Genomic DNA, 69,088 nt, shown 5'->3' with positions numbered 1-69,088 from the left:
CACTGATTTTGTATTCTAGATGTTTGCTTCATCTCTATCATCTAACCCTAGTAGTTTTTATGGAAATATCAAATCCTATGTGACAATCTCTTGTATATGTTTTTCATTGAGTTGATTGTTACCCAAATCCACCAAATAACTTAGCTCATTGGTGTGAGTTGGTATGGTTGGTTGGACTGGGCTCTTGCATGCTTGGGAACAAAGTCTCTAACTGTATGGGCGACTAATTACTAGCTGTTTGAGAAATCAGTTTTCCTGTCCCATTTTTACTTGTTATTTTAGGAACTCTCATGCCCTTATTTGATTCTTCTCTATTTAGTGCAAATGGCTAACATTAATGCGTCTCAATTGCAGTTAAGATAGCTGCCGTATCTAATTCTGATACAATGCTATGGAAGAACCTCAATGTCACCGATTTGTAAGTATTTATGAGTTGGCTATCTAATTAAGTACATCGGTTTTGGCTTTGATTTTTCCATATATATTTTCCATGAGTAATGGTTATATGTTAGCAGATCTGGAGCTCTCCTGGGTTATATTTTGGAAACTGGTTTAAAGTTTACTTTTGACAAAAAAGCCGTTTAATCACTTTGAGATCTTCAGTTCAGAAAAGGTATGCCACTTTGTCGGTTTTTAACCTCGGGGGTAACACCAACGAGTGAATTTGTGTGCGTGTTTTCCTTTCTGGATGGTGATGCAAGATGGACACAAGGGTTTATCCTGGTTCGGGCAAAAGAAGACCCTACGTCCAGCGGGGGGAGAGAATTTGTATTATCTTGCACCTAAGTGCTTGTACAGGGGTGAATACAAGAAGGATTCGATGCGGGTTCTAAGTCTTAGTGCGGAGAAGCGGTGTATGCAGGTGGTATTCTTCGTATCGTATGTTGTGCGTTGCCTATCTAGCTTGGCCTCAGCGTCTCCTTTTATAGTCCAAGGGGAGGCTCAAGGTTACAGGGTGTAGGCGCTAGAGTAGGCCTCGATAGGGGTATGGCGCGAGCCTACTCGAGGCTTCCGTACCAGCATGGCTGTTGGGTATTCTTAACATCATTACCAAAAGTAGACCTAGTTTTCTAATTCTAGTAACGGTGCCAAAAATGCCAAACCTGATACTCATACCACTTAAGCCAAGTTGTCATCCCCAGCATGACATGAGAGACGCGGTATTGAAATATGCAATTGCTCTTCTAAATAAATAATAAATGGGATCTGCAGGCGCACAGATTAATACCGATGTAGCATTTTAACCAAGAAGTATTCCAGGTATCGTTATTTATATTTTTACCACTGGGAAGGGATTAACAATCATCAATATTGATTACAGAATAGAATATGTGATTGAGTATCTATCATTGCATGTATAATTGAGAACATTTATCTAACTCTTTCATACAGGGGTAAGTGTCACATAAAGGATATATGAAGTAATGAATAGTGACAAGGATAATTAATCTGATCATAACTTAGCCACATAATAAATATGATAAGCACCTCAATTAGATACTCTAGAAAATCATTAGCATGGTATTAGAACGAACTACAAAAATATTTCCTAAGTTATTCTTAACTATATAGTCTAGCATTATCATAGTTAGTGCAAGCATACTTAGCAATCATTGCGAGACAAGACTACGCCCATGCATAGTGATATTAGCAAGGTAAATGAGAAACATAGCAATCACTCCCCTGTAATAATGTTGCTCTGCCAGCCCAATACACGAGAAGGGGACTATATAAGAATCAATGAAGCTGTCACTATCACGAACTACAATGAAGATTCCAAGTCCGTTTTGAACCAATGACAAGCTTTTTCACACCTTTCATTAAGGGTTATCTTGCCAATGTTGTACTTGTCACTTGTTAACAATCCAAAATAGATCAAGTACTTGGATTTACTAGCTCATGAAGAAACTCACATACATACCACTAGATTAATTAACCAATCAAGCAATAGTGGTAAGCTATGAATTTAAAATTTTTCATTTGTAATGCATGATCCTATTAAGCATGTACTATATGCACTAACCATATATTAGTAAGGGATGAAATGATCATGCACATTACAATGATACCTTTGCTATGTTGGAGAAGAGGATAGTCAATAAGATTCCAATTTAGCTCCAAATAGCAATGTGAAGTCCAATTATATGCTTGATGAAGACAAATTATAAATGCCAATTGATAGATCAAATCTTCAACCATATAAATTTGAGAACCATTTATAATCAAGTGCACTATCTTTTGTTGTGGTTGTCTTGCTTCATATTTTCTTGATCATTGCTTGCACGAGAGAACTACTAAGAATATCACTTGAAATAGCATGACTAGCTCTCTTTTGGATGTTGCTTGCTCTCTTGATCAATCTTTTTGATTGCTTCAACTAAGCATCTCAAATGTCCTTTAGATCACCACTTCCATGTTAGCTTTTCAAGCACCACACTTGGTTTACCCACTCCTCGGGTGGCAAGCCCCTCACATAGGGACAAGTGACCTCTCTCTAAAGAACGATTCTTGATACTCACTTAAATTGCCTTGATTGATTGATTCAAGTGATGGACTTAATATGATGAGTAATCATGAATCCTTCGTTAAGTCCTTTTCTTTTTACTTGTTTAAGTCCTTTTCTTTCTACCAAATAATCTCCAATTGTCACTAGAACTTAAACTTCATCTTCATCTTGAGTTTGATCTTGACCTTCAATCTTGAGTACTAAATGTGTACACAAGTACATTCCACAATCAAATAGCTTTTTACTCAACTTGTCATGCTTCTAGATCAATTCAAAAACCAAACCTAGGTGCCTCAAATACTTATAATCATGTTTCCAACTTGAGGACCTTTTAATCAAAGTGACTCTAGATCAATCCAATAACTGTCACTTCTCTAGCAGATTCTGTACCCTTTAAAGTATAACCCATATTTCACAATGTACAGATCTAAATACCACTAAATTTGGTGGAGATGTGATTCACTAAGTCATCTAGCAGCTGTAAAAATTTGAGCTTCTTTTGACTTCTAGATTTCTACCAGATTTCAATTCTTCCACCACTGCTATATGCTGAAAACTGTTGCACTATAGCTGATGAGATCCACTCCAAAACCGAAGTATCCCTCATCTAAATCTCATGAAATTTCTACAGCATCTTCTATGATAAGTATACAGCATGCGTACCAAATTTCAAGCCATTCTAAATAGATTTTATCACTCAAACTCAGACTTGATCACTGCTAGCTCAGTTTTTTTAATATAGGACAGATTTCAAGCAATTGAGCTATACTTCTTCAAATTGAATCAAACTTGAAATCAACTTGATCGAGTGCATTCACAAGACTTATATCCATTGAATCCACTTAATAAAATTCATCTCATGAACTTATCCAACTCAAATCAATCCAAACTTGATTACTAATCATTTAATCCATTCAATCATCTTATAACAAGCATCATTGCATATATATCCAATTCAATCAACTCATATGAACCCAAATAAATGTGATCAACAAAGATATACCTTGGTTAGCTCATGATCATCTAATTTGCAAGCTTCAACTCATGTATTTGCAAGCCATCACATAATTCAATAGAACACCACAACTTGAATATGACACTTGTATGTTGTAGCACATTTGGACTTCACTATATTGTCATGGCATGTGGTTTGGATGTGCACTAGGCTTCAATACTTGACTCAATCATATGATGAACAATTATAGGATCAATTGAATCAAGCCTCCAATGCCGATGGTACCTACACACATTCATCCACTTTTTGATGGTACCCAAACTAGTTTGGGTCCTCTCAAGTTAGGTGCAACATACTTAGGCATAGCCTTAGTATGAGTAGCGGGATGTTTTGCAATTGCAACCAATGAGGTACCATTGCCATCCTTTCTAAGCACAATGTTATCATCAATCGAAATAGGCTTAGAATTATTACCTAGGGGACATGAATGAGCCATGTGTCCCCTTTCCCAGCATGAGTAGCACATTCTCTTTGCTTGAGCTTTTTCTTCCTTGCTCATGTTGTGCTTCTCATTTCCTTGCCTCTTGAAAGTTGCTTGAGCCTTCTTCTCAAGCTTGGTAGGACACTTCGAGGCAAAGTGTCCCTCATTCTTGCACTCAAAGCACTTGATGTGAGCAAACTTATTTTTCTTTTCTTCATTCTTCTTAGTTTGATTCTTGCTCATCATCTTGGCATCTTGAATAAGAGTTGGATGCCTTGCTCTTCCACCCCTTCTTGTTTTCTTCTTCTTTATCATCAAGTCATCACCTTCATGGTTGATCTTGACTTGAGCTTGGGGTATTTTTTTCTTGCTCAATGTGTGGCTTTGGTTGAGGCTTCACTTGTTGCTTCACCAAGTGTTTGGTTGGGCACATTAAGGTGTGATGACCCCAAGTGCGGCACTTGAAGCATTTGACATGCTTTAGTCTTTCTTCTTCCTTCATCTTCTTGAGCTTCTTTTTATTAGGGAAACCATTAACAAGATGTCCCATTTCGTGGCACCAGTAGCACGTGAAATGAGAGAGCTTTTCTCTTTCTTGCTTCTTTATCTTCTTTTCTTGCTTTCTTTTGCCCTTTGTCATCTTCTTCTTGAAGCCAAGGCCACATTTGTCATCATATTTTCTTTGAGTCTTCAATATATGCTCAAAGGTGACTTTTGAGTAGTAGCACCTCTCTAACTTGTTGCTCAAATTTTTCACTTCACTTTTGAGCTCATTGTTCTCCTTCAAAAGGTTAGTCTCACAAGACAAAGAAGTAGAACAAGCATCTATATGTGAAGAAAATGGCATAGATAATAAATCATCATAAGAGGTGGATACATGCTTCTTACCTACATCACAAGGGTTAGTAACAATATGTGATTGATCATTTGACCCAAGTGATGAGCTCTCACTAGTTTTTATTTCTTCGTTAGAAAGCTTCTTAGTGAGAAAAGCATGATCATTTACCAAGTTATCATGAGTAACACAAAGTTCCTCATGAACCAATTTTAACTCCTCATGTGAACAAGTAGTAACATAGAGTAGATGCTTTTGTTGTTCACCTGTGGTCTTTAGAAATGAGTTTTCATTTTGCAATTTCAATGTTTTAGCCTTTTCATTTTCTAAAGACATGGTCATGCTAGCAAGTCTACTAACAAGCTCATCAAATGAGACAACATGATAACCACATTAGCATTATATACCTTGGTGTCACCTTGTGACATGAAGCTATGTGGTGTAGTGGATGGGCTTGTTGTAGCGTCATAGTCATGGCTTGAGCATGAACCATCATCTTCACCATCAAGTGTGCACGAAGTAGTATCATCATTTGCCTCACTTGTGGCATCATCATCAATCTTGTCAAGTGAGCTTGTGGTAGATACATCATCATCATCACTTGACCATGAGGTGGAGCAATCTTCCACAATTACCAAATTGTGGTCATGCTCAACATCTCATGTACCTTCTCCTTGGGCTCATCATCAACATCATCATTGTTGAAGTCCATCCCATATTTCTTATTGAGATAACTCCAAATCTCATGGGCGGTCTTCATGTTGATGATCTCTCCAAATATGCAATCATCCAAAGATCTATACATGATGTCAGTAGCTTGGATGTCAAGATCTAGGTATTTCTCTTGTGCTTGAGTTAGACCATCTTTTTTTAGACCCACGACATTCACCCAGCTTTTATAGAAAGCGTATCAAACGCCAAAAGGTCAGGTAACTAGGATTACCAGTTTTACATATAAGCACCTAAAAGAGAACAACTCTAGCTATCACCTGGAAAACAACTCGACTAACTAAAACTCGAACAAACGCCCCTGCAACGATCCCACAGAGAAAGAAAACACTAGCATTTTAGAGAGATGCTAAGAATACAAAGAAAAGCTAAGAAAGCATTTAATGCGCATTCGCCGACATTAGATTGATCATGTCATCGGTCATGGCGCTGAATTTTGGCTTCACCAGGGGTCGCCAAGTCTTGATCAGCATCAGAGTTTCGTAAACCACCACCATTGGCATTGAAATCACTTTCTTGTTGAAGACCAGATCATTGTGAGTCTTCCAAATGGTCCACATAGCTCCTGCCTCCTGCACATATGAATAGAAGAACTTTTTGATTTTTTTCTCTACGGTTGTCAACAAACTCTAATAAGAATTCCTCGCAGCTTGTTGGTGATTTTGACCGGCCAAAAGTATAGCGTAGGAAAGACCACACGAACACAACAATAGGACATTAAAATATAATATGATCAGAAGTTTCAATTTTGTCATAAGTTGAGCATGCTTCTGACCCAGACCATTTCTTTTTCTTCAGTTGTACTGCCGACTGTATTCTATCATGTGCCAACATCCAAATAAAAATTTTAACTTTCAAAGGAATGTCACAACCCCACACTGTCATCATGCGAATATCTCTAACACCCCCAGTTGTTAAATTCTTGTATAGAGATCTAACCATGAAATTTTTTGATTTCTCTAATGCCCCAGTAAACCCGATCTCTACCATCAGTCAAAGTAATCCCCTCCAACAAAGACTGCAATCTGCACCATTCCTCAATTTGTGATTTATTAAGTTGTCTTCTAAACTATATGTCCCACTGACCATTGTCAAAGACCTTAGCTACCTCAATATTTGGGTTTGAAGAAATTTGATACAGACTATGGAACTGGATTTTCAGCGGGCACTCCCCCAACCAGCAATCGTGCCAAAATCTAGTCTGTCTGCCACTTGCCACCTCAATCACCCTTCATCTTTCATACCACTGACGGATGTCTAGCAAGGACTTCTAGAATTGAGACCCATGTTTATTTTTGATCTGAAAAATGCTCTTCTGACCCAGATATTTTTTCTTCAGTAAAGTGCAGCACAAACCCTTATCATCTCTTTCTAGTTTATCAATCCATTTTGACAACAGACATATATTCATATATCTCACATCTAGGAAACCAAGACCATCGAATTCCTTAGGTCTGTTCAAAGCCTCCCACTTGATCATATGATATTTTTTTCTTCCCAGTGCCTTGCCAGTAGAAACGTGATCTGATAGCATCAAGCTGCTGAAAGTTACCTTCATATAATTGATACACCCCCATTGTATACATTGGTATACTAGAAAGACATGAATCAATCAGGATAGTTTTGCCCCTAGATGTAAGGTAATCACACTGCCAAGTGCGAGTTAGACCATCTTCATCCAACACATGAGAAAAGCCCACATCTACCATCCACCACATTTGAGGAGAAATAAACTTAAAATTGCATTGCATCCAATTTCTCCACTGTGCAAAGTGTGTGCCATCAAAAATGTGTGGACACTCAACATCTAGCCCATAAGCCGCCATCCACTCAGGTCGATGAAGACCACAAATGAGAGACCTCAGCTCTGATATCAATTGAAGGGTCGAGATGGCAGACTAGAGGGGGATGAATAGTCCTTTCTAAAACTTACTGCACCGACTAACCGAAACAAATATGGAATTAAAACTATCGGTCTAGCCAAGACTACACCCCTCTATCTAAGTTCTCTAGCACCTTGTAAAAGATCCTAATCAAGGGAACAAGGTGCTTCCTTAGCAAGAGCTCACCTAACCAATTCTAGGAGCAAGGTCACACAAACCTATGCCACTAGTACTTTATAAACTGGGGAGCTCCTATACAACTAGTAAGCAAAAGCACAAAGCTCCCAAGCTCACTAGCAATGCTCAATAACAAGGCAACTAATGCCAAATTAGAGAGCGCAACTTACTTAGTTACACAAACTAAGCAATGTGACTAACAAGGTTACACAAACCAAATTAGCCACGCAAGGAAACTACTTCTAGCTACACAAGCAAGAATGTAACTATCAAGCAACACAAGCAAGACTAGTTACAAGAGCAACTACACAAGCATAAGTATAAAGAATGTAAATACAAGCTTGTGTAAGGCGAATGCAAACCACCGAGAAGAGTAGACAATGTTGACACGGTGATTTTTACCGAGGTTCACTTGGTTGCCACCAAGCTACGTCCTCGTTGTGGCGATACACCCACTTGATGGCAAAGCTAAACCCTCAGCGGGTGCCGCACATCCACTCTCAAGATGAGGATCCTCCGAACCACAAGCAATCCACTAGAGTTGCTCTTCGCGATCCCCGCGGGGTGAGCACCGTACCCCTCATAAATCCTCCTCCGGAGCACCACACAATCTTCTTACGTGCTTCAAACGGAGTCACAATCCACCAAACCATCTAGGTGATGGTAATCACCAAGAGTAACAAGAAATCCCCAATCACAAAGATTTCCTATTGCCACCAAATGCAAATCCCAAATGCACACACTAGACTCTCACTCCCTCACTCAAAATAGCACCAAGCATGAGAGGGAGAGGAAGGGGAAATGGTGGATCTTCAACCTCTCATCCACACCCACAAAGGGCTCACAATCTCTCTAAGAAATCTTAGCTCAAATCCATGGGAGAGAAAGAGGAGAGGAGGAACCCTAACACCTTTGCGCTCGAAATGGGGAGAGAGAAGAGTAGGAAGAAGAAAATGGCTCCCTCCTCTGCTCAGCTCACGCTCCCAACGGTATTTATAGTGTAGCACCGGAAGTTTCGGTGCTTGGGACCAGAACTTCTGGTCCAAGCAGATCTGACCGTTGGAGACTCGGTCCAAGCAGATCTGACTGTTGTGGAGGCTCAGATCCACTGGAACTTCCGGTCAAAGACCGGAAGTGAACCCTAACACGCGAGGGCATGCGCAAAGGCTCCTATGCGGACTTTCGTTCATGGACCGTAACTTCTGGTCAAACACCGGAAGTGTTTTCTCAAACACGAGCGCACCTCTCATAGCACAACCGAAACTTCCTGTCAAGCTGACCGAAACTTCCGGTCTTGTATACTCAGCACCATCTCAAACCTTGTTAGGTTGCTAACTTTTAGCTCCGAACTCCGAATTTGATGATCTTGGACATTTCAGAAAGCTTACTCAGAGGGCTATACAATCCATATGGATACTCAATCCAAGTCATAATGGATCAAAGCAGTATTTCAATCTAAAAGCCATCCTAATGTCCGGAGAACACCAAAAAGCCTCTCTCTCTTCTCCAAGTTGATCAAAATCAACTCCAACACCTTCTCCTTTGCAAATGTGCCAACACCACCATGTGTACACCACCATGTGCATGTGTGTTAGCATTTCACAATCATTTTTATAGGCTTTCTCATACAACTCACCACGTCAGTAAGCGCTAGGTATATGCAAATGAGACTCACACTTAGTGGCACTAGATAACCATTGCAATTAAAGATTTCCTCTCTTTATAGTACGGTTATCTATCCTAAATCCGGTCAAGCACTTCTCTACTCCTCTATGACCGATGAAATGGAAATGCCCTAGGTTATACCTTTGCCTTGTGCTTTCTATTCCAACTCCTTCGATGTTGATGCAACACATGCACCAACCAATCACAAATGATATGATCCACTTCATATCATTATGTGACCATATTGGTTCATCGATCTTGACCTCACTTGCTCTTCACCGTTGCCTCGGTCCATCGGCACTAAGTCTTGCTCAAGCTTCATCGTCACACGCGGTCCCTCGCTTCAAAGCCTCCGACTTGCCCTTCACTCTTGCAACTGGTCCATCAAGCCAAGCCTCATCTTGATCTTCTCCACCTTAGTCACATGACTCTATGTCATTATATGCAATGAGCTCCTTCATCATCACATATCCACCTGTGGACTAATCTCCTGTGTATCTCACATAAATATTATTAGTCCACTTAAGTTGTCACTCAATTATCAAAACCAAACAAGGACCTTTCAATCTCCCCCTTTTTGGTAATTGATGACAACTCTATAAAGATATGAAAATTAATGCTTTTTCAAGCTAGCACTTCACATAAGTGTAAATTGCTAACTTGGTTTGGATTTTATGCTACTTATCTAACTTTTAAGCTCTATGTTAAGAATTGGATAAGCACCATAAAACCCTACTAAGTGCTATGGTGTATAGAGTAAATCTTTATAGATTGATACCAAATTCGGTATCATTTGAAGCATTCAATGTACACCATTCTTAGCAGCATGTGTAGCTAGATAACAAAAACACTAGAAACCCCGTGAGATCAACATTATAAACAAATTTCAAGTCAAAAAGGTGTCCACATGATCCGTTAGAAATTTGTTATTTTTATATCTCACAAACAAATTCGAGTTTGGACAAGATATTTTACAAGATTATGTATCATCATATTATCTACATGTGTGATTTTTTTTGATGAATTTAGATAACTTTTTTACTGTGGTTTGCACGGTTTTTCACGAAGGTTACCCACCGAACCATCTCATATATTAATTAAACTTTTGTTTTTTTTCGAGCAGAAATTTTGGTGATAGTGGCTGTGAAACTGACGAGCCTCGCCGGTAGCAGCTGGGCCTTTTACATGGTGCAATTCACTTGGATGGGCCGGCCCAACCCACATTGCGCTTTCTGCCACTCCACTCCACTTCTCCACTTCGCCCGTCGGCCGTCGAACAGATCCGGCCGCCATGTCCTCGCCGCCGGCGCATTCGGTCGCCTGCGCCCCGGCATCGCAGCCGGTCTTCCCCGACGAGATCCTGGAGGAGATCTTCCTCCGCCTCGACGCCGCGGAAGACCTCGCCCGCGCCTCCGCCGCCTGCACGGCCTTCCACCGCGTCGTGTCCGCGCGCCGCTTCCTTCACCGCTTCAGGTGCCTCCACCCCCCGCCAGTCCTAGGCTTCCTCGAGTTCGACGCACTGGGGACATTCCGCCCCGCGGAACCGCCCCACCGCGCCGCCCCTGCCGCACGCGCCCTCGCGCAGGCCGCCGACTTCACCTTCTCCTTCCTCGGCAACCCTTACAGCTGGCATGTCTGCGATGCCCGCGACTCCCGCGTCCTCCTCTACCGTCGCGTCAGAATCACCTCCGTGTTCGCTGACCTCATGGTCTGCGACCCCTTGCACCGCCGGCACGTCGAGCTACCCGCCATCCCCGACGACCTAGCAGCTGCTACTGGGGGCTGGGGCATGCAGGTATTCGATCCCTTCCTCGATCCAGACAGTGACAAGGTCAAGGAGAAACAGGATTTGTCATTCCGGGTCATCTGCGCTGTGCAGTGCCGCTACAAGCTCGTGACTTTCCACTTCTCTTCAGTCACCGGACAATGGCGAGGCATCACGTTCAATAGACCAGTTCCTTTGGACGCTACCTTGGTTTGGTTTCAGGGGTTGTTTGAGCGCCACTATGCTCACGGCTGCTACTTCTGGACGATCGGTGTCGACACCAGTTTTATGATCATGCTCAACATGCATGATATGGAACTCTCTGTTGTTGACCTCCCTCCTGGCATACATAACAGCCCGCAAGCACTAGCCGTTGTGGAGGCAGGGGAAGGCATGATAGGTCTGTTCTCTATTAGTGGTGACATGCTACAGCTCTACTACAAGTCTTTGCAAGAAACTGAGTGGCACCACCAAAGGATAATCCCCTTGCCCAAACCAAACAGTTACTGGGACATCTTTGCTGCAGCTGCAGGGTACTTGCTCCTAAAAGCGAAACCACGGGATTCTTCGCAAATAGCAAAGTGGGAGTCACAGTATTTCACACTCAACCTCAAGACATTCCTAGTTGAGAGGCTGTGTGTTTCAAATTTTCAGTACACTAGAGGTGCTCTCCTGTATGCTAGTTTCCTATCACCATTCTCACTGCCAAGCATATGATACGGTATGAACCTTCCTTATTTTCTTCAAATTTGGAATTAGAGTGTTTTCTATGTGCTCTTGCATCCTACTTATTCTTGTAGCGTACTTTTGTTTGGTGCATCATCTCAACTCAATTCCATGGTTTCATGATGCTCACCTGCTGATTGACTGTTCATTAGAGCCATGCCTGCATTTTGTATTTTTCTGTGTTGGTTCATGTTTGGACAACAGATCTAGGCAATGGATTGATGATTATTTTAGTATTGTTCAGCATGTCAGTGCCAATCAACATGTTTACTACTAACTTCATGTGAGACTAATTGTTCATTGAATATTATGATGTTTGAATCCTAAAATGTGTTCACGCCTTATAAAGAGAAATGTAGGTGCATATCAAATATGTATGCCCCCAGATAGGAATGGATGAAAATGCAACTCATGGCCATGTACTCACACATCTATAATAAAACCCATCGAGAGTTTAGATGTTTATGAAAAATTATATTCGCTAATGGCCCTCCATTTTACATATCTGCACTTCTTTGATCTAAACGTCTCATGCACAAGCTTAATGGGGGGACCTTGAGATATAATCATATAATGTTTGATAGACTTGAATGCATATTACAAGTTTCTTTGTATCATTTTTAGCCTACTCTGTAGGCTTTGAACTCATCAAGTATTAGGCAGATAAAGATGTCTGTGTTTGGTCTAATCAGTCACAGCCCTCAACCCTATGCATCTCTATACATGAATTTCAATTCACGTCTCCAAACACAATGAATAGTTTGTTTGAATGTACATGCCTGGAAACAGTTAACATGGCTGATTTGGTAGTTTTTTGCGTGCTGGTGCTAACATTTAATCTTTGGTAGGTCAGCATCTCAACCAGGACTTGTCAAGGTGATGTTGCAATGCCAGTCGGTAACATCTGTATGGTGCCTTGGAACATTATGCATGAGACATGCTAATGCTGTTAGAGATGACATCTATCTAGTCTCATCAGCTGTTTAGTTTATGTAGTCATGTTTTCCCTGTTGACATTGTGTTGTACTGTTGTGTTTTGGAGCTATTTGGCATGCAATCGAGGCAGTAAGGAGGCCTTCTAACTGATTTGTGCTCGCACATTTGTAGCCATAGCTCATGGAGATTTGTCCAATCAGAATCTGGGTTTAGTTCTGATTAAAATGAAGTAATGAACGAAATGGTTATATCCATTTCTTGGCACCAAGTAGGCCTTCTCACTTACTAGCTTCTGTCTGGTGCTTTTGAGATTCCTGTTGTTTATCCTTGATTCCCAGTAGAATAGCAACTAAACCAATAGCTGCAGCAGTTGTGTCCTATTTCCCGTTTGTGGTTGGAACAGAGAAACTCTATGGTAAGTAGTCTACGGTTCGGTTAAGTCAGCTTAAACGTCTATCTGCTGTTTTTGAGAGCCCATGGATAGTGTTTGAGATCTCAAGGTCTTCAAATGACCTTCCTTTGCTGTTTCTCTTAAATGGTTATAATCATTTATTTGTTCTCGTAAGATGGATAAAGTTAGGGTATGCTCTGTGAAAAGAAAAAAAAAAGTTTCTCAGTATCGGTATTATGTCAAAGTTTCAAACTAGTCCTAGAGCTAGAACAAGTTCCCTTGATATCACTGGCCACGAGAACTTTTGGTAATCTTTGGCCTTGCAATTGTAGTTAGTATCTTCAGCCCTTGCCCTCAACTTTTAACCTGTGGAGAGCTTAATTGTACATGGAGTCATAGGTGTTTTGCTGAGCCACTGGTGTCTCCTGGCCAAGGAAAGGGTATTCTGTGTAGCCAAGCACAGGATGCCGAGGTCTAGAACGTGCTCCTGTCATACTTGTTGAGAGTTGAGACCCACCTTCTTCCTTCACCGCTCCGGCAGGTCAGGGTTGGCCAGCACCAGGAACAGCCGCCCGGGTGTGTAGAAGATGCTGTGTTTTAGTTTTTTTTTTTTTTTATTTTAAAAGATGACTGTACAGATTGCATAGCTGTCAGAAGTAACACAAACAGAATGTGAACATACATGACTTCATACAGCTCCTTAGGTTTGCCCAGAAAGTGACACGCCGTCATGAATTACTGGTTAAAACCATGAGTGAAGATAGCATCAATCGTGCAATTCGAATCTGATACAGGATTCAGAATCGAATTCATGCTATGCACAGGCCATTACACTACGTACATGAAAAATAAGGCACATGATGGCTGTCAGTCCATGGTGATCCTTCCCGGACCTCTCTTGAGTGAGCCGTACAGTGGCCTCGATCGTTTGGAGCCGGACATGTCTGTAATTCTGTACGTTTTGGGCGGGTCGGCTTCGTTGATCGCCTTCTTGAACTCAGCCGAATGGTTGCTGCCGAAGACTTGCACGCTTAGTGTCCTCCTTTGAGGCGCGCCCACTTTTATGTACTGGTTGAAGAACTCGATGAATTCTTCTTTCTTGAGCTCTCGTAGTACAGCGACCTGTTACATTTGTTAGCGAAGGTCATACATCTTGACAATTACTGGCACAATCTTCTCATTTCTGTTTCCTCTGAATATAATGTGGTGACGATTATAAATTTCGTGAAAATTTCCTAATTTTACAGTACTATATATTATCTGTTTACTTGAAAGGCTGGCCAGCCTGCTTGCTTTATAGTACTTGATAATACAATTTCCTTTAGACCCATTGTTGCTGGAAGGAGAACACTTACCTCAGAACTGGACCTATCAAACTTCAGAGTTCCTGCCTCAATCTCTCCCCAGTAGAAATAAGATTGCTGCCATAAGTTTTTCCTTTTGACGGTGCAACCACCGTTGAAAACACCCAGTCGACGCCGAGAATAACGATTGGCTGTACCCAGTCATACAAACCTGTGCGAATTGGTAAGAACATATGTATTGAAATATATATGAGGTTGTGTCTAGGAGTACGGTGTTACCTCATGATAATGAACAATATTGCTTATGTAGGTGAATGCTTGGCGATGAGTGTAGATAACAGTAGCATCATTGACTCGACTAAAACACCATGTACAAAAGATTATGTGGACACCAATCTGAGTCATGATTGTGCTACCCCTGCTACTTTTGGTAAACCCCATCAACAGTACTTTAGGGAACGATATGTAAATATGACACCAGAAGAGAGGGAGGCTAGACACGAACAACAAAAAAAGAGTTATAGGGTGCCAGGGTGAAAGGAGGCCAAAGTAGCAAGTAATAAAAGACGAAGAGAGGTGCAAAAGCACACCCTACACCCGGAGTCTATCGCCATGGAGAACCTCCTAAGCTTATGTGGCCCACTGCGGATGCATCTGGAACTCATGGTCACTGCGGACACATCTGGAACTCATGGAACTACGACAAAATCCAGTGATTTGATTATCCCAGAGTCCAGTGTAACATCTCTTTACATTCCTTCACCTCATGAGGAGGTCGATGAAGGATGCGATAAATTACCGCCTAGCCATATGACACATAAATCACATGTCCCATCTGGACAAAGACATGCATTGCTGACTTGGCGTAACACGACATTTGAGCCTGCGACGCCACCCTCTATGTGACTGTTTTTAATTTCATGAAGTTTGTTTTCTTGAAATAATGTCAATTTAATATTGATATTTAAGTTTTACAGTATTGTTATTTTATTGCGAGAACCGTGTGTTTTAAATATAAAATGTTAGTTATCCCGTAGCAATGCACAGGCATGCTACTTAGTTAAGGTTTAATTTCAGGATGGGTAAATCATGAGGATGCCATTTTAGTTAACACTAATAAAAAAATTAACTTTCCATTAGGCCGGCCCGTCCGTCTGGTGCGAGTGTCTTGCTTTGCGGCACCGGCTGCAGAAGTGCTCTGCTCTGCTATGACGCTCTGGAAAAGCCGGTAGTACTAGTGTACTACACTATTGGTTTCTTGTTATAATAACAGGGGGAAAAACACTACTGGTTTCTTCAGGTATTTTTTTATGACACAAGCAGACCAGAATTCTTATGTTTTCCTTTAACATGACACTTTAACCTAAGACTTCTAGGTAGGCATTAATACATAAATTTTCTTTCGCGAGCAACAATAAATCTTTAGAATAAATGTCACTACCATTATTTACACCTTCCAGTCTCAAATTTAGCAAAAGCTATCCACAGCAACTGTCCTGGATTATGGTAGGTCAACTATATTGAAGCAACAGTTGAACAAAGTATATGAAATAAGTTCATAAAGAATCTGAACTTTAACAACCATCACTGTCTACACACATGGAATCCCATCAGATTTATGACTTAGAAAAACAGTACTCAGTAGCAATCTTGATGTAAGGAGATCCAACCATGTGAACAAATACAAACACAATAAAGAATTTATAACCACAAAAACATACCTGGAGTCTTCGATTAAAGAATTTACAAACACATTTCAGTGCACAACCAGAAGTGTTCAGAGTAATTAGGATTTTCCAGCAACTGCATAAGCAGAAGTCCTTCAGCAGTTACAACAGAGCTTATGGATAGAAATTACTGAGGGGCCACATCATATTGACAGCACCACAGTAAACACCGGCAGCACAGCATTATCCAACACATTTAGATATCAATCCAACCCCTTTCTTCTTCAACAGAGTTATTGTTCAAAAAAGCTATTGATTGACACCTCTGAAGAGTTTTACAAAACAAGGAAGAACCTAAAAATGTGATGCAACTCCAAGCCTAGGCGATCTACTAGTGTGGTCTTCCCATTCGGTTCATGTCCATCAATTGTGTAAGAGTTACAGCACTCCATCTCTCAACTCCATCTTGAAGTTGTGCATACAGTAGTCGCTTCACAGAGTCTATGCAAATACTAACGGAGCCAAACTCATACACTGGCATGCCATTGTAGAACTTGCCAACTCTAGGCATAAATAACAAACCTTGCTCCATTGCATATGCCTGTATAGACTCCTTGAAGCTCAAATCTGCCATGGCAGCTCCTGGCGCAGCATGGTAAGCTTGCTGTGCTGCATCAAACTGCCGCTTCTCAGTTGCCCTCAAGTAACCCACATTCTCCCTAGCCCCAGGCTGCACCACCTCAAGTCCTTCAGCAGCTTGGTTCATCATGTCAAGACCAGCAGTTAGCAGCATCCGTATGCGCTCATTGGCAAGTAACTCTGGTGGGAAAAGACCCTTCCATCCCTTATACCAGTTCATTATCTCGTTGAAATCAGGATTTGGTGAGCACAACCAATGGTACAGGACCTGCTGCCACTTGCTGAAGAAATAAACTTCCAACATATGGACCATGAGGTGTACTGGGATTGCAGATGCCCACAACATCACCCAGTTGAACTGATCAAGCTTCTGGTTTGCTGGGTTGATCTGAAAGTCTTGCAGTGCCAATCTCAGTTTAGGAATGATATACCGCACAATCAGGTCTTCCCAGCTTGCTGAATCAAACACGTCTTTCCACGGAGACAACACTGCATATGCTGAAGCATCATGTGCTTGCCATACATGGAGGACAGTGCTCAACTTGTATCGAATAGAATGACACAAGGTCTCTATCCTTTCCCTTAGCATTGGCAGCCATGGATGCACCCAGACATGGATTGGTACACTTTCCCTGCGAGGATCCCATGAATCCACGGCAGCTGAGAGCTTTGGCATGATTACATGCTCTAGTATTGATTGAAGCAAAACAGGAGGCAGCAACTTCTTATTATCCCATAACTCAAGAAAGTGGAGCATTGGTTCTGGTTCCCTAGCCTCCCACGAATTGGTTCCTGATATTCTCACAGCTGGTAGGATGACTTCACTAACAAGCTGCACATATGGCGTCATTGATGCAGCACTATCTGAGAAGTCATATGGTTGGTCACCCTGCAGCAGGTCCTTCCATTTTTTCATGACTTCTAACCCAAACTTTGGATCCTGCAGGGGCTGCCACCCTTGGAAGATGCGGATTAGCAGCGGATGAGCATATCGGCAAGCAATCCATGCAATGCTACACATCTTGAACTCCTCCTCAAACTGCACCTTCAACCCGTGGAATGTCTGAATCAAACCATCCAGAGTGAGCATGCCAGCTGTATCATCCTCCCTGACCTTCTCCAGTGTCTCTGCAATTCTTTCCATCACCAGCAGCTGACGTTTCTGCGATGCCTCTTGCCTAGCCACTTTTTCCTTCTCCCGCACCAAGCTAGCCACCTTCTCCTGCTCCCGCCGCAGCTGCGCATCCAACCTCACAATATCAGCCCTAGCCTCATCAACAAGCAGGCGCACATTGTACTGCAGCTCTGGCATGGGCACATCATTCGCCTCCATCTCTTGTTCTTCATTGAGCCCCTTCAAGTCTGTCAGCACCCGCGCCTGCGGCCCTCGCATGTCAATCACCTTCTGGACAACAGCAGGCTGCTCCTCGTGTTCCTGCTCAGCACGCATGGCCAGGAGCTCATTCTTTGTCAAGATTGGAGCCTTCTTTGTGGCAGCCTTCTTGGACCAACGCTTCTCCTTCTTCGCAGATGCTGGTGGCGGCGGCGGGGCTGGTACGTTCTCCTTAGGCAACAAGGTCTTGGGCTCCTTGAACCCCTCGACGCTCCCCAGGCCAGCATTCTTGGGTCGCAGAATGGACTCCACCGGCGCAGTGATCCCCTGCTGATTCTTGCCAAGGCCCATGCCTTTCTTGTACCCCATCATCAACATCATCTTGGCCACCTTGGAGTTTGACTCCAGGCTCCCAGGAGCCGCAGCCGGCTCCCCCGCCCCGAGCCCCGCCACCTGTCGCCAGCGCGCCGCCGCCTCGCGCTCCCGCTCCTTCTCCTCCCGCCTCGCGCGCGCGCCGTCCCTGATCTTGCCGAACATCGCCGGCAGCATCTCGGTGTCCCCCTCATCGTCCTGCTCCTCCTCCTCCGCTTCCTCCGCCTTATCATCAGCGGCAGCGGCAGAGCGCCCGAGCCCCGGCCTCTCCTCAGGCTCGGGCTCCTGGGTGGGCATGAACTTGCCGGTGGAGACGAACTGGACGGGCTTGGTGAGATCGGCCTCCCCGCCGCCGCCGTCCTTGCGGCGCTTCCGGCGGCGGCGGCGGGACCCTTCATCCTCCTCCGAGTCGTAGTCCGAGTCGCCCTCCGCGAACACCCCGTAGATGGCGTCGTCCCGGGTCTGCGGCGCCCGCTCCCGCCGGCTCCGGTAGTAGAACTCCCCGTCGCGGCCGAACTGCCCGCCCTCGAAGTCCCCCTCCATGTCGAACCGGTCCATCCCCTCCGCCTCCTCCGCCATCGCGGCAGCTCTCCTCTCCCCTCCCCTCCCCTCCCCTCCCCTCCTCTAGGGTTAGGGTTTCACCCCCGATATCCTTTTCCTTTTTTTTTTCTGTGGAAAATTTTGGTCGAAGAAAGAAGACGACTCGCAAAAATTCTACAGCGCGCTCATCTTCTCCGACCCCAAGTCGGTGTCGTGTAGGGACGAACGGTCATAGGCTGACGTGTCAGAATCTCAGCCGTCCGTTCCCACTCGATGCCTCCTGGACCGTTCGATCGACTCCGCGGAAAGCGGGGCGCGCGTGGGTTTACGCTTTCTCCGCGGGGACGCGTACTCGGGCAGGCGCGCGCTTCCTGAGGCTGCGGGTCGTCCCCAACCTCTCGTCCGCTTCCGGCCGTGTTGACCTGACCTAATAACCACCCGCCTGCCTGCCTGCCGCACCCGCGAGACCCGTCGTGCTCGAGGGGCACGTCCTAGATCGGTGGCGCCTGCCTCTCGCCGCCGCTACCGGTGCCTCTCGCGGTCTCGCTCCCGCCCCCCCGCTCGCAGCGACCTTTTGTTTTTTTTTGTTTATTATTAGTTCCTCCTGTTGGTTCTTGGAGGGGTTTGTTGCCGTCTCCTCCTCCCCGCGGTTCTTGAGGTACGCACACAGTAAATCCGGCGCCTTTTGATGTTCCGATGTCTTGCTGGAGGTATGGGGAGGGTACGACGCTCTGTAGCGGGATCTATTAATCGCGCAGGTGAACACGGGCGATCGGTGTGGGGGAATCGGATGGCGTGTGCGGGATTTGGGATTGGAAGAAGCTGGAGGGGCCTTTTTTTTTCTCCTGATGGCGCCAAGCTCATTGAGACGCTAATCGTTGATGTCTGGTTGATGTGGGATTGGGTGGCATATGCTGGATTGCTAACTGTTTGATATTTGGTAGTTGGTGCAAGAAGAATAGGATTGAATTGGGTGTAGGATTGGGATGGGACAGTGATGTGATTGCTTTGATTGTGTATATTATGTTTATGTGCTCATCTGCCGTGGCTTTGGCCGGAACTTTGCAGGCATGCAGAGCCAGATCGTGTGCCACGGGTGCAGGACCGTTCTGCTCTACCCAAGAGGTGCTCCGAGCGTGTGTTGCGCGGTATGCCATGCAGTCACCAATGTGCCGCCTCCAGGTAGCGTGTCTGGGCTTTGGTTTCTCTTGTTTCTTGGTTGAACATCAAAGGCATGCCCATTGCATGGTAGGACGTAAGGGCCAAATCCTTGATTTAGAATCTTGTTGATGCATGACTTAGGAGACTGGTGATCCAAATTAAAGGGGTGTTGGAGACTTAGGTGACAATTAAAGTGGCAGACCAGGTCTGGGGTGTCAGAGAGGTTGTCATTATTGGTGTACCTAGGGAAATGCTAAATTTAGAGATGTATGAGAGTAATTCATAGGTTTTCGTTGGCTGGAGTGTTTTTCATTAATCACTAAATCCAGATATCCAATCAATCTCAGCTATATGTTGTGTGTTGAACGTCAAGTGCGTGCAGGTACTGATATCATATAGTTTAGGCTAGGATTGTTAGGCAACAGGGATGAGCTCTGCCTTGTAACTAATGATGTCTGATGTCTTGCAATTTGCAACTAACTCATGGTCCCGTTTACAAAGTATTTCTTGCTCAATCATATCAACCATTGAGTGTTGGTGCATCATAACAAGTTCATGCCCATCATTAAATATGACAATATAATATTGTACACTTGTTGCACTGATAGAGTCCTTGCATTTTAGATGTCATATGTAAATTATCTTTCTGTTATGTCATTCCAGATATATTATCACCAAATTGACTTATGTAGTTATGTTATGTTATGTTTCATAAAGGTTAAAAAAAAGAAATGTTCCTTCCCCACTGAACAAGATCTGTTTTACAGGCTAATTTGTCATGCTTTGCTTTTTAAAAGAAATATATGCTGGATATCAGCTGCTACACTCATATCTACTGAGTTTTTCTGCTAGTGCACATTTTGAATGTTTGGGGGTGTCACTCGCTCTAACGATGAACTTTGTCCCTCTCATTTGTTGCTGCTAAACATCCCTTTGAGGGAGTAAATGCAATTAAACTTGTGCTTGTGGGAAAAAATAGAGAAAGCATCAGTTGGCTTATAGCTGCAGACTTTAATGCCCACTGATTTAAATTGAGGTAATGCAAAAGCTTCTGTTGGAAATATTAGGAGCTGCGAGTTCTGCAGTTGAAAGCTTGAGGAGAAGCACCATGTCATCCACATTCACACAATTATATCCACTGCAGTCTGACAATACTTTCATTGATATGGCTGCTTTATCTTTCCCTAAACACTTCTATCTCTTACACCATCTGCTAGTGTTTCTTCCACTGTTAGCTATCCTTCAAAGTTCAAACTACATAGCTCTAAAGCCACATACCATCATGGCCTTTGTATTTGGTTTGTAGTATTTTATTAATCATTTTTTTTGTTTACTTACCATACCGAGCTGGAGTTACAATTTATGTAGCATTTTTTTTGTCAGTTGCAATCCCAGATTTCCAAGCTTTTACAGAAGTTGGGTATGAGGAACAGAGATCTCCGTATTGTTGTCTAACATAGAATTAGTATTATCTAGTGTGAAGTCAATTTAAACCCAACTAGCAGTATGTGACTTAGTTTTGTTTGGAAAACCTCATAACCAAGCTTTCATTGACTATCACATGGGGACTAGGTCATGTGACCTTGTATAATATTAGGTTCTGTATAATGTCAAATAATTATAGCTAGTCAAACAGAAATTTTTGTGTTAGTATAGGGCAATGGCATGGTTAGTCCAAGACACAGTTTGAACTTTATGGTACCCTGTTCATTCTATTTTGTTCCCCTCCTCTTGAATCTCTCACCTCACAAATAATTCTTGTTGTGTGCTTATGAAATAATGGTAACTTTCTTTTGCAGCAATAGAGATGGCTCGACTTATATGTGGTGGTTGCCAGACATTATTGATGTATACTCGCAGTGCAACAACTGTAAGATGCTCATGTTGTGACACAGTCAATCTTGTCAGACCAGGTACTGATGTATGTGTAAACTTATCTTGCAGATCCATAAGCTTTTGATTTTTCGTCTATGAACATGTTAAAATTCAAGAGTAGGATGCATGTTCTATACAGGTAGAAGAGTTGTTTTGCCTCCCGAGCACCATAATTGATACTATGTTGTGCTAATAATTTATCTACTCCTAGTGTACTTAAATCAGGGCTTTGTTTAGTTCCCCAAAAATTTTGCAAAAAATTTCAGATTCCCCATCACATCGAATCTTTAGACGTATGTATGGAGTATTAAATATAGATGAGAATAAAAACTAATTACACAGTTTGGTCGGAATTGACGAGACAAATCTTTTGAGCCTAGTTAGTCCATAATTGGACAATATTTGTCAAATACAAACGAAATTGCTACTATTCCTATTTTGCAAAATTTTTTGGAAGTAAACAAGGCCCAGGATAAGCTTCTTGCATGTTGAACAGCATATAGGCAGTCTGTCAAGATTGGACTACACTTGCCACCAGTGAACAGCTAGCACTTGCATTATGCTCTCCCAGCTTCTGAGTTGGGCACTTTCTCATCCTGCTAGGGGATGGGGGTGAGCGCATCATCTGGAAAGAATCTGTTTTCCTTTTCCTTAGTAACTACACAAAGCAATCCAATCATGGGAAATGTAAAGACAACATGCAGATTAATTGCATTTTCTACTCCATTTTTGGATGTGTGTGTCACCATCATAATTGATGTTCCCTTTATGCATGCGCACATGTTCTATAATGATTTCATTATTATTAAATTTGTCCTCTCACTCCATTTTTGTTCATTCTGCAGTGAGTAGCATAGCTCATGTGAACTGTGGCCAGTGCCAAACAGTGTTGATGTATCCATATGGAGCACCGTCTGTCAAATGTGCTATTTGCAACTTCATTACAAATGTTGGCGGGGTATGTTAATTTCCTTTATAGGTCTGCTTGTGCTGCGAATAATCTTAAATGTACAGTGAAACTGACCTGATTTTAACATATTTATTAAAATTTTAACATCAGGTGACTCCGGTGAGACCTTTGCCACCTGCACTACCTGCATCAAGTGGAAATTCATATAGCATCCCGTCAACTTCTGTGGTATGTTTATTTTACGAATTATTGCAAATTGATTTGGTTTTAGTGTGATTTATCACAAATTTTTTCGTCCAACTTGGGCAGCCAATGAATCAATCGCAGAATGTAACTGTTGTTGTTGAAAACCCAATGACAGTAGATGACAAGGGAAAATTGGTAAGCATGTTATGCTGTTTGCTCACACCTGTGCAGCTTTGCTCAATAAAGTGAATGTTGCTAATTTCATTTTGTTTGTGTATGCAGGTGAGCAATGTTGTAGTAGGGGTTACAAGTGGTGGGAAAAAGTAACATATCACAACCTGTGTAACTTTGTTTATTATGTTTAAAATATCTGAAAAGGTTTAAGAATACCATGTATCATACTGCTGTTTGGCGATCGGCTGCTCGACGAAGGAATCCCTCCCTGAAGAGCATAGTGGCAAAGCACGCGGCTTTCGCCATTGCGATCGTGCTAGAACGAGCGAAAACGAAGTGCGGGTGTGGATGGATACTCAGAAACTGTAGCTTGTTACCCTTGATTCTTTTGTATGTAATATGGGCTCTCCCAGAATTTCCACTGTGTGATCAAATTCCAAGCCCGTGGGGCTCTTGCTGCCTTGTTATTAGTGAATAACGACAGAAAAAACATTGCAAATGTGGCTCTTGAAATACAGTGTGTTTTTATGTCTTTCTGGATGTTGATGAGAACCATCCTGGTAAATGGCAATTACCCCCATTTGCTATTTCAGACTGAGAAAGTGAGAATGCAGAGTTGTATCCACATTTAGGAGAAAATATTTGAAGCCCATACGTTCCATGTCCTATGTATATTCTGTCTATCACGAATATGTTGCTGTCATACGTTTCTTACGTAGTTTGAAGAAAATGCCCAAACAAAACAAAACTTTAAACATGGATGGTAAGACAAACTCGAAGAACGGATAGTGAATTGCGAAGGATTTTGCGGTCTGTAAATAACTCAGCGTGAATCTGCATCAAAAAGTAAATAACAAACAAAAATTATGCCAAACACGAAAAATAGAACAAAAGCAAAAACATTGGGGGTGAGAAACAAAAAATATTGCAAAACATGAAAAATAGAACAAAAGCAAAAAAAAAAAAAAACACTGGGGTGAGAGAGGCTCGAACTCTCGACCTCAGGATCACTCGCTTTAGCTATGAGACCTACGCGCTAGCCAACTGCGCCACCACCCCTTTTGGTGTTCCCTCTGTATATCACTCCTTTTCATAAAATACTTCTAAGTTCCGCAAAAACCCATTTTCCTTGGTAGTTGCATCTACCTATGAATTTCATGTCCGTTGGCACTGGCGCGCTAATTTCAGTCTCTCCTGAGCATAGCTTCTCCCTCACTCCTCTGCCAATCCACTTTGCAAAAACCTGAAGAAACAGCACCAGAAAAACATACGTTTCTTCTCAGACACTTCATTGTCCCTGTCCCTGCTCATACTGTCATACACACCACATGCATGTCTCCCAGCTTATCCAAAGCCTCTTTTTTTTTGACTAATCAGCTGGACATAAACAATTTGAGTCAGACTAAAGCAAGCCCAAAACCAACTCTGTTCCAATCGAGCATCGATCGCACAAGTCACCCAAACTTGCGGAAAAACTGATTGCATGCCCGCCACTTTTTTCAACAGATGATTTTTGCGGCCACCATATAATCTCGCGCCTCAAATGTTTGTTGAATAATCCCACGCGTCCAACAACTGAATGCTCGTCTACATTTCTTGGCCATGGACCTCGAGCGTGGCAGCAAGACGCCGCCGTCCTCTGCACCGGCTGCCGCGGCGGCGACAACGACGACGTCGACCTGCTGCAGTAATAAGCGGCCGCAGCTGAGGGACAGGCTCGTCGCGCTGCAGCCGGTGGTGCTGCGCGCGGCGGCGACCCTGGCCACGGCGGTGGCGGCCGCGGTGATGGCGCTCAACGCCCAGTCCTACACCGCCGTGGTCGCCATCGTCGGCACCAGGCCGCTCACGCAGACCTTCACGACGAAGTTCAGGGACACGCCTGCGTTCGTGTAGGGCCTCGCTCTGGGAATTCAGTATTCAGGCTTGCCTTGCCATGCCATGCCATGAATGTTCCTGCTGAATTTCGTCGTGTGACGTGGTGATGCATCGTTTGTTTCATCTGTGCAGGTACTTCGTCATAGCCAATGCCATTGCTGCCGTGTATAACCTCGTGATGCTGCTCTTCCGCTGCCTAATTCTGCGGCGGAGGATGGCAGGTTTGGTTGTGCACATGCTCGACATGGTGAGGTTTTTTTTCTCTGAATTCCTGTGTGCAGTTGACTCATCATGGGCTCATGGCATATTTGGTATTTTTTTCGCTAGGACTAAATGAATGGCATTGATTGTGCAGAACTGCAATGGCAGGAAAAATGTTCCTTTATTTTAATTGATTTATACTAACAATACTGCCCATATGCCCATACTTCACTTAAAGACAATACATATTATTTCAATACATAGTAGCTTCATCAGAAATCAACTTTGAAACAGTCCTAGCCCATTGACAAATGACAACCAATCATTTGAATTCAAGAGAGACAAGGCAGTTCATGCATGTGCATTATTGTATTCTTGCTTGCTAGAGCCTACAGAGATGATCGCTTGCTTGCGGAGAATGCGAGCGCCGTCACATACGCTGTATATCTCATAACCCAGCCAAACCTGATGTGTTCAGAGAGGACAGAACTTTGGAGCCTTGTAATAATTGTGTTCTATAGACTTACAAATCTCCCGCCTAATCAGGAATCTATTGGATTGCCACTGTCCAAAACTAGTTGCTTGACTGAAACCCTCTGTTGCTGTACTTGCATAGGCCTGCACTGTAGCACGTCTGACAAATCCCAAGCCATTGCATCATCAGTCAATTCACACGGCATTGTTGTCATCTCTTGTCATTGGTCCAGGTGATCATGGCTCTGTTGGCGACCGGTGCCGCCACAGCGGCGGCGATGGCGGAGCTAGGCAAGAACGGCAACGTGCACGCGCGGTGGAACCCGATATGCGACAGGTTTGGCTCCTTCTGCAGCCGCGGAGGCGTCGCGCTGGCGTCGTCGTTCACCGGCGTCGCGCTCATGCTGGCACTGAACCTGCTTTCAGCTGCATCCAATGCTCAATGCTCCCCGGGCCAATATGAGTAGTCCGTGTCTCAGACAGCTCATCCACAACAATGCGCTGATTCGGCTCACTCACTCTGGTGATCATTGATCAAGGCACACAACTGTGAATTAACCTCTCTCTGATGCACATGTGGGGGAGCTGAATCACAGCATGGAGTGCTGCCAAATTTGATGTCAAAAATTGTTCCATTTTGCTTGGTTTGAAATGGGTGTACCAAGAGTACACAAGTACATAACTGCAGTTGGTTATGGGATCTTTAGTTAGGCCAATTCTTACATATAAAAAATAGTACTTTGTTTTTGGAGTACAATTTTCGTTCTAAGTTGTAACTAGCTGTGTGAATGAGTATCCCCACGCTGCAGGCTACGAAGAGCAGTGCCAGAATGAGAGGTGGGATCCATGTAATTTTTTGGGCATCGCTATGACATTGTGGAGGGCCTCGCCAAACCGAAGAACTTTTTACCACGGTTCGACTTGTCCAGTGTGAAATCGGTTTTTCACCGCATTTCTCTCTCCCCCCAGTTCGCTTCAGCATACACTTGAGCTATCATGACCAATACTCCCTCCATCACATGGTCGCATCGGAGCGTGTGTTAATTTGGTATGCTGCAGCAGCACCGGCCTGGCCCATCTCATGCAGGCTCCAGTGTTTGGTCGCACCGGACGCCGGCTAACGTTACTGCACCTACGCTTGTGTACAAAAGCTGAAAAGGTGAAAAAACTCACATGTCTCTTCACGTCCTTCCTCGCTCACATGTTACGACACCACCTTCATAGTTTTAGAAATTTTATTAAAAAAGAAATATAATTGTTGTATTCATATTTTACCTCTCCTTTTCTATCCTAGCCATTAAGATTTAATTAACTAAATGGATAACCCACTTTAGAACCATATTGTTTTCCTTAATGCCACAAGCAAATTTACTGTTCATTGTTTTCCCGGCGTTGGTGCCGTTCCCGGCGGCCTCTACGGCGCCGACGCCGTTCCCAGCTACGGCGTCGCCTATCATCCTTTCCCGACGGCACCTTACCGGCCGCTTTATTACCCGCCGCCGACTTTCCAGGCGCATTACCTGACCGGCGTCCCATACGGCGTGCCCGGGCCCGTTCCTGGCGGTCCCGGTGTCTACTACTTAGTCTGCGATGGCGAGTGGTATAAATATGAAAACATGATCAACCGATTAGACCTAACAATAGCAAATTTGCTCTATCACCAATTCACCACCAGTTCCATTTTTGCTTCGGATGACCTGTACCTCAGTAGTGTAACAATATGAGAAATCACAGTCTATATATATATATATATATATATATATATATATATATATATATATATATATATATATATATATGTTCATGCGATGGACTGGCATGAAAAAAAAATAGAGAAGATTGGGACGTTTCAGTATCTTTTTTTTTTCTTTGGACGTAAAGACGTTTCAGTATCTAGAAACTGCCACCTTTGATGATGCAAGTACAGAGACGAGAGCTCTTTGTTTTCAACCATTTGCTCTTGCAAATCCTACCTACTGTTACAAGACGATTGCGAAAGGTGTACAGGACAGTGTATTTATATGTGTACCAGTACCAGTGTTTATGACATAAGGTCCAGCAAGAGCATCAATTAGGATGGCTTCTTTCTGAAAGGTGCAATGAAGCACACAGGTGACAGGTCGTCAGTGGGTCACTTGATTTTGCAGTTGGATAGCAGCATATCAGGAATAGTGCAGTGGAAAGCCAGGAACTATCAACTTACTGCTTGATTAGTATGCTTGTCATTTTAGCAATACATCAGAATGATAGTAAAGAAGAGATCATGCTTGGATGTGACTGTCATGCCTACTTTCCTGAATAAATAGCATGATTGGATTTGGACAGGTACTGCATCCGGATGCCATCCTCTGCATTCTGAATTATTGTATTTACACAGGCACTGTTCTGTTACTATGAATGTACAGAGACCCAGAGAGAGAGAGAGAGAGAGAGAGAGAGAGAGAGACGGGGTGTCATATGTGAATTATTGTAAATGATCAATCTGAAATTCTCCTCATCACTCATGACATACCTCTGCATCTGAATATACACACTTCAACAACAGCCATTACAGAGTTTTACTCCTAATTTTCCTTGCCTCATCTGAATCGATAGGCAGAAAAAATGTTGCATCCTCTACTACTCACACATAAATGTTTCACCACACAATATGTATATATATCTCTCATATATGCAATATATCACCAACAACATAGTACTTAGGTTTGCTGAATTGATTTTCCTAGAAGTGATTCATCCAAGTGGAAGTGGCAGTGGCAGCGGCAGCCATCTCATGCTGCAGGCTTGGCACCACGTCACCGCCGAACTGGCTCAGCACTGCCTTGAGCAGCTTCTTGTCGCTGTTGAGAGGATCAAAGCAGCTGCCCAGTTCAGGCAGCAGGCCATGGTCCAGGTAGCTCATCATGCCATGGCTGCCGCCTGTGGCCATGGGCAGGTAGCATGGCTGAGCTACTGCTGCTGCAGTAGCAGCAGCGCTGTTGCCATTGCCGTTGCTGTTGCTGGCAATGTTGTTGTTGAAGCTGGAGAAGCAGGGCACCTGCTCAAGTGCGCCGGCGCCGGTGGTGGTGGTGGTGTTCATGGCGGCCTGGAGCTGTGCTAGGGTGGTGTCCATGAGGGCTGGCAGTGGTGGCGAGGTGGTTGGCGCAGCCTCACGGCTGCCATTGCAGACCAGGCTCCTTGATGCCTTGGAGCTGCCACCTCCTCCTGCTAGTTTCTTCTTGCAGATGACTCTGCATAGCACCCAATCTTCATCCTGTTGGTGACAGAGGAGGATGAATGAAAGCATTGGTTAGTTCATTGAATGGAGTCTTATTAATCACTTGGACTGACCAATGACTAACAATAATCTCTTTCTTGGTTAATTTAGTCTATCTTGATGATTATTGAAGAAACCTTACAAGAATTTAGGACTTTTCTCCATGATATACAATTAGTAAAGAAAGCAACAATTATCAAGATACAAATTCTTGTAACAATGAAAGCATGGGTTTGTATCTTGATAATATACAATTAGTTAATAAAGAAACAATTAGTAAAGAAAGGAACAATGAAGTTTACATATATTTGTATCTTGATGATTACTAATTTGTATCCTGATGATATACAGTTATTAAAAAACAACAAGTACAGTATTCATGTTGTCATTTCTTAGCAACTGTATGTGTGCCAAGAGTAAACAACATTCTTCCTATTTTTATTTAAATGTCTACATTCATTAAACCACGGTATTGGTGTGATGTGATAAATGAGTGGACCGGTGAAGCGGTGCAAAAGGCCATTATATTTTGGTCAAGAAATATACTAATGGGTAAGAATCCATAAAAAAATAAAATATCATGGCAAAGTATCAAACACATAAACATAAAGAACTCCATATAATTAAAAAAACGTAGAGAAAGAGACAAGTAGAGATGTCCATCTCATATGAACAGTGTGACAAAAGTCTTGACAAGGACTGTTCAGTAGGAAATATGCCCACACTACAAGTCGTCTCTTTATAGAATTATTAATGTGCAATCTAGCTACCTCACATCCAGTCTGTACCTATGTATAGTATAGCTATATGCAATCAATTTTATTCTGATTGATTGGGCAGACATCTAAAGCTAACTGTTGGGTTCACTACCTCCTTATTAAATGGCACACATATATTTATTTATTTAAACAAAGAAAGAGGTGACACATATATCTTGACAAACCGTCTTAAAAAGTTATAGGAGTTATAGCACAAATTAAGGATGATCAAGCAACACAACTTGGATACTCCTTAAATAAAAGTACAAGTGGACAAGTGGACTATATGATAAGTAATGATGAAGAGTGCCAATACATTGTCAAACAGAATCCTCTCTATATATATATATATATATATATATATATATATCTCCATCATACACGTACGAGTAGTTACACGCACCACCGCCGAGTAGCGTCAAGCAGTTCCGCGTGTGACCCAAATAACGGGCCGATGACGGCGTTCACCTCGTACACGAATCTGGCTTATCGGGTGTTCTACCACATGTCCATACCCGTTAACGTGTTGTCCTCAATCTCGAGCACCAGGCCCTCCGCTCTTCCGTCTTTCCCCATGCCGCCGTCCCTGCTCTTGTTCGTCCTTGCTCGCGTCCACGCCCCTTCCCTCCCCTCCCCTCCGATGGCGGCAGCGGCGGGCTCTAACCACCATCGATGGCCCTCGCGGTGCGCGGCGCTGCCCCTCCCTCGACCCTCGGCGGCGCGGCCCTGCCCTATCCCTGTTCGTGGCGGTGGTTCTCCATCTGCCCTGTGTAGTGGTGCCCCTCCACCTTATTGGCGTCGACAGCGAACCCTCCCTAGGTGAAGGCAGCCTCCCCTCCATCCTTCTCGATCTCGACGAGGGTCGTGGCAAGGCTCAGAAAGGGCTGCCCCAGCAGATCCGGCCGAGCAATCTAGGTTGGGTGTGGCGGTGCTGCCTCTTGGATCGGGCATTCGACACAACTTCCAGTCGATGGAATCCAGGTTTTGTTGAGACAGTACGTCCTGCTGTGATCTATTTGTTTATTCCAATTCAATGCCCTTGCACTTGCAAACCCAGGGTAATTTATTTAATTGACCTTGTTTTTGTCGCATTGCTAATGCTAATTTTATGCGGTTCATTCAGCATTTTTTGTCTTGTGGAAATCATTGAGGGATATGGTATTGTATTATTCGATAATTTTGATTCACAAGATTATTTTTTCAAGCACTAATTTGCTAGTTGATACTTTGTTCCAAACCACATAGAGTATTGGTTTATACTATTCTCAGATTAGATTGGAGTATTGATAGGTACTTTTTTCCGATTATCGTATCCATACATACTTCTTTTTTAGGTTCTGAAGAAGCTTTCCAAATAAGCAACATATGCAATTTAATAAAGTTAATTCATGCAGTTTCCAAACCTACATTTTTTGAACTAATGGCAGCCAACAAAGTGGATAATTACCGTTGGAATACCTGACAAAGCGAACTTGCTTAGTATAGTATGCCTACATACTCGAGTATGTATGGATACTTCTTGCAGCCATGGTATGTATTCATACTTTGTTTAATCTAAACAACAAGCTGGTCAGGTCCGCGTAAAGCTGCTCCAATCCGCATCCACTGCCCGCTGTGGTTTTTCTATTAGTGTATTGTTGAATACTTCTTCATTGATTAGAGTATCACTTCATACTTGCTAGGATTAAAATAATGGTTTTTCAATTTGCTTGCAATCAAGCCTGACTGCTGGCTGCATGCAGTGTGCTATGTATTAATAAGAAGTTCCTCTTGCATTCATGGACTAATTGTCACAAAAACTTTCAGATTCTTGTCTTCGGAATGTGCATGCTGGAAAGACCATCCATACTTGTCATTTAAATCTTCGGATAGAACATAATAGTTAATATAGACTATTTTACTCCCTTATAAAAAGATGTACAAATACTCCTCAGAATTGTATACACCATATAATCTACTAGATCATCAAAAGTATGCACGCATACTAGCATACCATTTTTTCTCCTCAATCCTCATTTATTAGTGTTAGACACTTATTTTAATGTGTATGTACTGATACTCGTAAAGAAGTATGTTTACATGTGTCACAAAGTATGTCCATATACTATTTTAAATTTGTACTCCTATCGCTATATATACTCTATAATCAAATTTTATATGTATATAAATCTACTCGCAAATACATATATGCAAATATACCTGTTTATTTATTAAAGTATGTGTCCATACTTTATTCACAGAAAGCATATACCAGCAGCATCTGTACGTACCCTCAGGAGCAGCTCACGGAAACCCGTTAGTCAAGCTAACGGGCCGTACGCCCGATGTTTCCCGTTCCCGTTAGATACGTCTGCGGGACTCACTAGCCCTTCCGTCCGCCCGTAAGTAGGAGTAGTTACTCGTACGTGTAAATAAAACGTGTCATATATATATATATATATATATATATATATATATATATATATAGGATTGTACACTTAATAACTAACTGTACTAGCTAGCAGTAATGAACATTATATTGTACTAGAACTGAATTATATTTACCTTGGAGTTGGAGGAGAAGTTGGAGGATGAGGATGGGTCAAGAGCAGGCTCCATCCTGTACTCATGCATCACCCACTCGGTCTTCCTGCCCTTGGGCGCCCTCCCCTGGTAGAACACCAGTGTCTTCCTCATCCCCACCAGCGCCCCTCGCCGCGCCACCACCCGGTCCTTCCCCGTCGCCTTCCAATAGCCCGACACCGTCGCCCGGTTCGTCCGCTGCCCCGTCGCGTACTTCCGGTCCTTGAGGCTGAAGAAGTACCACTCCCGTGGCCCCACTGATGCCGCCACTGTCCATAGAAGAAGAAGAAGGTAGCAAACAACACAAATTCAGTGATCAGTTGATCTCTATGGCAGAATGTTGATATGATATATATGTAGAGATGTTTTTATGTTTTCTCTTGTGTGCACTCATCTCTCATCCTTGTGGCCGCATACATACTTAGGCTATTCTGCAGAAGCTAGCTTCACATAGCACATATGGTGACCTAGTTAATTTACAAATTAATTGGTAGTCGCTAGAATATGTCGATCTTCTATTCATTTTTTTGGTTTATTGTAATTTCTTGATAGGCAGAGTCCACCTTGATGTATCACTTGATGTAATACTCTTGAGAATTTAATAAAAACTTTCTTCGTCGAAAAAGGCGCATCTTTCGACATTGACACGGACACGCGTCTCGATAAGACCACAGATTTAATTTTAGAAGTCAGCCTCTTTCATTTCTTCCACCCCTCCTCCCCTTTTTAATTTTTCACAAAAGTCAGTCTTGGCACTGGCCGGTAGGAAAAGCTATTCATGGGCAGTGATTGTACAACATGCATGTGTTGGATTGTTGATGGATGGGGATCACCTTGTGTGGTTGTGGTCACACTCACACTCACTGTGAGTAGAAAGTGGTTGGCTAGCTATCTACTGGAATACATGCTGGATGGTGAGGTTTGGAGCCACTGCTAGAAATAGCATGGGTGGTGTTGCCTGCTGCTGCCCATAGCTTGGGACCTTCTGCTAGCACTAGTGTAGTAGTGCATCCGGGCATCAATTCACAAGAGGGAGGGACACGTGTGCGGTCCACACAGAGGGCCGGTGTGTCATGCATGCATGCATGTGTGTGTGTGTGTGATGGGAATCTGAGATCTCATGCGTAAGACGTGATTTGCAGTTTGTTGCTTTCTGATGTGCACTAATAGTTTGAAAGGCCAGCAGGAGCTGAGAGCATATATTGATCGATGTGTATAGTAGCAATAAAATATTAATTACTAATAGTAAAACTTAACGAGTGCTACATCGAACGGTGTCGTGGTGTAGTTGGTTATCACGTCAGTCTAACACACTGAAGGTCTCCGGTTCGAACCCGGGCGACGCCAAAATTTTTGCCCCGAATTTTTTTTGCAAATTTTATTTTATCTTGCTAGCTACGTGAGTACGTAATACATGAATATAAAGAACTACTCAAGCCATGTATTTTTCTTTATAAAGCAGACAAATAAAGCAGTAACATCTACCATCATTTGAAAAAAAAAATTAATATAGTTTTGCAAAGTATTACTTTACTGATGCAAGCTGATGAGAGAGTATCTACAACGAACGCACGCAAAGGCCTTGATACAAAGCATTTTAATAATTTGGAGCCAAACTGAAAGAGGTTGTAGACAAGATTCGTTGACGAGACGTTAGAAAGTTGGACGTAAAGTATGTAGTAATTAAATGGAATATATATATTGTTTCTCGTTGCAGAAAAAGGAAAATAATATAATGCCGAAGTACAACTAAGTGAGAGCATTTTTCTACCCCCTCACCAAATGGATATTATGAGAATATTTCTACTACTCTCCGTCATGTGATGCCGTCACGGTATTCGTCACATCGTCATCCCTTCATGCTTCCCATAAACTAATTAGTAGTATACAGATTTCTTTTTTCATGAAATTGCCCAAATTGATTGTAAACAATATTTGCCTAATGCTAGTAGTGTATGCAGTCCTCTCGCAGATAAAATAACATGAGCACATATATCTATCTATTTATAATAACACGCGAATAAAAGCAGGCAGCAGATCTATCTGTACTCCAATTATTCTTTAGTTATTGAAAATGCCAAGAACTATGTGTAGATCTATCATCTATGTGTACTTTCCTTTTTGGAAAAAGACTCTCGCTTAGCTTATTATTGTAGTCTTCTCTGTATATATATATCGAGTATGCGTACTCTGATTGTGACATTGATATTATAGAAGGTTCAGAAATACAGACATACAAGTAATTATATGCAAATTTAAAAACTGTAGCAGAAGAACAAAAATAAATCGATAGTATGTACGTATTTCAATTATGATGTGTACCTACTGCTTAATAATTTTGACCTTCAACTTAAGGACAACTAGTCATAGTTATTGAATTAAAGGAGAGGCATCACCAAGTTCGTCATAACAAAAATAAAAAGTATATACGCGAGAAGACGAAGAAAAGGAGATGATTATATGTTTGAAAACGAGATCATATAGGGGTTTAATTAGGTAGTAACGGCGATATTATCCTTGGTGAAGAAAAAAAAAACAAAAGGGTGCAATTTAGTGTATGAACAGCAGCAGTGCAGCACATTGGGGACTAACGGTGTTTCTTGACGCTGAAGCAACAGAGGATCCCAAGTAGCTAATTCTTTTTGGAAATCAATAACCAAAAGGCAGAACAAATAAGAGGCTGTGGATTTAGATCATGGATATATTGCACTAGAATAAATAAATAAACAATTTGAAGGATCACTGTTAATTGTCCATGGGGAATAATTTCTGTATCTATCGTCTCTTTCATTCTCTCTCTAGACATCGACTGGTGCAAGCAGCTAAGTCATCGACAAAGAGAAGACAGAGAAAGGAGCTAGCTAGCAAACTTTCACACTTTTTTTTTATTTAGAGAAGATGCATGCATATGTACCGATCGATGGCCGGACTTGTGGACTCACCGGGGAGATCCCATGGCTCGACCTTGTTGAGATCGACGTCGACCATGGGTGGCCGGCGGCCGGAGAAGCCGACCTTGCCGCCGAGCTTGGGCGCCAGGTAGTCGCAGATGAGCTCGTCGTCCCTCGGGTGGAACCGGAACCCCGGTGGCAGCTCCGCCTCCACCATGCTCAAGAAGCTCATCGACATGATCTCTATCTCTCTGTATTTCAGTTTCTTTTCACAAGTCTCTCAAGTTGTGAGACCAGAGAAAATAAACATCAATAGGAGATGAGAGAGAGAGAGAGATGAGATGAAAAAGAGGGGTTGGAGGAAGGAGGAAACTAGCTAGCTAGCCTAGTAGCTAGCCAAGAGGAACTGATCGAGTTGTGTGCTTGTGTCATGTGATGGCTAGTTTGGAAGAGGGGTTTATAAGGTGGTTTAGGTGGTGGGTCACCCTCAAGCTTCTCATCTATCCCTTTTTATCCTTTTTTCCACCTCTTCCCATTTTGCCTTTTCATTCCACAAATAAGGGCAGCACTTTCCAGGTCAGTACAAAGGGACTAGTAGATGCTACAATGTGTTGTTCACAGCTCTCTCCATCTCCACATATATATGGCACCACAAGGAAATTTCCCTGAAATATATATGTGTGTGTAAAAGAAAAGGAGTGACCAAGAACTAAAGGAATATATGTAAAATACGAAGCGCGCCTTGGAACCAAACTGAAAAGGGCTGGATTTGTTATCCACCAAAGGATGTACAAGCAAGTGCACCATTTGTCAGCTAGGGTGTGGCTGGCCTACTCCTTCAAGTCAAATGTTTAATACTTTTGAAGGAAACTGAAAGGTTCGACTGTCATGTTGCAGCTATATATATATTAGAGAATCATAACTCATAAACATTATTATGAAATATTTTACAAAAGAATATAGCCTGGTACCCGGTGTCTTAATTATTGTCAGCAGGTGCAAGTACAAGCAGGATTTTTTTTTCAAAACAAGGTATAAGCAGAGACCCTCATGTATGCAAACGCTCACCCCTATGAACATCTGCATACACAATCGACCCTCACGAGCACAATGGAGAGACTAGATTGACAAACTCAACACATGCACGTACTAGTCACTAAAAGAATAATTAGTTGTAAATGGAGCACCCTCACCAAGTAGGAGATCCAAATTCGGTTGATAAGTTCCACCATAAGAAACTTAGCTACTTTTTTTGAAAATGACACCTGAGCTAAATATATGCAGGGGTGATGAAATAAAATAAAATCTACAGTGCATAGTTTTATTTCATGAATTTATAGGCTCAACATTTAAGTGTCGCATAGTGTTACCCCTTTCAGTGGAGTTTCATTCGGTTTCCAACACATGTGGATAAAACGGAATGCTCCTAGTGGAGTTTCACTTGGTTTCCAATGTTTTGGAAACTATGTGCATAGAGTTCAAACTACGTGCATAGTTTTTGTTCGGCCCAAGCCTGACTCGAGCCAAACATCAGGTCAAATTGATAGGAGATTGAATCAACTTAAATATGCTTTTTTAATCATCGAATCAAATTAAATAAATATGTTGAGTTGTGAGTTTTTGTTTAAAAAAAAGTGGAAACACAAGGACCGTGATGCGAACGGGTTCAGACGGCGGTGACATGGTGCGTTTCACTCTATATAAAAAGAATAAAAAAAACATCGATCATGGCAGCGCGTTCTGATTTCGTTAGCCACAAAACTCCAACTGACGCAACGCAGCATATAATAATACCCAAAGGCTGCTTCATCAAGGCCTTGTTTAGTTCAAAAAATTTGTAAAATATGAATAGTAGCACTTTCGTTTGTATTTGACAAATATTATCCAATCATGAACTAACTAGGCTCAAAAAATTCGTCTCATCAATTCCGACCTAACTGTGCAATTAGCTTTTATTTTCGTCTATATTTAATACTCTATGCATACGTCTAAAGATTTGATGTGACGGAGAATCTGAAAAATTTTACAAAATTTTTTTGGAACTAAACAAGGCCCAACTCGTAAATTCGTTTTCATGCTGCTCGGCATGCATGCTAGCTAGCTGGCACTGTCGTTCGTCAGCTCATTCCTGGCAGCATGACCTGGCGCTTGGGTGAGAGAGAGAGAGTCTGCCAAGACCGTTCTCCTCTCACCCACCTCGTGCTTAAAGCTGGCGATCGGATGAGGACCGTATACCGGGCTCCGTTCACACATGTACTTCACGAGTAGTCCAGCTATGTACTTATTTACACCACTTTTATAATATGTTAGACATAGGTCTTGTTTAGATTCAATTTTTTTTGAATTTTGATACTATAACATTTTCATTTTATTTGACAAACATTTCTAATCATAAAGTAACTAGGTTTAAAAAATTCATCTCGTGATTTACAGACAAACCGTACAATTAGTTTTTTTATTTTCATCTATATTTAATGTTCCATGCATGTGCTGCAAGTAGGGATGAAAACGGATCGGATACGGACGGATATCACTGATATCATATTTGTTTTCATATTTCTGGTCGGATTCGGATTCGAATACGGATAATATCAACCATGTCGGATAAGATAGGATTAGATGTCGACATCATAAATATACGATTTAAATATTCGGATACGGTACCGGATGTTGAATAGTCGGACACGAATACGGACAGATCTGAACCTCTCTAAACGAATACGGTCTCGAATACGATCGGACAATATCCGTACCGTTTTCATCCCTAGCTACAAGATTCGATGTGATGGAGAATCTTAAAAAAATTTTGGCTTTTAGGATGAACTAAACAAGCCCTATAGTAGACATCTAGCTAACTATGTTTCGGCCTCTTAACATTCCTGAGGCCTTGTTTAGTTCCAAAATATTTTGCAAAATGGACACTGTAGCTTTTTCGTTTGTATTTGACGAATATTGTCCAATTATGGACTAACTAGGCTCAAAAGATTCGTCTCGTCAATTTCGACCAAACTGTGTAATTAGTTTTTATTTTTGTCTATATTTAACACTTCATGCATGTGTCTAAAGATTCGATGTGACGGAAAATCTGAAAAATTTTGCAAAATTTTTTGGGAACTAAACAAGGCCTGAGTATAGGCCATTTGGCACAAAATCCATGACACTTGCATCACGTCCCACACGATACGTGGTAACAAAGATATAACAACTGTTAATTCAAAAATCCGAGTTTAAAACATAACCCAAATCTTTTGATGAATTTTAAAACATCACCCAGGTAGACACTAGACACAGGAGGATTTCCCGTAGAATCCCTCGAGATTTGGGTGTGCTAGGACGACTACGACCTTATACAACGCCTCTCACGCAGACACGTGGCGTGGCAGAGAAGTCGACACGCGGCCCCCCAAGCTGTGGCGACGGACGCGCAACGGCTGCCCGATCGGGCGTCGAAGCCGTGACGCGCCCGGAGCTGCCCTGGGCCGGCCGCCATTTTCTTCTCGGTGAGAAGCAAGCGCACGCAGCCGCAGCCGCCCGGGGGTGGGGGTGGGGAGGGGATCACGCTCACGCACGTCCCCAGCCGCCTGCATGTGATGCATAAGCTCAAGGTTGGCCACGCGCGCGGCGCGCCGCGCCGTCACACCAACCACGCGCGCGCGATCCCGTCGCCGCGGCGGCACCGGCACCGGCACCGGCACCGGCCCGGCCGTTGCGCTGCGCAGACGCATCACGTGACCCCATCCAGCAAACGCCTTGCCATCCCATCCTTCCTCCCAACTCCCTCCCTCTCTCTCTCTCTCTCTCCAACGCAACGCCCAGGCTCACGTCGCGACAAAGCAGTCACAATCAGCCCCTGTCAACAGAACAAAAAAAAATGCATATTTGGAGAAAGAATTAATTTTGATAATGATTATATATATAGAGATAGAGAGAGAAAACACTGTTACAAAGTAGTATATATATATATATATATAAACACTGTTACAAAGTAGTAAAAACCATAGATCACCTTTGGAATTTCTGCAGCCACACAGGACCGGCCGGTCGTCTGAAATTGACGAACCCCCCATGGAAGGGAAGTAGTAGTAGTACATCTCAATTCTCTCCGGTGTCCAGTCCAGTGCCAAGAATCGGAGATTATTCCTCTGCCAGTCAAGTCACCAGTACACGCTCCATGATCAAAGCCACTCACAACCAACCTAACCCACAACACTTTGCAGCAAGTGAGTGCGGCCGTGGCTCCTTCGAAAGCTCATCCTCTCCACGTTCGGTCGTCTTGGACGAAGTCAAGCAATCCCCAAAAGGCAGTGAAAATCCTTTTCGGCACATATTTCCTGTCGAAAAAAAAAGAGATAGCGGCGATAAGATGGCGGCACACAAATGGAGAGATGCCATTCCGCAGATCTATCCAATCTAAGAAGTAGACACCAACTGTTCTTGCAAGACCTTCGCGATAAAAACAGACAATAATGGGGGAATTTATGCCCGCCTGCTCTACCTCTACTACCTCTCTAACCAATCTGAGAGTGACCTGGAAATGGGCCTGACAGCAACAGCAGAAACCTCATCCACATACCCGCCCCCCCTCCCCCCTCTCTGCACGGCCTAACACCCCATTTCCAGTAACTTTAACCTAAACCAACCAATCAGCTCGCGCCAGGCGCGCGCCTGGAGAACAGTCTTTCCTCGCATATTCCCGATTAAAACGATGCTCAAGATCTCACCATGAGATATTGGCTGGCTACCATCAGTCCATCGCGCCACCGTGGCCCAGCACGAGGCTGGGAGCTTCCAGGTCAAGAGCTGTGTGCCATTCATTACCTCTCTCCGCCACTGCTGGCTGCATCGGTGAAAAGCAGCTGGAATTGACCGATGGCTTCACCGCACGCCTCCGGGTGTGCAGATATGGATAAGGGTTTGAGGACGGAAGGGCTGTGACGGCTCTGAGTGTCCACCTTGACGCTGATCCGTCATCGGAAGTACAGGCACCGTCGTTCTCATGACAACGGCTGGGCAAATTCTGCAAAACAAGGACAAAAGAAGAGGGTAGATTCCATAGCTCTCTCGCCTTCAAGATCACATACAATCCAGGTAAGGAAAAGTTTATTTGACACATGGAAGTAAAAGCAGCCAATTATTGCATGGTGATACAGCCAAAAAGGATGAACGTAACAGGATTGATAGAAAGCCAATGCAAGGATATAGCTTCGGTCAGTAAAACTCCATTGTAAAATCTCATCCAACAAATGGCAGCTTGTTGCTCATGAGCTACCATGATGAGAGCACGCTCAGTACAGATCTTATCCATCTACCAGTGGCCCAAGAATTATTTTGAATACACCTGTTTACACCTAGTACCTCTGCTGATTGCATCACCTTCCTCTGAACTATCAAACCACGAGTGTTGAATAAGCCCGATTAAATGACTGGTCAACATGGAGAATTATATCTGAAAGGTTTTGCGGGGGTACCAATTCACCAAACTCTTTCTTTAAGCTGTCAAGCCTGCAGCAGAAGAGTAGAAAAATCTCACAAATTGTTGGGCGGACTACAAACAATTCGAGCGGTTAATTAAAAAACCCCATTAAATAAATGATCATATGACAAGAACAGTATGTCAAATCACCAAAGCACTAAAAAATGTATACAGGCCAGACACACGCACACATGACATGCATGGATAAGCAAAGCAATGACATACCTGAAACCACACACATACTGATGGAACCACGTGGGCAGCACATGTTCAATAAAATGCAAGTCAGCTTCTTCTGCTAGTCGTCTTTCAGCCTACCCATATTGGTGGTGTCACATCAGAGATCCTACAGGATTTGATTTTTTTTTGTAGATTTGCAGGTAAATAGTCAATGTGGTTAGATTTGATTTCTATGACACGTCACAGAAGATTTGTAGGTAAATAGTCAATTTGGTTAGGCAACTTACATTGTTCAAACGATCACTTGTCCCTCTCTGCCAACCCTGCTCAACTGACTCCAAATCACTGTTATTGTGATTAGACATAACTTTACCAGTTGCACCAGGATACGCAAGACAGGCAAAATCCTAGGAGTACCTGAATAAAAATCCTCTCTTGTTTCTATTGTCTGAATGTCATTTTTCTTTCAGGTGGATAATATGGAAGTAAAGATCATTCCACTCTACATATACCTATTACTCCCTCCGGTTCCATAATTATTGTTGTTTGGACAAGGTTCAGGTTAAACTTTTAAAACTTTGACTATCAATGACTTCTCAAATACTTAGTTTGAAGGCACCAAGACACATGTACAGATTAGTCTTAAAAGTACCTCAATGAAATTATATATATTTGTTGATCTTGTATCTAGTAATAGAAAATTATAGTCAAAGCTAAGTTTTGGAGACATTGTCGCTGCCCAAAATGACAAAGAATTATGGAACTGGAGGGAGTAACTAGCAAGCAGTAACAATAATGAGTGATAATGTCACAAGTTTTTGCATGTATACACATATTGCAGGAGAGATAATGTTCCATAGCAACTTGTTTCATGATCACTTCAGAAAAACAAGCAAGCACTAAAGGACATGGAATCGATATAGATTGTTGACCTAGAATTTAGTGGATAAAGGCACACTCTTCGAGGGCAATATCTTGCACATTCCTGCAACTAGATTTGCAAGATCTTGTCTACTTGAGTTTTTCTTTCTTACCTGTGCAGAAATACTGAAAGTCTCAAGTAGGCTACATAGCCTGCCACATTCTTGCAAGATCTGAACATCACACAAGCAGCAAAATATACTTTGGGAGAAGCTAGGTTGCAGCAAAGAAGCGGATGAAGTATATATAGACAAGCTCAGGGGGTAAGTAAGACATGTACCAGGTGATTTGAAAGGGAAATGCATTGCCCTCACAATTTCAAAGATAAGAGTATCTTCAGTGGGTTTTTTTATACGGGAGGACAGCAAGTACAATAACTGTGTCTAAATCTAATGAACAAACAAGTTCTGCCATAAGACAATAGTCTGGCTGATAGTTTCGTACCAACACACCATCCCATCAACTGCATATCCTGGCATCAGAAGATTTACCATGTCATGCTTCTGAAGAATTTGCAGATAACTTCCAAGCAATTACGGCCATGTTTCTTGGAGAAATGGTAGGATCAAACAGAGGAAACAGCATCGCTTCAACTAGGTTGCTTCGCTCTTGAAGATACAATAACCGATCAAGTAAAATATATGTTTCCACCAGTGGACCCAAAGCAGCTCGAAGGCACCAAAAGGGACCTATATATTCCTGCAAGAATAAGAAAAACAGTCAGATTAGAAATTTGATATGATACAGAGTGTATCTTTTGGTGCTACAATATCAGGTGGGGAGCAGTTATATTTCAACCACTATGCTTTTATTTTGTGAATATAAAGCAGTTGGAAAGGCATTTGGACGGACATGTTTTCTTATTAGCTGTTGTGCACGTTTATATGGTTTGTATGAGCACAATATAATATATGATATCCGTTACAAATAATGGAGATTGAATTGGACCCAATGGGGACTATATATAGAGTACATGAGATACATAAGAGAGAAACCCTACACTAGAAGATTGCACTAATACCCTTGCCTTTATACCTTAACAATATCTCCACTACTGCAAGGCATAACATATCGTACTTATCTCATTCTAGATTACTGTCATATAAGCAAACACGCGTTGTTAATCTGCCTTGCATTTGTCTTCTTCCAGTATTAAAACATAACAATTTACTATGCTTTGCATAACTCTTTTGATACAAGCTCCACCAACACACCTACTAGAAACACAGTGATGTACTTCCAATTTAAAGTACTATTGAAGAAGTTGATAGCCACGATGGGCCTTTCCAAGGATTTCTACAGTAGTGTGTTAAAACTGAAATGACCTCAGCAAGCATACTTATCAATATCTATCAAGGACTTACTTACCTAACGCATCGTATAAGACAAAGATGGAATAAATAACAAATAATTCTGCTTCTATTGACAATGAACAAATAAGTGAAAATAATCAGTACTTGGAATAATACTACAAGATAGATAATAAAAAGGGTGTCCTGATAAAACCTACAGAGAAGGGTTGCACGTCCTTCCATATTTCAAGAAGACGTGAGTCTTCCACTGAGCCACAGCCAAGGCGACCTAATCCAGATAATGTGAAATCTTTGAATAGGGTGAACTTTTGACATGCATTATGATGGATGTCATCTGGCCCTGTGTCAACTCCATGTATGACTGAATCAACATCATTTGTGTTCTTGTTTTGTTCCTTTAAAGTTGAAGAGGAGAAATTATCAGTTTTCTCTGTAGTCATTTGTGATTCCACAACTTTCCGAAGCCTCTGACGTCGAAGAGCTTTTCCTTGCCTTCCAATTGATGGACTCAACCTTGAGACTTCTGGAAAATATTTCTCAAGTACCTAGAGCAAAAACATATAATCAAGTGAAGCCATAAATTTGAATGATACAAAAACAAATTGCTAGTTTACAAATCGAAAACCTGAAAGATATTTTCCTTCATGTTCTATCAAACCAAAAAACTTATAACCTATAACTATATTCAACATATTTATGAACCATCAACCCACTTCCATATGCACAAGGCCAAGGCGTGACTATGTAATCTAAACAGGAAAAGGAAACAAAAAATAATACACCTAAACATTTGGCACTGATGTCATACAAGAACCAACAATTGGTATGCAGTGTGGCTAGCGTATCAGCATGTGTGGTGAATGTATAAACTATGTGACCTTTCCTAGAGAGCTAATATGTCAGAGTTCTAGTTGAAATAACAAGGTAAATGGGAATGTCACATGCTGCTGATGGTGACCAGTCTATAACGCAGCTTACAGCGCCATGTTCATCAGGTAAATGGAAATGTCACAAATGCTGCTGATGGTGACCAGTCTATAACCCAGCTTACAGTGCCATGTTCATCAAGCTAGCTGAATATATTACACTCAAACTGTTGCTGAAGCACAGATAAGAATGCATAGCATGAAGTCTAAATTTATATGAATTAGCGGCTGATACAATGCAACTCGGTAAACAAGAACAACATACTCATGAACAAGTCCACTATGTCCAGAACCTTTCTTCAGAACAAGTGAACAACATTGAACATGAGGATAAATGAAGTGACCAAACATAAAGCATTGAGTGAAATAGCCAAACTGCCAAAGTATATAAATGAAAAGGTTGACAAGATATTTGTTTAGAAATAATAATATTTACCATTTGAAATGCAGCTCGGAAGGCATGTACATCAAAATTTTGCAGTGCGATGTCCATGGTAAGATTTCTCCATCTCTCTGCGCTCTAACATGATTACAAATATATTAAATAAAGAGCTTTATAGAAAAAAATATCACTACAATTCAATAATTTCAAAGGATGAATCTTTAAATAGTATTGTAGACCAAAAATGTATAAAAAAATCATGCTTGCAATTGATCAATTCTAGAGATACAATCAAAGTATACTAATTAACTAACACACAAGTGATGTCACAAAAATAATGCAATTAATTTTTACTTTTATTGGGACAAGAATTAGCTCTATAATGCAACATTAATATGGAAGGAAAGGGACAGGAGGATTTTTGAAAATGAACACAAAATGGCAGAACAGGTCGCTTATCTAGCAAAGGAGGATATTATTCAGAGGCGTAGGGCCATATGTATTGCGGGGTAAAACAAGTGTGTGATCTGTGGCATTTGTGTTTGGCCCTATGACCGGTGCTATTGGGCACTGAACGTGCCGCCATTGTACATAAAACTCTGTTTTCTTCTTAACTGAGCGGCAGAGCTCCTGCCTTTATTTTCAAAAAAAAAATACATATACCTAACATAAAACAGATTAGTATCCAGAGGCAAAGATAAGTATCCTGTAATTTAGGACAATAATGTTTTAAGCCACAAAATTGCAGACCATATAAGTATCCACAGAGGAAACACAGCTTCATTAAGCTTGTGAGGATTTTATATATCTAAGCCCACCAAACAGATACCTATCTTAGTATCTTGTTTATGCTGAGTGCCTTCAAACATAAATTTCAACAGTATGAGATGTTTCAAAAAGATAGAAGGCAACACTTAGATGATGAACTGCTATCATACCTGACAAGCAAGGTCACGGATGCTTTTCCCAAGCACCAATTCAGACAGTTTGGCAGCCTTGCTCATAGGAAAACCAGGGCAGGTGTCTGTGTCCTCATTAGAATCCTCAGAAAGCAAGTTGTAACAGCAGCCAACACTTACCAATGCTTTTACTTGTTCGCAGGACACAAAAACTCTGTTAAAAAAGATAGTAACATTTTAAAGACTTTCATCAAGGTACAAACTGCTTTTATTCAAGATGCAACATTTAGCAAGCTTGGAGAAAGGACCACACTCCATGGCCATGTTCTCATACTTCGCAAACAACAACCTTAGCATGTTAACTGAAAGATCACCACATGCATGAAGACCAGCTAGGATTAATGGAGGGCTGCCCTGAGTTAGTTCCTGGATTTGAGTGATTTTCTTAGTAGATGCCTTAGTTTCTCTCACATGTTCACCTCCATGGTCATCCTTACATGCATCTAACGTGACTGCTGCCAATGTGTCACTAGAAAGAACATGACAGGTGACAGTCCTAGGTACCATGAGCAGTTGCTTCTCCACACTACAAAAAATAAGAGGCAGAAAGGTATAGCATTCCATTAGATATGAATCCAAAGGTAGTAGAACTGAAAGTAAACTTGATGAAGGTTGCACCATTTAGCAGCATAGTGCTTCTTTATTCTCTCTGCACGGGCCATTGTAACTGATGCATGGTGTGATGAAGCATCTATCGCTACAACAGGGAGTTGGTACTCAAAAGACAAAGACTGTGCCAGATAACCCTGATGATATCAAATAAGATGAGAAAAAAGATAAATACATGACATAACACATTACTGCTGAAACTAGGTTAAAGTCAATCATTTCTTTCGTCTAACAGAAACAGAAAACACAAGGCATTGCCATACATGTCTACAACAAAAACCAAATGGCTTGACTTGTGCAGTTGATTCCAATTTGCAAATAAAGTCAACAAGATAACAGATAAGCCCATATAGACCATGTTCTTTGTAGATTATGACTATTTGAAAATGAGTGAACAGTCCATAATTTGGCTTCTTAGCTCATGACTTCCAAAGTATCATGCAATAAAGGCACATGGACATATATAAAGCAAAGCATATGGCCTTTCTTCAAGGACCAGTATATTTTAGCTGGATCGATTGGGACATTCCTGCTCAGGATTGGTGATGAATACATAAACCTAACATCTTTTTTTTAGATAATGGATATTGTATACCCGGCTTCTTCTATCAAAAGATAGAATCAGGCCAATTATTACACAGTTCTGCTAGTGGACACAAACACTCATGCAGTCCACTATCATAAAACCAAAAGGAAATAAGGTTTAAGCTAAACATAATCACAACCAAAAGGAATCAAGAGGGATGCCAATTGTCCAAGTATTAGAAAGACAATTATGTCCACTTGAAATCTGGTTACAATTGCATAGATGCTTGCATAAATATGACATACCTGGCCAGAACCTACATCAATCACTGTCTTGGCTCCACACCTCTTTGCAATTGCATGAACCACTGCAGCTAGATTTTCAATCTGAATAAAGCAATTTCTTCAAACATGAGGGCAAATAACAAATGCAAATAACAAATGAAAGCATCAACATATTTGCAAATAAATAAGATAACATAGAAAGTTCAAAAATCAGTATGAGGCCAGATTACCTACTTCATGCTTCTTCTTTGAGTTCATGCCTTGAGCAAGAACAGTGCCAATTGGGGCTACATGAATATCAGATACAAGCTGCAAATTTTCAAGGAAAAAAAGCATATCACAGAACGAAAAAAATAGACAATCTCATAACCAAAATGACAGTAAGGTGATCCAAGTATGGAATGCCAACAAATATTAAGGAAACTAATCTGATGTAGTGAATTATTCTGTGCACTGAAACCAAGCAACAGGACTGTGCAAGTGGAGCGCCTACAGAGAACTTGGATATAAAGTGCACAAACTCAAATGCTGCTGAAACACAATATTCTCAATGTACTACCTCCCGGAAAAGAAAGTCACTACGACAAACAACCTTTAGCAAGTTTGTCTGATAATTTATTCAGGAAACCTACCGATTGCGGAGCCTTCTGCTCCCGTGGAATGACAAGCGACCTAGCAGTAAGCACAAACTCTCGCAGTGTAGCAGGCCAGTGCTCCTTCAAACCAATAGAAAGTAAGATACATCAAAGTCAAAATGGCAAGGGCATAAACTAGCAACGATGGACTTGGGCTACCTGGACGCATCCGGATGGCAGCTTGAGCAAGCTCTCGACGGGCTCCCGCCGGAGGCACTCCATCCACTCGGCGTCCACTAGCTCCCACAACCTGCCCTGCTCGAGCCGAACCACACAGGACACAAACTCTCAGCAAACAAACCCTCCAATCGGCCGACAAGCCTCCGAAGAATTCACGAGGGGAAATGAGGACCTTGAAAAAGTTGACGACGTGGGCCTCGAGGAGCGGGCGGTGGCGGCGGAGGAAGTCGGCCAGGGCCTCCATCCACTCGCGGGTCCGCTCCGCCGTCTCGCACGAGTACGCGCCGCCGCCGCCGCTCGCCGGAGTCGCCGCCATCGCGCGCGGGGGAAGACAGGCGGTGAGAGAAAGCAGAGCTCTCCTGTTGGGCCGTCTTGGGCTTATGGATGACCTGGGAAGAAAGCCCTGTTCTTTTACTGGGCTCGTTGTTTGTTTGTTTTTTCCTTTGAGGACGTGTGATTCTCAAAAAAAAAAAAGGAAAAAGTTTACTTTAGGTCTCTCAACTTTCGCGAAAGTCTAATATATAATATAGTATGTTCTAGTACAAATTTTTTGATACATCTTTAGATCTATGTTTTTCTGTAATTAATTAGACTAATTATAGCTACATTTTCTATGGTCCAATTGTGATGAAATTTATATGGTGAGCTAATTATTCTATGTTTGAGTTATAGTAAAAAAAATTATACTCATTGAATCACGTATTACTTAGTTATAGATTTATTTAGGTTTATGCTTGTTAAATTATAATAAATCTATAGCCAAGTTATACTTGATCTAATGAGTATGAAATTTTTAACATAGTTTAAACCTATAATAATTAGTCTAACATAAAAAATTCACCACAATTGGACCATACAAACTATAGCTATGAATTATTCTAATTAATTATAGAAAAACACAAATCTAAAACTACAATAAAAATTTTGTTCATTATTATTGTAGTTTTAGATTTGTGTTACAGTAATACTTTAGTACAAAATTTTGTTCATTATTATTTACTCCAGATAAGTAGATCTACAATAAAAATTTTGTACTAAAGATCTACTTATCTGGAGTCCAACAAAATCATATTTACTATTTTATGAATTTTATGTGTTTTACTATAATTTTACAAATATTCAGCCAAAATAAATAAAAATGAAAAAGACAAAACTGCATTCAAAACCGCTCATAACCATGTCAGGGACGTAATATGTATGGTTTCAAAAATTGAGGAATGTATTTTACCCGGTTTCAAAGTTCATGGATAGAAAATAGACTTTTGCGAAAGTTGAGCAACCTAAAGTGGACTTCTTCCAAAAAAAAAAAAACGAAAGAGATTGTGCCGAATTCACAGGCTTGCTGTGGAATTTTGATCTTAATTTTTTCCCAGATTCAAAGGCTTGTTTCCGAAATTGATCTTCATTTTGCAGATTGTTCATCTATTACACTCATCGTTTTTGGAATTCAAAACAAGCTGATTTACGACGAGTTGATTAGAAGTTAAACGAGGGTGCTTGGCATAGATGAACCGACTATAAATGGATCTGTTAGACGGCGAATTACACAGATCTCACAAAAAGTTTGGCATGGTTTTCATGACATATCTTGATTTTTATTTTTTGAAACTTATTACAGCTAGGTACATAGTGAAAGTGCGTGTCAGCCTTGGTCGCAAATTGAAACAATGAACAATTTGCCCGGTGCAAACCAAATCACACCATTCTTCACTCAAAATACATCCTCATTGTTGCATGGTCATTGCATCAGACATTTGAAAACAGATCATCAGCAACCACAATCAAGGATGACAATCAGATTACAAGAGAAAAACGGAATGCATGAAAGAGAGCCAGTTGACACAGGCCTTGAGGGCTCAGCCACTATTCATGATTTCAGCATGGAACAGTACCAGATGATTAAAAGTGAATTAACAAGACAAGCATGACAGGGGGGGGGGGGGGGGATGGATAAAAACATTGTCTCCCACGACTGTACCGAGGAATCCGTAGGAGAAATCTCCACAAAGCCATGACAGCAAACTTAAGAGCACAGATCAGTGAAAAGGCTTCCATAGTGCCCCTATTTTGTACTGAATAGCTCCAAAATACAACATAAGGCCACCAGTTCATTCCAAAAAAAATGGATAAGAGTTGAGAAGTCTTATAATATGAACCTTCGATTCTAAAATTCAAATTCTTCTACATTGAATGGGTGAAAAAAAACTGCAGAAACAAAACAGCCGATCAAACTACAACTAGATGTCATCTAGACAGGAGCACCTGATGCCATGTACAATGTTCTTGATCTTAGGTCATCAGACAAAGATACTGCCAACTGCCATGGTATCACCCTGGGAATTCCTGACCAAAATGTCGAGACAGCAGACCTATCAAAATATGGAACATTTGAACAGGAATTAGGTAGGGTTTTCAATTCTGGGTAACTCAATTCCAGTCATTCCAACAAAGAAAAGCAGGGGTGGATCGAGAAAAAAAATAGGAGGGGCTGACATCGTTGCCAAGATGAACCAATAATAGAACCACAATGAATAAGTCATGGATTCATACAGGTCAGCACAAATTTGAGATTTGGTAAAGGTCTAATATATTTTAACTAATACTAATAATACTACGAAAAATGAAGTTGCGGTTTTAGGAATGGTATCACACAATCATCACTCATCTGTTACTCAAAAGTAGTGCTTCCGATTTGAAAAAAAAAAGAAACACAGGGCTTTCAGTAATAGGGGCATGCAATTATTCAGAGTCTAAACACAAACGGAAATTGATTAATATTAGCACATTGGGTTATCACTTATCATCTGCTAGCTGCTTGTGGCGTATTAGGTGAGATTTTCAGTGATTGTCACTTTAAGTAAGATGATGTGTGCATTTATTCAGAGTAACAATTAAATAGAAGTCGACTATTATTTTAATGCATAGGATAATAGCCGTACATCAGGTGAGATTTTTCAAATTACTATCCAAGAGCAAGTATGCAACATCCAAACTTAACTGGCAGGCAGTTGATTATTAGCGCACAGAACATCACCTAGCAGATGAATTTTTTGGGTCATAAACTCATGATTCCAGATCACAAACCACCTAGGCACCTAGCATCAAATATAAAATTGAGAAATAAAAAAGCTCAAACACTTAATCGCATTTAATCTACATTTAAACCACCTAGGCATTAGGAAGTGGCCTAGCACCTAGCGTGTTTTGGAACCTTGGTGAAAGTTAAAGCCTAAATTATTCTATGAAAATGGTATCATTGAATTTCACATTTGAAAGTAGGATAAATGAAGAGTCAACATCTCATTTTTGAGAATGTGACACGTCAAACTACACTTTACATTTGAAATGGAGGGAGTATATGAAATTATATATTGCATGCCAGTGATACATAAAATCTGACTTTGGTAAAAGTTAAAACCTGAAGTTGGTAGTGAAACATGTTGATTGGCACTGACACGGTGAACAATACTGCAACAATCATCAAATCATTGCCTATTTGATCAGCTTTCCAAACAACACATAAAAATACGCTCTGTAGGGGTGTAAACCCCTCCAGTTCCCTCAAAAACACATAAAAATACGAAATGAAGACATGCCCCTAATAAACAGTCAATCAGCAGACGAGCATGGTGAGAACCATGGAACTGAGTTGAGATGATGCACCAAACAAAAGTGCTACGCGAATAAGTAGGATGCAAGAGCGCATAAAAATCACTACTTCCAAATTTGATGAAAATAAGGAAGGTCCGTACCATATCATATGCTTGGCTGTGACAATGGTAACAGAAAACTCGCATACAGGTGAGCACCTGTAATGTGCCGATTCGAAACGCAAAGCCCCTCAACAAGGAATGTCTTGAGATTGAGTGTGAAATACTGTGACTCCGGCTTTGCATAAGGGGAACAATCCTGTGGCGTCGCTTGTAGGAGTAAGTGCCCTGCAGCTGCATCGAGGATGCTCCAGTAACTGTTCAGTCTGGGCAAGGGGATTATCCTTTCGTGGTGCCACTCAGTTCCTCGCAATGACTTATAGTAGAGCTGCAGCATGCCATCACTAAGATTGAACAGACCTATCATGTCTTCCCCTGCCTCCACAATGGCCTGTTCTCGAGGGCAAAATACACCAGGAGGCAGGTCAACAACAGAGAGTTCCAAATCATGCATGTTGAGCATGAACATAAAATTGCCGCCGAGAGCGATCGTCCAGAAGTAGCAGCTGTGTGCATAGTGGCGCTCGAACAGCTTCGGAAACCTAACAGAGGTATCGTTCAAAGGAACTGGTCTATTGAACGTCATGCCTCGCCATTGCCCGGTGACTGAAGAGAAGTCGAAGGTCACGAGCATGTGTTCGCACTGAACGGCGCAGATCACCCGGAATGACAAATCCTGCTTCTCCTTGTCCTTGCCAGTGTCTGGATCGAGGAAGGGATCGAATTCCTGCAAGCCCCGGCACCCAGTAGCAGCCGCAAGTTTGTCGGGGATGGCAGGTAGCTCGACGTGCCGGCGGTGCAAGGGGTCGCAGACCACGAGGCCAGCTAACACGGTGGTGACTCTGACGCGACGGAGGAGGACGCGGGAGTCGCGGGCATCGCAGACCCGCCAGTAGTGAGGCCTGCCGAGGAAGGAGAAGGTGAAGTCGGAGGCCTGCGCGAGGGCGCGTGCGGCGGGGGCGGCGCGGTGGGGCGGCTCCGCGGGGTGGAATGTTCCCAGTGCGTCGAACTCGAGGAATCCGAGGACGGGCGGGGGGTGGAGGCACCTGAAGCGGTCAAGGAAGCGACGCGCGGAGACGACGCGGCGGAAGGTCGTGCAGGCGGCGGAGGCGCGGACGAGGTCTTCCCCGGCGTCGAGGCGGAGAAAGATCTCCTCGAGGATCTCGTCGGGGAAGATCGGCTGCGACGCCGGGGCGCCGGCGACCTGATGCGCCGCCGGCGAGGACATCGCCCGGCGTCGGGGGCGATAGGGCTCGGACGCTCGGTGGATCTGTTCGACCTCCGACTCCGACGGTCGACGGCGAAGTGGAGTGGCAGATAGCGCAGGTGCTGCTGGGGTTATGGGCTGGGCCTGGATACGCAATGTGGTATGGGCCTGGGCTGGCTCGTCCGACGTCCAAGTGCGAAGTGGAATGGAGTCGCAGGTGCTGCTGGGGTTATGGGCTGGGCCTGGCTACCCAATGTGGGCTGGGCTGGTCGTATGGTTTTTCTCCATAAACTACAAAACAAGTTTTTCTCACGTTCCTCAACTTTTAAAACCATTTTATTTATTTCCAAAAGAAACTTTTAGAACACTTACTTTTATGCTTTGACGATTTTGCTGAAGTGAGATCCAAAAGTTCACAAAAATAATTTTCCAAAAATCTATTTTTACATGAAAAATAATATAATTAAAAATACTAAAACCTAGTTTAATCTTAGAAAATTCATAGAAATTTTGTTTTATGTCAAAAAATTAAGAAACTAGTTTTAGATTTTCTTTTTCTAAATGATGCTCTGTCCTATGTTGCGTGCCTTGAGATTGTTTGAATGTTGATGGACTTTTTTTTTTTTGCTTATTTGCTAGCAAAAGCTTTTGTTAGCTATTATAATTATTAGTCGATATTGATTGTCCAAACTATGGGACCAGTGGAGCGTGGGTAGGAACTGTGGTGGACACTAGCCCCTACTCTGGATAACTTTTTTTCAAATAAGTTGTGTTATTATCTTATATGCACCTTGCCGCACATATACATGCATATACCCTATGTTTAATATATTTATATGCCACTCAACTTTTTTAGGGGTATATATCATCTTTTTTTTGAATTACATAATACAACATAGACACTCACACCGTCAGTGGCCGGGGTCGCGTGCGGCATGGAGGTGTGGGCAGTTGGGGAGGGAAGCGGCGGGCGGCGTGCTCGACTGCGAGCCAAAGGATGTGCGCGCGAGATGAAGAATGCGGCGCTTAGAAAATTTCATAGCAATGTTTTAGAAGAAGATAGATCTGGGTGTTTTCTAGGGAAGCAGGATACCCACGTGCCATCCTGGCTCATCAAACCAAATTTTGTAGGGAAAGAAAAGTTTCTCTAGGATTTTACCATCTAACTCTAGGGAAACATTTCTTTCCCTAGGGTGCTTAAAAACTATAAGGAAAGAAATATACCTTAGGGAAACTTGTTGATTCTATTAGTGGACAGACGCACACTCACCCCTAAGGTCACACGCATACAAACTCTACTCCTTTGAGCACCTCCTAAGGACTTGGTCGACAGAGCACCTCGCTATCGATGAGGACATCGCCTATCACTAAAAACATAACGCCATTAAATCTAAAAAAAATACGAGTACCCGTACCAAGTCGAGAACTTAAACCCGGAAGGGTAGGTTCCACCATAAGAAACCGAACCAAGATACATGACACTCAACTTAATCACTTAGGAAGTAAATCTAGCACATGGAGGTTTCATATATATGGCGTTCTGAAAAATCATGGCTGAAAATATTATTCGCTAATTTATTGTGAGAGAAAAACGTTACTGGCTGCTAGAAAAAATGCAGCTTATAAGGCAAGCGAACATAGCCTTAATCATACTTGATTGATACACACAACCATTTATTTATATAAGAGCAAAACACGGTCGCATCAAGTAGCGTAGAAGGGGCAAAGGTGGTGGTGCACATGCTACACACGCTACTTGTTCTGACTTTGAGCTATATACAATTGTGCAAATGATATTCGAGAAAAAACAATTGTGCAAATGACAATATGTTTATTTGGAGTAAGGATGGGAGTGGGGATTTAAATAGATACCCGCGGTTCTTCTCTAATGTAATTTAATGAACTAAATAAAAAATAAAGAAAGAAATTGTCAATTTAGTTCATTAGGTTAGACTAGAGAAGAATCGTGGATATTTATTTGGAGCATCGTCCCATGCTTAACAAAAGTCAATCAGTAATCAGCTCACTCTATATAAATGCTACTCCGATAACTAGCTTCCCCACAATGCTCCTCTTCCATCCCATAGACAGAAAGAGCTGCCGAGCCAAGGCATATGGAGGCGACTACTCCTCTCCTGACACCTTACAAGATGGGCAAATTCAACCTGGCTCACAGGTCAGTCAAGTATATTAATTAGCAAGATGAATACTGACTAGATAGTTCATCATCTTTTGTGCCTATATATATATACCTGACGACGATGGCTCCATATATATATACAGGGTTGTTCATGCGCCGGTGACGCGCTGCAGGTCGTACGAGAACATGGCGCAGCCGCACAACGGCCTGTATTACGAGCAGCGGGCGGCGCCGGGAAGCCGCTTGTTGACGCCGTGCACGCCAAGGGTGCCCTCTTCTTCTGCCAGATCTGGCACACGGGCCGCGGCATCCAACCCACCACTGGTGTCGTCTTGTTCGATCTTCATTGATCTTTTGTGTTCTTCATTATTCTTTATGGTTTTGTTTGGTATTCGCTAGAACCTCTGATGGGCTGCGGCATTTGACCCTAAGTCTCTATTCGTTTGGCTGAAAAGTCATAGCTAAAACTAAAAATATTGTTCACTGATTTATTGTGAGAGAAAAATAGTGCTGAATACCTAACAAATTCGGTAGATAATCATTATCTAACAAAACTTTACTGCTAGATCGATGATGCAGAGTTTGGGGCCCCTCCAAGGTTGGAAGCAGAAGATATACCACAAATGGTGAATGACTTCCGGATCGCCGCCAGAAACGCTATCAAAGCCGGTAATAATGATCAGTTAGCCAATGCAATTTCCTCAGTCTTGCAAATAAATTTACAGTGCTATGCTTTCAGGGAGGCGTTCAGGGGCACGTTCATGGTGAACGGAGGGTACGGCCGGGAGGAAGGGGACAGGGTGGTCGGCGGCGGTTACGCCGACCTGGTCTCATACGGGCGGCTGTTCCTCGCCAACCCTGACCTGCCGGAGAGGTTCAGGAAGAAGGCGGGTCTCAACAAGTATGACAGGAGCGCGTTCTACACCTCACATCCTGTGCTTGGCTACACAGACTACCCTTTTCTTGGCCAGGAGACACCAGTGGCTCAGTAAAACCTGATTCTGCAGATCTATCGATGATTGGTTATTATCTGCTTAATCTGCACAGCTGCCACCAGTTATTCCTGACTGAAATAAATAATAAAGCCAGTCAATAGATTTTATCTTATTTGTCAGTAGAAATTTCCCTCCATTCGCGATACAATGTAATGCAATGCTCGTGTGTATAAAATTTGAAACAGTGTTACTGCATGCAGCACCAATATGCTACATATGAATAATGCATATTTGGAACTCTTTTAACAGAGAATTTCAGTATTAAAAAATATTTATTAAAAATACAAACTAATCATTTTTTTATTTCTTTCTGTTAAAATAAAAGAGCTTTGTTGTTTCAATTGTTTGATTGAATTCCAAATAAACCTGCACGCCGAGCTAGGCCATCAGCGATGGTGACTACTGACTAGCCACGCATGCCTATATGGCTCTGGCTTACCTCGTTGCAACAGCCAGCAGAAGGTGACCCGTGACCCTTCGTAGATGGCGGCCTGCAAAGGGATCGATGCTCGTGCCATTGCCTTACGCCTTGTTTAGTTCACAAAATTTTGGTTTTTTTTTGCTACTGTAGCACTTTCATTTTTATTTGACAAACATTGTCCAATCACTGAGTAATTAGGCTCAAAAGATTCTCACAAATTTCAGGTAAACTGTGTAATTAATTTTTATTTTTGTCTTTATTTAATGCTTTATGCATGCGACCAAAGATTCGATGTAACGGAAAATCTTGAAAATTTTTGAGAACTGAACAACAAGGCCTTAGCTTAGTAGTTGGCAAGGTACAGTGATGGTGAAGCTCCTTGCAATATTGGTGCTGCAGGAACAAGATATTGTGTGCCTCCACGGTGGCTGGTGCTAGGCAGGAAGGAGGCGACCTTTGGAGGTCGGCATGGCCGCGACAGATAATGCATGACTGTAATAACGTGTAACTTTGTCGTCGCTGCAGCGATCTCCTGCCTATGGTGACTGGCTGTGATCGTTGTTTTGGTGGCTTGTCTCGCATAGCGTTGGCAAGTTGGTGTTGCAACGATGGCACACTTTGTGCTTGGGTGTTTCGATTTGGTGGGTGGAAGACTTTCGGGCGAAAGCCCTGCTCGGATTTCTGTCGACACTGGCAACGGTGACACCTTAAAAGTTGAGAGTGAGGACTAAAGATACTATCTATAATTGCAAGGCCAAAGATTGTCAAAATTCTCTTGGCCGGCCGGTGAACTGACTTGTTTGACACTTACATAATACCGTACTGAGAAACTATTTTTTTTCTTTCACAGAGCATACCCTAACCTTATCTATCTTACAAGAACAAATCCCCATGGATGACATGCCTTGCAAATAAACCACAATCAATGATCATAACCAGTTAAGAGATACAGCAAACGAAGGTTATTCGATGACCTTGAGATCTCAGCCACTATCCATGGGTTCTCAAAAACAGCAGGTAGATTTAACCAAACTGTAGATTACTTACCATAGATTTTCTTTGTTCCAACCACAAACAGGAAGTAGGGCAACTGCCGCTGCCTATTGGTTTAGTTGCAATTCTACTGGGAATTAATTAAGGATAAACAACAGGAATCTCAAAAGCACCGGATAGAAGCTAGTAAGTGAGAAGGCCTACTTGGTGCCAAGAAATGGATATAGCCATTTTGTTCATTTTAATCAGAACTAAAGCCAGTTTCTGATTGACAACTCTCCATGAGCCATGGCTACAAATGTGCGAGCACAAATCAGTTAGAAGGCCTCCTTAGTGCCTCGATTGCATGCCAAATAGACAGTACAACACAATGGCAACAGGGGAAACATGACTGCATAAACTAAACAGCTGATCAGACTAGATACTAAAGATAGATGCCATCTCTAACAGCATTAGCATGTCTCATGCATAATGTTTCAAGGTACCATATATACTAATGTTATCGACTGACATTGCAACATCACCTTGAGAAGTCCTGATTGAGATGCTGACCTACCAAAGATTAAATGTTAGCACCAGCAGTCCAGCACGCAAAAACCTACCAAATAAGCCATGTTAACTGTTTCCAGGCATGTGCATTCAAACAAACTATATATTCATTGTGTTTGGAGACGTGAATTGAAATTCATGCAGCAGAGCGAACTTCCATTCAGGTGCTAGGATTAATCAAGGAAGAACTGGGTCCGACGCAGGCTTGCGGACGTCCATTCAGGTGCTAGGATTAAGGAAGAGCTGGGTCTAATTAATGAAGCAGGCTTGCGGGCGTTCGGTAGTTCCATAATGGGATTTCCTCCATCCCTTTTCAGTGTTTGTAGTGTCTGTGCTCACTAGTTTTCAATGTAATAACTCTCCGTAAAACATTTGCTTGCTCTTCTTCTAATTCTTCAAAAAAAAAGTTAATTTTATAGAAAGAATTAAGTGACAATCATCCAAACGTGCCTACAATGTGTCGATGCTTTGTAGTATCTCACAACAAGTCAAACAATCTCTATTATTAGGACTTTTATCTTACAGCAATCTCTAGTCTAGGTCTACTATTCTCTTTCTCTGTCTCTTGATCTCTTCTACACCTAAAAAATTCTAATGTTATCGTCGGATGCCAAGTTAATTAATCGCTCTGCCCAGCTTAATCCGTCGTCTGAGAGTCCACGGTTGAAGAGAGGCCTGACCAATCACGAGTCCATGGAAAAAATGTAGCGTGGCTTGGAAAAAATGTAGCCGTGGGTCGTCTGTCTGCACACGTACCGCGTACATACGGCTACTGGGCAATTTATGTTATTATCTTCAATAAAAATAAGACAACTTGTACAATGCCTGCATAACAGATGCAGAAAATTACATCGAATTGACCTTTTTTTTTCATGTGATCATCAGTTCAACTTTACTATGATACTTCCACCTCCGTTCTAATTGTAAGTCATTTCACGAATCTTAGAAAGTTAAAACATCTCAAGTTTGACCAAAATTATAGAGAAAAACATAAATATTTACGACATCAAATAGGTATATATTGAAAATATGACTAATGAAGAATATAATAATACTTAGTTGGTATTATAAATGTTATTATCTTATTATATAAACTTGAAAAACTTTGACTCTCCAAAATTCTTAGAATGACTTGTAATTTGGAACGAAGTGAGTACGTGATATTTACATTTGGGGAGAAGCATGATAATAGCCATAATTCAAGTTAAAGGAAATGTAGTAGTCTCACTATTCAAACCGAGAATAAACATTTACTGTAAGACAATTTAGGTTCAACATCATCACGAGTGCTAACCAAGTTCAACCAGAGAAACAGAACATGACGATTTATGCCCTGCCTTCTACCTATCACATATATTTGGCTATGACCATTTTATGCAATCTAGCATCATTTAATCTTTGAAGTATATGTGTGTAGTACAACGAATTGTGGATATCCGCTTGTACTTTTCCTGAAAACTGGAAAGAAACAATAGGATCCAAATAAAAGGATAGGAAAGTTCCATATGCTGACAGGTCTACAAAATTTGTACCCTGAGAATCTCATAATATTCTTTTACATTATCAGTCATCTTGCACTCCTTGTCAACTTCATCTGTTAGTTGCTATAAAAGGCTTGGTTTGGGGTCTGAAATGAGAATTCAGATGTTAAATATTTTATAGCAAATAGGACACCAAAAGCACAGAAAATGCATTATATGTGTACACTAGATTTTGTGTACATTTGGGTGTGTTAACATTTTGGTGTGGAAAATGCACTGTTAATACAAAATCTGCAGAAAGACCGCAGAGTGTCATATTAACTCTGCATAAATTTCAGGAAGAAATAATTTAACGTCCAAGATGCCATGTATCGAAAACATGGTTTGATTATCAAACACGGAAGCTAAGTTACTGTCCTTGTGAAACTGCACAATACTAGGCCATCTCTAATAATACTCGAGGCAGGTTCTGTAGAATCCTTATACTATTTTAGAGTAAGTGTTGAAAGGCGTGAAACGATACACAGGCTGAAGACAGTAAGCAATTAGTATCTCTTCTTAAACAGATCATACATTCGTTTATCACATGGAGAATACTAAGATAGAATGGCAGATGTAGATCATACAAGAAAGAAGAAAGCAGATTCAGATACCATTTCTTTCACATAGACGCTCATCACAAGGAACCTTACCATGCAAAAGAGTGCCAAGAAACTCATGTACGGAAATACAGCAAGTGCATATCCCTTCCTGCACTGTTCTTCACCGATAACCTAAGAAGGAAGCAAGGGAGCCACAAAACTTGTACTCAGCTAACACTAATCAAAGATACCACAGAATGACACTATATCTGACTTGCAAAAGAGCCCACATAGTAAAACTGATACTTCCAGGCAACCTACACAATGTCATTCAGACTTTTTAGGTGGCAGAGTGTTACATACACTGAAGAAAATACAGAAGCCAAAAGTTAACACAAAAATAAATGAAACAGCACAGCACTATGCCATTCAGGATTATGTAAAAAACTGAGCAGGTATCGTGCAGACATAAAAGAGACTCAGACAATCCACACAGAAAGCTCTATTTAATCTAAAAAGGAAAAAGTCCATATTGTTCCCTCCAAGTTTACCCTGTGTCCAAATAACCCCCCCAAACTAACATTTGGTTCAATTTACTCCCTCCAACTATTTGAGTTGGTCTAAGACAGACCTTAAAGAGTTTTCTTTTTTGTTTCTCTATGTACAAATTATATTTTAGTTTCAAATTTTATTAGGTGATAAAGAACATTGTACATATTTTGTGTTAGAAAAATGCACTATAATTTTTCTTCATCATTATGTTTTATATGATATTGTATCTCTAGTGTTAATTTATTAAATTTTCTAAGCTATCAAACTTGTGGAAAAAATTAAGATATATTTTTTTTTCTAACATAACCTATGATGTTCTGTATCATATCAAAAAAGTTGATATTAAGACTCAACTAATACATGGAAGAACAAAATTAACAAATCATGTTAAGGGGTAAACTAGACCAACTGAAATAGTTGGAGGTAGTAAATTGAACCAAATGTAAGTTTAGGGGGTAATATGAACATATGCCAAACTTGAGGGGAGTAATTGATACTTTTTCCTCTAAAAATAGACCATACTCAGACCAAAAAGGCACCCAAAAGATTTATTTTATAAGAAACATCATAAGCATAATCTAACAGGAAGCTAAGAAGCTAGAAAACTTGTAGACAGCTAACAACAATAAAAGATACCACAGAATGAAATTATTATCCGACCTGTAAAGAAGCCCATATATTAGAAACTGGTACTGCTAGGCAACCTACACAACCATTATTTAGTCTTTTCAGGTGACAGAGAGTCCTATACAGTGAAAAAAAAAGGATTCGAAACCTAACACAACATGAACGAAATAGCACAAGAATAAATAGCCCATTCAGGTCTATCACCACGAGTAAACCCACCAGAGAGCGATAGCAGCAACCAGCCCGCCACGTGCAGGAGCAGAGCAATGCTGCACCAAGCCCTATCGCCTCTAAGAGCATGACTAATAATTTAGCCTGCTGTTGGCTGTATTCAATTGACATGTCGCTTAGAGCTAATAACACAGCCAGCTCATATAATGGGCTGGTTAGATAAATCCCAAAAATACATGAACTGTCAGCAGGAAATTCAAAAACAAACAATTATGTGCTTTTGCTACTGGGTGAGTTAGCATAACTGATGTTACCAGACATAGTATTTTTATGACTTAGTACAATTTCCTGTTACAGTTCTACACTGGACATGACCAATATACCTGTGAACTACAATACAAGCCATCAAGCATGAAGGCAATGGACAAGTTTGGTTATTTCGGTTCACATGTTTCACAGAGTAACCACCAGCAATCCAATGAACAAGATTGTTTGGGAAATGGGAAAAGAATAGAATTATCATTCCCTGCCATGAAAAAAATGCATCACTATCTATTGAGTCAAAGTGGCAAATGCAAGAGAATCCACACTTACTGATGTGATTCCACATCAGCAGATGATGCAACTACAACACCGCATACGCCACATTTGGATGGCTTCCTGCAAAGACATCAAAACATATACATGTTGAAATACTCTATCTGAATTTACAGCAGATAATTGGACCAAGCACATTTAGCTAGCAGTGCTTTGAGCAGCTAACTGGAGGATTTCACTCATCAAAACTCAAACTAAGCATTTCACTTGCTGAAAAGAACTGATTGTTTCTAGGTCCAGGAAATAAATTTTGCATGAGAAGAAATTCACTTAGCCAGTCACAGTAACATTTTCATGGCACTACCATATCCGTAAAAGAAAACAACTCAGTGGATTTGTTCCTTTCCCAAATCCTACCAACATAATCAGATCCAACACCAGCAGAAGCAGGCTTGGGTGGATCTCTGAGCGGCAGCAGAAGCACCATACCGTGTTCCCCGAGCGGCGACATCCTCCGCACGACAACCACCAGATTTGAAAGGAGGCGCGAGCTCGAGCGGGAGCGGGGGCGGGCGCGGCGCTGCGCTGCTGACGTCCTCTGTTCGCGACGGATCTGTGCAGCGGCAGAGACAGGGAGAGAGAGGAGCAACGAGGAGGAGGAGGAGCTGAGGAGGCGGAGGTAAAGGTGGGACCCACCGTGTCAGAGAAGCCGGACCGTTGAGCCGAATGCGCTCACGTCCCACAGCCCGGACCCGGACGACGCCACGTTCCAACAGAGGAAGGAAGGGGTCGCCGGCCGCGGGAATCGCGGAGGCGCGCGATGAATCGACAATCTCTCCGCGGAGCCACACGACGAGGCGGTGGTTTTTCCCTTGTTGAACCGGCGGTGAAGGGGAGGAGCGCGAGATGCTAGCGTGTCTTGGCTGGCTGTCTCCCCCGGGCCCGGCCGTGCGCACGCACGTGATGGAGCCCCGCCGTTGAGGCCCATGGGCCATGGTCGCCGGGACTCCATGGGTCAGGCGCAGACAGCGCGGATCGTAAGGCGGGAGTGCCCGGCAGAGCCCGCATGCCGGCGCCAGGGGAGCCAATGGAGAGCGCCGGGGGACGTCGTCCGCGAGTGAAATTCAGTCAGCGACGGCGAGGGGAAAAAAAAAAAGAAGAGGAGGGAAGCTTCGTCTTCTAGGTCCATGGACATGAGGCACCTCTGTTCTCGTTCTTGGGTCGAGGTCATCGAGCCTCTGCTCTTCCTTTGAAAGGAAAATCGGGTTTACAAGGAAAATCATGGTCGTGCTCACGAGGCGCTGCGTTCAGCCACTGCTTGATTCTGTCACATCTTGCGCTGACGTTCTGCTTGATGGTGTCCCAGCGCGCGTTCACTCGCTGCTTCATGCTGTCCCACCGCGCGTTCACTCGCTGCTTCATGCTGTCCCAACATGAACTGCACCATGTTGTTGTCATTCTCCCAGACCAGTCTCTCAGTGCATGGAAGACTACAGGGTCCCCCACTACCCAAATCACGATCATTCCGGTGCCGAAAAAGGCACTGAAGCCAATACCCCAGCCATAGCCAATTGGCTCTGAAAGAATTAGGAGGAACAGAATTACTGCGACTGTGGATGTTGTCCGTGCCAAATTAGCAGCCACTATTCTGATCCAGTTAACTCCCACAGCAGTTGTCGATGACATCATACCGAGACCGACTACTCCAACCGCTACCAGCATGAATCAAGTGACCCGCTGTCCATGCTTTCAGGGCATCCCCCAACCCCATCACCTGAAATATGGTCGACACGATTTGTGCCGCAAGATTTATATGATTTGACTCCCAGTTGAAATAGCGCTGCGGAAAAGAATTTGGTTAGAGGTCATCACGAAATAGTACTGAAGTACACATCACATCCAGTTAATTAATAAAACAAAACGTCAGTATACGAGTAGCAAAGTTGTTCTCTCAAAAAAAAAAAGGAGTAGCAAAGTTACATATTTATTTACATTAATACTCGAGCAAAGCAATATTTGACAATAAATCAAACAGTCAAATGCTTGTGGACCTGTGCTTGATCAGAACAGTATGAAATTTAAATTACATGCTCCATCAAGATTGCAAGATCTGGTGATTTTAGGGACTTATTCATAAACAGGTTCAATACTGAATTTGCATTATGATATAAATTAACAGAACAGGGCAATACATAGATTAAAAAAAACAATTGAGAAAACACCATTCTGTTCAGTAAGTACAACCATCATTGTAATTATAACGATGCAGATACGTATGGTTCCGATAGAGAAGTTGAATTACGCCTTAAATTAAGGGAGCAAGACGCTAGACAAAACAGAAACAGACAAAGTAAACCGGCTGTGGAAACTCACATCGTTTGGTGCGGGTGGACCAGCGGCCACAACGGGATGAGCAGGGCCAGCAGGCGGCACCGGTGGAGGGGAACCGCCTGCGGCAGCGAGTCGTGGTCCTTGTGCAGCCGAACCAGAACCACCTGAACCCGGAGATGGAGGCGGCGTGGGCGGCGGCGACCGCGGGGGAATAGCTTGCGTAGCAGCTATAGTTATTTGCAGTGGAGAAGAATTGTTGGTGACGGCGGCTGCGACAGCAGCTCCCACGGCTGCAGCTGAGCGAGGGAGCGATGTCGTAGTAGAACCAACCTAAAGTGGTGCATATGAAGTTAATATAAGAATTGTCTCTGATTATTATAATAAACAGAGCATGGCAACACATGGATTAAAAAAAACAATTGAGAAGACCATTCTGTTCAGTAAGTACAACCACTAATTCTCCAGAAACAGGTTTAAATAGAGAAGTTCATAACGATGCATTCTCCCTAATTAACCAGAAACAGGTTCAAATAGAGAAGGAGCAAGACGCTACAACAGACGAAGTAAATAGGTTGAAATAGGGAAGTTGAATTTTCCCTTAGAGGGAGACGCTACAACAGACGAAGTAAACCGGCTGTGGAAACTCACATCATTTGGATGCGGCACCGGTCGAAGAGCGCCTGAGGCAGCGGGTTGTGCGCCTTGTGGTGACCCCGAAGGTGGCGGCGGCGGCGGCGGGGGAAGAGAAGTCCCCGACCCCGATGAGGCGGCGGCGAGGTGATGCCGGACCCCGGCCGCACGAGAAGTGCCACGGGCTGTAGAAGAGGTGGGGTTGGGGAGGCGACCGGCGTCAGCAGCAATGTGCTGCCCCTTCGCGGAGTTGCGGGGCATTCGATCATCACCAACGAAGATGTCCCCGCACATTCCGCCCTTCTTCCAGAAGGGCTGGTGCGGCTTCCGCGCCCGCTGCGACGTCGTAGGAGGATGATTCTTGCCGGTGGTTTCCGGGGGGCCGTTGCGACTGGGCGTGCTGGCGATCCGTGCTCCCTTCCGAGCGAGGAAGGCGCGGTCGATGCCGCCGGTGAGATGGGAACCGATTGGCGCGGTCGTTCCGTCCTTCTCTTCCTCCTCGACGATTTCGCTGCAGCTCTTGCCTCCCTCAGCCTTGACGCGGATGTAGCCGAGCGGCGGCGCCGTCTCGTGGTACGGGTCGACGAGGTTGGAGCCGAGCGGCGCCATCTCCCGGTCCTGCTTGACGAGGTTATTGTCGCCGAGCAACGCCGCCTCCCCGTCCTGGTCGACGAGGATGGAACCGATTGGTAGTGCCTGGTACGGGTCGACGAGGTTGTTGGAGCCAAGCGGCGTGATCTCCTGGTCCTGCTTGATGAGATTGGCGCCGAGCAACGCCGCGTCCCCGTCCTGGTCGACGAGCTCGGTGCGCCGCGCGGCTGCCTCTTTCTCGACGGAGTCGAGGCCGAGAGCAGCGACAAGCGCCGCCCGCGGGTGAAGCGCAGACCTGGCCGCCGCCAGCAACGCGCCCCCTACGGCGCTGTAGGCGTCGGCGATCCGCCTGGTCGGACGACCCACACGGCTCCGGTGGTCCGTGGACTGCGTGGGTGTGTCGGAGACAGGGAAGGCGCGGCGGCGTGGGCGGCGGCGTTGGCGGAGTGCCATGGCGCGGAGTGCCATGGCAGGCTGTGGTTGCGTGTGTAGGTGAGGAGGGCGTAGAGGACGCGTGGTTTACGGGCTGGTGGTTATATAGGAACAACGGGGCAGTTTTGGGTCCCGATCACGCGAACGCCGCAACTAGCTGGGCCAAATGGTGCGTAATGCTCTCGCCGGAGAACATATATGGAACACTACGCCTTGTTTAGTTCAATTTTTTTTTTACAAAATAGACATTGTACTTTAGTTTGTATTTGACAAATATTGTTTAATTATGGACTAACTAAGTTTAAAAGATTTATCTCGCAAATTACAAGTAAACTATGCATTTAGTTATTTTTTTATCTATATTTAAAGTTCCATACATGCACCGCAAGATTCGATATAACGGGGAACTAAACAAGGCCCTAGTGTGTAACATTCACACAATGCAGCTTGAGGGATGTTTAGTTAGGTGTTAAAGTTTAACAGATACTATATTATTTTTGTTTTATTTGACAATTAGTGTACAATCATGGATTAATTAGGCTCAAAAGATTCGTTTCGTAAATTATTCTCTATGTGTATTTTTAGTTTCGTAAATAGTCTATATTTAGTACTTCATGCGTGTGTCCAAATATTTGATGTGATAAGAGTTAAAGTTTAACTTGCATGGTGAACCAAACGAGCCTTGGTTGGACTCTACACATGAGGCCTTATTTAGTTCCGAAAAGTGAAAAGTTTTAGATACTGTAGCACTTTCGTTTGTTTATGACAAATATTATCCAATCATGGACTAACTATGATCAAAAGATTCGTCTCGTGATTTACAGCTAAACTGTGTAATTAGTTTTTATTTTCGTTTATATTTAATGTTTCATGCATGTGCCACAAGATTCGATGTGACGGAAAATCTTGAAAACTTTTTGGTTTTCAGGGTGAACTAAACAAGCCCTGAGCCTATTGGTAGAGCATGTTTGGTCGGAGGTTAAGGCTTTAGGGCTTAGGATTTATTCAACAACAGAGGTATTCATTGAACAGCCACAGTATTCTTGAGCCGACAATACCTCCGTGAAACAGGGAAACTCACGGCAGTGTGGGCAGTACATTTTGCTCTTGTTGTAACAGCTTAGGGTTCGTTTTGTTTGCTCCGTTAAAGTTTATCGCCCGTCACATTAAATATTTGAACATATATATAAAGTACTAAATATAAACTATTTACAAATAGTGTTTTCTTTTACGGAAATAATATTTTCAGCCATGACTTACCAGTTAAACGAACCCTATATATCCACAGCAGTGCACGCAAAAATTAATCATTTTCCTAGCCAAGACGTCTATAATGCATCCGGATATGGATCACATTAGCATGTACCAGGTCGCACTTTACAACCTCTTTTGTCCAATTTGATGATTGTTAGAGGACAATTAGATCACGTTTATTGCTACCTCTTTTATTTCGTTTTAATTTTATTATACATTTATTTTATATTGTAATTATTATTTTAAATATAAAATTTAAATTCAATATTTTTCTCACCACTCACCATCCATTTCGCCGTAAAATCAGTTGTGTTATTTCATAACGCAATCATTTCACACTTTTTGTGAGTTTTTGCAGAAAGTCAGCCATGCATGGAGTATTAAATATAGATGAAATTAAAAACTAATTGCACCGTTTGGTCGAAATTGACGAGACAAATCTTTTGAGCCTAGTTAGTCCATGATTAGACAATTTTTATCAAATACAAACGAAAGTGCTACAATGTCGATTTTGCAATTTTTTTTTTTGAACTAACAAGGCGCATGTTGCAGAGCTTTGTGATGTTGACGCCTGGAATGCAACAGTCCCAGCGCGCTTGGATGCCAAACTTTTGGCCCAGGCCTTGTTTAGTTCTAAAAAATTTTGCAAAATAGGAATAGTAGCACTTTCATTTGTATTTGACAAATATTGTCCAATCATGAACTAACTAGGCTCAAAATATTCGTCTCGTCAATTCCGACCAAACTGTGCAATTAGTTTTTATTTTCGTCTATATTTAATACTCCATGCATACGTCTAAAGATTTGATGTGACGGAGAATCTGAAAAATTTTGTAAATTTTTTTAGAACTAAACAAGGCCATAAATCTGCAATCCATACTCTGGCGACTTTGGGATGCCAGAAATGGTGTGATCTTTAGGAATGAATCGCCTTTTGTCCGGTCTGTCATCTCCAAAACTTGTGATGATCTTCTAGTCTGGCGTAAACGTCTCAGATGTAATCAAGATGTATCCAGCCTAAATGCTTGGCGATGCCACTTTCTCTATTGTAACAGTACTGTTATCCCCTCTTCCGGTGCGGTTTGAAATGAATTTAAGGGCTACTTTGGCAGCGGGGGCAAATGAGCCCAGGGAATATAGCCACGCGTGTGGAATTTTTTGGACTTTTGAATCCCGCCACCACCACAGGGAGGATATCCATGCGGGGGTGAGTTTTTCTGTGGCTGTTTGGCAGCCAATTGATGACTCCCGAGAGTTGCTATTTGCATGTTTGGTTTATCTGGTGCTGCTCATTATCACTATCGAAGAATTTTAAAACAATATTTTAAACAAATAAAAAAAATCAAAATTTAAGAAAGCTACCATAGATTAATGTTGAAACCACAAAACCGTGAAAAATCTCATGAATAAGTCTCTCACTACAAAAATGATATTTCAAATATGAAATCATGTCTAATAATTATCATCTAAAATCTAGCGATAGCATTGAAGCAGATGGTTCTCCATCCTTTACATACAATAGATAGACATGAACCGGGTTATAATGACCTAGTCCATGAACAAATATACAAAAAAATGTAAAATTCTTCTCTTGGAAACCGGTAATGCTTGGGTTCTTCATTCTTGGCACAATGGTTGAAATAATCTGTTCAATACACCAAATTCTGATAACCGTGCTGGTTTCGCATAGTGCGGTTTTTCTTCGAGGCACTTTCACAGCTGAAGCTCTCTAAGCCACTTAAACATGGCAGTCTTATAGCCCAATGGTGAAAGAATGGCATGTCACAAACAAACAAGACCTCAGTTCTAAGCATATCAACATGAAAGAAAAATGACATACTAGAGGAACAATATTAATTCGTTAGTTAGGCATACATCGCAGCATGGGCATGACTGGAAAAAAATGGATGAAGCATTAGGACAGATTGCGGTACCTGCCAAAAATATAGATAAACTAGAAGGTTGGGTTAGGATTGACGATTGCTTCTGATTGCAGTTGTTCTTAAAACAAACATGAGCAACAGACATGGCATACTAAATGAGGAAAAAAAAGGAATAACGTCATGCAATGCTATCATTGCGCAATTTAAACTAAAGATAAAGTATTAGTTATTCAACCCGCTGCAATAACAGGTGTGATAATACAGCTACGAAAAGACTACTAGATTCCAAAGACAAAGGAATGTAAGAAGAATATATTAGGCACTGAAGTATCACCTCACTCATCTCAAATCATGCACCGCTTCCACCAAGTATTCTGCACTTTTGCAA

At 42.3% G+C, this 69,088-nt stretch overlaps 10 protein-coding genes and 2 non-coding genes across 28 annotated transcripts; 6 read left to right on the top strand and 6 right to left on the bottom strand.

The window, feature by feature from the left end:
* LOC8070145 lies at positions 10,447–12,926 on the top strand. Of its 3 annotated transcripts, XM_021446412.1 has the most exons (3): positions 10,448–11,026; positions 11,111–11,717; positions 12,576–12,926. In XM_021446412.1, exons 1-2 carry the CDS (start codon positions 10,523–10,525, stop codon positions 11,711–11,713), a joined length of 1,107 nt encoding a protein of 368 aa, XP_021302087.1. In that variant the 5' UTR covers positions 10,448–10,522; the 3' UTR covers positions 11,714–11,717; positions 12,576–12,926. The 3 variants fall into 3 exon arrangements, with proteins under 3 accessions (XP_002443529.1, XP_021302087.1, XP_021302086.1); XM_002443484.2 differs by having other exon boundaries at positions 10,447–11,717; positions 12,571–12,926; XM_021446411.1 differs by having other exon boundaries at positions 10,450–11,717.
* Positions 13,721–18,986, bottom strand: LOC8070144 (septin and tuftelin-interacting protein 1 homolog 1). Of its 2 annotated transcripts, XM_021446410.1 has the most exons (4): positions 16,075–18,986; positions 14,633–14,846; positions 14,405–14,564; positions 13,721–14,171 (listed from the first exon to the last, which is right to left on the bottom strand). In XM_021446410.1, the coding sequence occupies exon 1, from the start codon at positions 18,941–18,943 to the stop codon at positions 16,412–16,414; it is 2,532 nt and encodes an 843-aa protein (XP_021302085.1). In that variant the 5' UTR covers positions 18,944–18,986; the 3' UTR covers positions 13,721–14,171; positions 14,405–14,564; positions 14,633–14,846; positions 16,075–16,411. The 2 variants fall into 2 exon arrangements, with proteins under 2 accessions (XP_021302085.1, XP_002442512.2); XM_002442467.2 differs by having other exon boundaries at positions 14,633–18,986.
* Positions 19,268–23,743, top strand: LOC8076679 (protein LOL2). The gene is made up of 7 exons (XM_002443483.2): positions 19,268–19,562; positions 19,973–20,086; positions 21,865–21,978; positions 22,786–22,898; positions 23,001–23,078; positions 23,160–23,231; positions 23,319–23,743. Exons 2-7 carry the CDS (start codon positions 19,975–19,977, stop codon positions 23,361–23,363), a joined length of 534 nt encoding a protein of 177 aa, XP_002443528.1. The 5' UTR covers positions 19,268–19,562; positions 19,973–19,974; the 3' UTR covers positions 23,364–23,743.
* Positions 24,183–24,269, bottom strand: TRNAM-CAU. Its single transcript is given in 2 exon segments — positions 24,183–24,218; positions 24,232–24,269. It is a non-coding gene; the product is annotated as a tRNA-Met (tRNA).
* Positions 24,505–26,672, top strand: LOC8070143 (CASP-like protein 1B1). Its single transcript, XM_002443482.2, has 3 exons — positions 24,505–25,099; positions 25,218–25,332; positions 25,994–26,672. Exons 1-3 carry the CDS (start codon positions 24,813–24,815, stop codon positions 26,225–26,227), a joined length of 636 nt encoding a protein of 211 aa, XP_002443527.1. The 5' UTR covers positions 24,505–24,812; the 3' UTR covers positions 26,228–26,672.
* Positions 28,217–35,753, bottom strand: LOC110429792 (NAC domain-containing protein 21/22-like). The gene is made up of 3 exons (XM_021446389.1): positions 35,279–35,753; positions 32,319–32,605; positions 28,217–29,013 (listed from the first exon to the last, which is right to left on the bottom strand). The coding sequence occupies exons 1-3, from the start codon at positions 35,463–35,465 to the stop codon at positions 28,483–28,485; spliced, it is 1,005 nt and encodes a 334-aa protein (XP_021302064.1). The 5' UTR covers positions 35,466–35,753; the 3' UTR covers positions 28,217–28,482.
* Positions 33,610–33,683, top strand: TRNAV-AAC. The gene has a single exon. It is a non-coding gene; the product is annotated as a tRNA-Val (tRNA).
* On the bottom strand, positions 38,409–47,991 carry LOC8070142 (protein RRNAD1). Of its 5 annotated transcripts, none has more exons than XM_021446314.1 (16): positions 47,788–47,991; positions 47,595–47,690; positions 47,433–47,516; positions 47,035–47,109; positions 46,822–46,902; positions 46,000–46,127; positions 45,656–45,907; positions 45,361–45,535; positions 44,477–44,560; positions 43,312–43,659; positions 41,168–42,500; positions 40,926–41,046; positions 40,583–40,729; positions 39,949–40,244; positions 39,234–39,558; positions 38,409–39,077 (listed from the first exon to the last, which is right to left on the bottom strand). In XM_021446314.1, exons 1-11 carry the CDS (start codon positions 47,929–47,931, stop codon positions 42,297–42,299), a joined length of 1,671 nt encoding a protein of 556 aa, XP_021301989.1. In that variant the 5' UTR covers positions 47,932–47,991; the 3' UTR covers positions 38,409–39,077; positions 39,234–39,558; positions 39,949–40,244; positions 40,583–40,729; positions 40,926–41,046; positions 41,168–42,296. The 5 variants fall into 5 exon arrangements, with proteins under 5 accessions (XP_021301989.1, XP_021301990.1, XP_021301987.1 ...); XM_021446315.1 differs by having other exon boundaries at positions 39,949–40,611; positions 40,696–40,729; XM_021446312.1 differs by having other exon boundaries at positions 39,949–40,729.
* LOC8076678 lies at positions 49,652–52,633 on the bottom strand. Of its 2 annotated transcripts, XR_002455618.1 has the most exons (3): positions 51,368–52,633; positions 51,034–51,083; positions 49,652–49,984 (listed from the first exon to the last, which is right to left on the bottom strand). XR_002455618.1 is itself a non-coding variant. In XM_002442464.2 (2 exons), exon 1 carries the CDS (start codon positions 52,551–52,553, stop codon positions 51,372–51,374), a length of 1,182 nt encoding a protein of 393 aa, XP_002442509.1. In that variant the 5' UTR covers positions 52,554–52,633; the 3' UTR covers positions 49,652–49,984; positions 51,368–51,371. The 2 variants fall into 2 exon arrangements, 1 of the variants encoding a protein (XP_002442509.1); XM_002442464.2 differs by lacking the exon at positions 51,034–51,083.
* Positions 54,612–55,376, top strand: LOC8070141 (putative 12-oxophytodienoate reductase 9). The gene is given in 4 exon segments (XM_021446540.1): positions 54,612–54,708; positions 54,816–54,898; positions 54,901–54,996; positions 55,239–55,376. Coding segments are annotated over 4 exon segments (249 nt in total). The 5' UTR covers positions 54,612–54,646; the 3' UTR covers positions 55,247–55,376.
* Positions 55,296–55,664, top strand: LOC110429508 (putative 12-oxophytodienoate reductase 10). Its single transcript, XM_021466138.1, has one exon. It carries the CDS (start codon positions 55,296–55,298, stop codon positions 55,662–55,664), a length of 369 nt encoding a protein of 122 aa, XP_021321813.1.
* LOC8070140 (uncharacterized protein D806_0078) lies at positions 58,117–65,625 on the bottom strand. 9 transcript variants are annotated; one of them, XR_002455613.1, is made up of 7 exons: positions 64,559–65,625; positions 63,953–64,240; positions 62,069–63,419; positions 61,637–61,702; positions 61,091–61,568; positions 59,804–59,884; positions 58,861–59,257 (listed from the first exon to the last, which is right to left on the bottom strand). XR_002455613.1 is itself a non-coding variant. In XM_002442463.2 (4 exons), the coding sequence occupies exons 1-3, from the start codon at positions 65,597–65,599 to the stop codon at positions 61,652–61,654; spliced, it is 1,380 nt and encodes a 459-aa protein (XP_002442508.2). In that variant the 5' UTR covers positions 65,600–65,625; the 3' UTR covers positions 59,645–59,884; positions 61,637–61,651. The 9 variants fall into 9 exon arrangements, 1 of the variants encoding a protein (XP_002442508.2); XR_002455611.1 differs by having other exon boundaries at positions 61,091–61,702; XR_002455612.1 differs by lacking the exon at positions 61,091–61,568.

Source organism: Sorghum bicolor, chromosome 8 (genome assembly GCF_000003195.3).
Source record: "Sorghum bicolor cultivar BTx623 chromosome 8, Sorghum_bicolor_NCBIv3, whole genome shotgun sequence".
Classification (NCBI taxonomy): Eukaryota; Viridiplantae; Streptophyta; class Magnoliopsida; order Poales; family Poaceae; genus Sorghum; species Sorghum bicolor.
This window is presented reverse-complemented; position numbering and strand designations above follow the sequence as displayed.

Excerpts from the sequence above, each read along its gene's own strand:
- LOC110429792 (XM_021446389.1), bottom strand. The coding sequence starts at position 35,465 with ATGTCGATGAGCTTCTTGAGCATGGTGGAGGCGGAGCTGCCACCGGGG. Across the intron at positions 32,606-35,278 it reads CGAGCCATGGGATCTCCCCG|TGGCGGCATCAGTGGGGCCA; the intron begins GTGAGTCCACAA and ends TTCTATGGACAG. Across the intron at positions 29,014-32,318 it reads ACTTCTCCTCCAACTCCAAG|GATGAAGATTGGGTGCTATG; the intron begins GTAAATATAATT and ends TGTCACCAACAG.
- LOC8076679 (XM_002443483.2), top strand. The coding sequence starts at position 19,975 with ATGCAGAGCCAGATCGTGTGCCACGGGTGCAGGACCGTTCTGCTCTAC. Across the intron at positions 22,899-23,000 it reads TCATTACAAATGTTGGCGGG|GTGACTCCGGTGAGACCTTT; the intron begins GTATGTTAATTT and ends TTTTAACATCAG. Across the intron at positions 23,232-23,318 it reads TAGATGACAAGGGAAAATTG|GTGAGCAATGTTGTAGTAGG; the intron begins GTAAGCATGTTA and ends TTGTGTATGCAG.
- LOC8070143 (XM_002443482.2), top strand. The coding sequence starts at position 24,813 with ATGGACCTCGAGCGTGGCAGCAAGACGCCGCCGTCCTCTGCACCGGCT. Across the intron at positions 25,100-25,217 it reads AGGGACACGCCTGCGTTCGT|GTACTTCGTCATAGCCAATG; the intron begins GTAGGGCCTCGC and ends TCATCTGTGCAG. Across the intron at positions 25,333-25,993 it reads TTGTGCACATGCTCGACATG|GTGATCATGGCTCTGTTGGC; the intron begins GTGAGGTTTTTT and ends TCATTGGTCCAG.
- LOC8070142 (XM_021446312.1), bottom strand. The coding sequence starts at position 47,931 with ATGGCGGCGACTCCGGCGAGCGGCGGCGGCGGCGCGTACTCGTGCGAG. Across the intron at positions 45,908-45,999 it reads AAGCACTATGCTGCTAAATG|TGTGGAGAAGCAACTGCTCA; the intron begins GTGCAACCTTCA and ends TATTTTTTGTAG. Across the intron at positions 42,501-43,311 it reads AGGACGTGCAACCCTTCTCT|GAATATATAGGTCCCTTTTG; the intron begins GTAGGTTTTATC and ends TTATTCTTGCAG.
- LOC8070145 (XM_002443484.2), top strand. The coding sequence starts at position 10,523 with ATGTCCTCGCCGCCGGCGCATTCGGTCGCCTGCGCCCCGGCATCGCAG.
- LOC8070144 (XM_002442467.2), bottom strand. The coding sequence starts at position 18,943 with ATGGCGGAGGAGGCGGAGGGGATGGACCGGTTCGACATGGAGGGGGAC.
- LOC8076678 (XM_002442464.2), bottom strand. The coding sequence starts at position 52,553 with ATGTCCTCGCCGGCGGCGCATCAGGTCGCCGGCGCCCCGGCGTCGCAG.
- LOC8070140 (XM_002442463.2), bottom strand. The coding sequence starts at position 65,599 with ATGGCACTCCGCGCCATGGCACTCCGCCAACGCCGCCGCCCACGCCGC. Across the intron at positions 64,241-64,558 it reads CGGTGCCGCATCCAAATGAT|GTTGGTTCTACTACGACATC; the intron begins GTGAGTTTCCAC and ends GCACCACTTTAG. Across the intron at positions 61,703-63,952 it reads GTCCACCCGCACCAAACGAT|GAAGCCATCCAAATGTGGCG; the intron begins GTGAGTTTCCAC and ends ATGTCTTTGCAG.
- LOC110429508 (XM_021466138.1), top strand. The coding sequence starts at position 55,296 with ATGGTGAATGACTTCCGGATCGCCGCCAGAAACGCTATCAAAGCCGGT.